Raw genomic sequence first — 72,089 nt, forward strand, 5'->3', positions numbered from 1 at the left:
CAGACCACAGCCTCACCAGAGAGACTGTAGAGTAGACAGACCACAGCCTCACCAGAGAGACTGTAGTGTAGACAGACCACAGCCTCACCAGAGAGACTGTAGTGTAGACAGACCACAGCCTCACCAGAGAGACTGTAGTGTAGACAGACCACAGCCTCACCAGAGAGACTGTAGAGTAGACAGACCACAGCCTCACCAGAGAGACTGTAGTGTAGACAGACCACGGCCTCACCAGAGAGACTGTAGTGTAGACAGACCACAGCCTCACCAGAGCACATTCAAGGCATACTATGCCATGTGATTGGTATGCTAATAAGAGAGCTGAAACAATAAAATAGCCTTGAACATACAATGATGACCAGAGCGGTCTTTGAGCCAACATGGCAACATGAATAAGCCATAGAATAACTCGATGAATACCCTCACACACACACAAAGAATTCGTATGCATTTTTTATGCACAGCGCCGGTCGGGAAATAAAGGCATTGCAGCACTTAGCCTTCGTCAGCATTTATAACAAAGTCATAACCTGCGGCGTGACCGGGTCCCCAGTTACCACGGTCCCAGCGGAGCTCTCTGTACCTGATAAGCCAGCAGCCTCACCTGCTCTAGGGTCCGGCTTTATGTACAGGGTCCAGGGTAAGCAGCACCATACATTAGTCAGGCTGGAGGACAGGCTGTGCTGATGCTGAGCCAGCCTCTGTGCTTATCAGCAGAGAATTACCTCCTGGAGGCCTGGGGCTCCTAAATCTTTCATCACCAGTCCCAGACCATGGCCATCAATCAAGGGCAACGCTAGAGCGCAAATGGCTTACTTAACATTTCCTGAAAATATAACAGCCCATTCTCATCTAAATCAAAGGGGGGAGAAGGGGTGTCCCTGGCGCTCTCCACTACTAATCCAGTTATTAAGCAGCAGTAAAGAGGACCAGTCTCATGCTAAGCAAAGGGAAGGGAATCATCACAGGCTGAATCAAGGTGAAGATTAGTCTCACGTATATACATATACATTTAAAATAAAGCATCATACTTTAGAAATTCACTATTCACCGCCATGTTGGTCAAGTCTGTAATGTGAGGTACGGATATGGAAGTGCCCGTTCACTTCAGTGTTAAAATACAACTTCAAGAACCAAAATAGTCAAAACAATATGAAGAATCTGAATTACAAGCTCATGATTACCTGACTCAGATTGTTTTTCATCACTGTGGTTTTCATGTTGTGAAATACATGGAAGTGGATTAGTCATCAGTTGATTGAAATGTGTTCATACATACTTCCATAGCAATCTACGAAAACAATAAGGCGGCAAAGTGAACAAGGTGAATTAGTAGCCTATTCAACATTGGACATCCAAAGGTAAAGAAGTACCGTAGCACACACACATAAATTATCTTTAGGATCAATCCCAGGCAACCAATCGGTTGTGTGTGTGTGTGTGTGCGTGTGTGTGCTCTGCATATCTCGCCAACTAAAAGGTCATGGTGGCTGAACACAGGCTGACAGCAGGCCAGTGATGTGACTCCTGGAATATTCTTTCAAATCGGTCAAAACATTGTTTTGATTTGATGTTTTTTATTTTCGTGTCTTACATACAGGTGTATGCCCAGCCCATATGGGCTTACAAGACACATAACAATAAGTATATAATAATATACTTGACCAATTACTTGACAAATGACATATAGACCAAGATGGCCACAAGAACAAGAAAATACAATAAAACGTAATATAACACAAGCTGTACGCAATGTATATAAACAAAGAAACAAGAGGAATTCAAATACAATTATATAGGATATAGTGTGTTTTGTCTCAAGTGCCATGCTTTCTCCAAAAATCCTGCAAAACTGAAGATGTCCTCCACAAAAAAACAACTCAACATACAACTCTCAGACTGCCAAAACAAATCCGGATTTACAATTTGAATTTTCTCAAATAAAGCCCTCCTCAAAGCGGTGTACAAAGGGCAATAAAAAACAAAATGATATTCATCCTCCACCACTCCCAGATCACATAGAACACACAACCGCTCCTCCTCAGGTTTACCTTAATCTACCCACTTCCACAGCCAATGGCAGGGTGCCAGACCTCAACTGGGCACACAGAGACCTCCGTCTTCTCTTTAAGTTTAACATTACATAAGGTTCAGTAAAATATTTTTTTTTAATTACAACATATTTTCTAAGTTTAGTTTTTTTCCATATCTCCACCTTCCACTTCTCCTGATGGATTGTTGATAATTTTGTTTTAATTATGTGAACCTTACACTGCAGATTGTTCATAAAAATCATACTTAAGAAAAAAAATCATGGACATCTCTCTTGACCAGGGATGACCGTGTGCTCTGTCCCATTTAAAAATCTTTTTTGTCACCCTGTCATTTGGCAGCTGGACCAGGCGGTTCCATAACCTCACCATTTCACCTTTTTGCTTGACCAAGCAAGAGTCCCACCCCATGTCCCCTTCTATAGCCCCTTTTGGTGTGTATTTATGGACTCCTAAAAAGTATCTTATGGCCCGGTTCTGGATAGCATTACATTCAGGTGCATCATCAAAACCCCATACTCCAGCAGCATAAAATAAAACAGAACCCACCATTGAATCAAATAATTGTGTAAATGTTGAAAACCCAAGGTCAGTGCACACTTTAATTTTACTCAACACACCCCCTAGCACCCTTCCCGCTGACTCAGACATTATTTTCCTTCCTTCTATGAAGCTCATGTACTCATTAAAGGTGAAACCAAGATATTTATAAGAATGTGTGTAAATCAGGGGCGTTGGTCCAAATAGAAACTTATGGCTACTCTGCTGTTCATGTTTTTTCCTGAAGTGCATAATCTGTGTTTTTTCACTGTTAATCGTAAGTCTCCATTTCATGCACCAAGAACTCATAATATTCAACATGTTTGTAAATGTGCTTCATTTTCTGCAAACAGAACAATATCATCAGCGTACAATAAAATACTTAGGATTATATTATCTATTGGAATACCAAGATTGCCTTGCTTGATTTCTTGCGTCAGGTCATTAACATAAACATAAAAACAAAACAAGTATTTTATTGGACTTATTTTCCGTTATAGGAATAGGAATCAGCTTTCTGGCCCCTGTTTACAACATGGAAATGCCATGATGAAACTACTGTCATTGCTATAATTGTTTTTGAAATAATGAAATAAGCCCACCCCCTCATGCTTGGAACCTGTTTCTAACATGCTTCCTATCACCCTTCCTATGCTTCCTAATGTGCTTCCTATCACCCTTCATAATCTTCCTATCATCCTTTCTATGCTTCCTATCACCTTTCCTATGCTTCCTAACACCCTTCCTATGCTTCCTAACATCCTCCCTATGCTTCCTATCACCCTCATATGCTTCCTATCACCCTTTCTATGTTTTCTAACATCCTTCCTATGCTAATAACTATAAGTGAAGAGTGGTCAGTGTGTCTGGTGTGTGTGTCCGGCATGCCGCCTGGTGGAGATGTGCGCTCTACTAAGCTCACCTTTCTAGTTAGCATTGCAATGTGGCAGATTTCAAATATAGGCGAGAATTAGTGATATAATGTCATCATAAACCACATACAGCCATCTTCCCTCGTAAAGGCAACGGGACACAATTCATATGTTTGCTCCCGGCCCAGCATTGCTATTGTTAGCTCAGCTAAATGTATCGCAGTTATTTTTGCGAGGGGAGGCTCATGTTGTAAATGGGGGGAGTCAGTTTGTGGCAGGTGTGAATTGAGTTGATAAATCCAACTGCTGTACACTTGCTCAGTGTGACGATGACCTTTTCACGAACCCACACGCTCCGAAGTAACAGCCCAGCCAAACTAAAAAGATCCCCCCATCTGTTAGAATTTGAGGGAGTGGAGTATTTGATCCTGCTGCTCTACATTTCCAGTTAATAAGTCATCAGTGTCACTTATGCCCAGAACTGACCTGTCTCAGACCCCGCCCTCTTTTCTTGATCTTCCAATCACAAACTGTTGAAGCAACAGTCGTGATTGGAGGATCAAGAAAAGAGGACAGGGTTTGAGACAGGTCCATTGTGCGAGCTGATTGGTAGTTTCCTCCATTCTGCTTCACGGATTTGCTGCCTCTAGGGAGAAAAGAAAAGCCTGCAGTAGAATTGACATTGAGATATGTCTTCGAATAATAATGTGAGATAGATCTATGGATAACTCTATGACAATATACTTTTATGAGCCATATACTGTATATTCTAGTGATCTCGTTTGGTGAGCGCTAATGCTGTCCCTGCCATCATAAAACTATGTCCATAAAACAAAACATGATGGCACAAATACAGTAATAATAATAATAATAATAATAATAATAATAATAATAATAATAATAATAATAATAATAATAATAATAATAATAATAATAATAATAATAATAATAATAATAATAATAATAATAATAATAATAATAATAATAATAATAATAATAATAATAATAATAATAATAATAATAAACAGAACAACACCAGACAATAATAATAACAATAATGACAATAGAATAACAGTAGAATAACAAAAATAATAAAAATAATAAATACAGAACCTAAAAATGAAAACAAATGATATTTTCACAAAGACCGCTAAATACATTGGACATTTCCTCCCCCCGCCCCCCCACCCCAGGACCCCCGGACCCCCCAGGACACCTTTGACTCTTTTTAAAGGTCTCTCTACCAATTATCTGTCCATGTGCTCCTTGGGATCCAAAAACAAGGACAATGTGGGGAACAGTGAAGAGAGATCAATTCTACGAGAGAGACCACGTTGAACAAAAAAGCAATTAAGCCTGCTTGAGTCAAATCAATACCCCCTGAAATCAAAATTCACATTTAGTGACAACCTCAAGGCGAAGCGGGTTCGGGCGCTGTGACAGGCCCGTCAGTGACAACACAGTATCCTTCCCTCTACGGCTCCCTAGATGTCGTCGAAGAGTGTTCCGAGCCCTGGCATGTTGGTCGGAGACCAAATAACTTCATGAAACAAGAGCGACTGATTGGACAAAATCCGGGACATGGTGTAGCCGAGAGCAGATAGCGTGTCAAGGCGATACCCCGGTGAAGAGAGCAAGGAGGAGATGGTGTTATTATTGGTCTCCGGGAAAGATGAAATGATGGGAGCCAAGGGAATTCACAAGTCAGGGGCAGACGCCATTACAAACTTGGAAAGTGGCCCCTGCCTTGTCCCTATGCCTTTGAAGACTCCTTACAAATATGAGGGAGGGAGGGAGGGAGGGAGGGAGGGAGGGAGGGAGGGAGGGAGGGAGGGAGGGAGGGAGGGAGGGAGAAGGGAAAAGGGTATTGTGAAACCCTGGAATTGGCAAGACAGAAGAAGGCAAGACAATTAATGATTTCTCTTATCACAGCCCATAACATGTTGTGTGAGTTTGCAACTGAGCATCACAGCCACAGTTGAATAATGAGTTATAGATTAATATCACATGATGAAAAATTATGATGTGATGTGGATATTATGAAGTATGCTGCCTCCTTTTAAGACACATTTTCATTACAACACCGTTATTACTCACCATTGATAATGAGTTCCAGTCACTGTTAGGCAGCATAGCACTAAAGGGCCACTTTAATAAATAGTGTCTCTGTATATGTTCATCTTACCCAATTTGGCGCAAACTTGGTGAGCAGGTTGACAGTCAGCCTGCGCTATTGATTGAATTTTTTCCAGACAGCGTATGTGTCTGGGTAGTGTAGGGGTAAAATTAAATAAAAAAGATCAACAGATTGAGGTGAACATTTTAGCCACTGGTGTAGGGCTACGGATCACGATGGCAACATATACAATTTAATTCATGACGATTTCAGACATGTGAGTGAGGTTGACAGGACGTCAACTCCAACTATGCTGACTATAATGAGTCCCTAGTCTATTCCCATATATAGGCTACTGTACATGTCTGGATTGCAGGTTTACAGGTCGATAATGTGCTTCAGAATGGGTCTAGCATCTCTCTGAGCGCCCTTCTAGTTCAACGTGACACATATTCTAAATGGTAACAAAACGCTGCTAATGAAAGTGGTTGATATTTTCACCCCTCTGCACACTCTCCAGTCTGTGATGTCCCACTTTTGAGAAATGTTGCATTCGCATCATATGGTTGATATTCTCACCCTGCTGCACACTCTTCCCCTCTCCAGTCTGTGATGTCATAGTGGGACTTTTGTTTAGAAATGTGGCATTCGAGGGCGGCCAGGTAGTGCAGCGGACTAAGCGTCTGCCTACCACCACAGAGACAGTGGGATCGAATCCAGCTGTGGTGCTTCCGGGTTGGCCGACCGTCCATACTAACACAATTGGCGGTGTTAGTGGGTGGGAAACCCGGCGAGGGTGGGTCCTGGTCGTTGTAAACAGCGACTCCTACAGTTCGGTCGGGGCGCCTGCACAGGAAGTATGACGAACCAGAGGTTATCATATAAAGGGAGTCAACACACGTGATAACAATTTAACAAAGAGTTTATTTAATCCTATCTAAACAAATAATAATCGAATTAAACAACAAAGGTATATATCAGAACTGACAAAGGATCCCAAAGTTGGTTCACTTGGTGGCTGATACAACCTGTCCTGTTTGGTGGGGTAAGCAGATGGGAGAAGCAGACAGAGGGTTTAGACAGGGGAACATATACACTGTTGGTGCAGGCAGCTCTCTGCACTGCACAGGTGAGGGTAATTGGGTTAACGACCTACCCACTCTACCATGCTCTCTGAGGCTACGTTTAGACGAGCGTTTTGGGATGGAAGTCTGAACAGAAACCGCAAAAGTCGTCTTGCGGTTTCACTTTTAATTTTGCGTTTAGACGAGCGTTTTGGGGTGGAATTCTCCGTGCAGACGAGGCTGTAACAACTCGAGACAACGGAGCCCCGCTGTCACACGATTGGCGCATATGTCACATGACGTGCTGTGAAGACCCGCCCTACTCTGCCTCTGATTCGCAGAGTGTGGGTGGGGAATGTGATTGGACCAAAGCAGAGTCACTCACAGACAGTGGGTCCAGTCATAATAGTTGTGATAGCCGCGGGACAGATTCTTGTGTATTTAAAAGTACTGCCAATGTAGCCTTCAGGTGATCGCCATGGATAGAATCAGACATGCTTTGTTTACGCTTCTAGGCTACTGGCGCATGCCTGTGATGTAAGCAGTAGGCGCGACGAGAGCCTTGACGACCCTTTCGTCATCGTTTTATGCGGTTTGACAGTTTAGACGAGAGCGCAAAGGTTTACCGTTTCTAGGAATTCCACCCTGGAAGGTGGTCTCACTTTTTTACGGTTTCACCCCGTAAAAACGCAGTTTCCGTATAAACGAAAGGCACATCTGAAAAAATATTTTTGCGTATTCACCTGCTAGCGTTTCCGTCTAAACGGGGCCTGAGTCAGAAGACTCCCCATTTGCAGGTAGAGTGGGGGTCGTCACAGAAGGGAAGGATCTAGGAGAGGTAGTGTGACCTTCCACACGTTACACTCTCCCAGTGAGAGTGCCAGGTGAAAAGAAGTGGTGGGCTGGGTACACATGTGTCGGAGGAAGCATGTGATAGTCTCCGCCCTCCCAGACCGACGGTAGGGGGTAGAGTGCGCAACGACCAGGAAGGGGATTGGGAATTGGCATAACGACTAATATTGGGAGGGGAGAAAAACAAAAAAAGAAGGGGGAAAAAGATTTTTTTTTAAATAAAAAAAAATGTGGCATTCGTACTGTGTGGAAATAGCGGTCCGAAGGACTTGTGAGGTCAGAATTACATGTTAGAACTTGGAAGTGTCCACACACGTTTTTTGAACTCATGTGAACCTGTCTGAGTGCAGAAGTGTGGTTTCCTTGCTTTATGCTCGCGATCATTTCATTTCACACTCAACAATTTGTCTACTATCTTCTCAGTCTTCTAGTTTATGCTTCATGGCTGAAGTCGAGCACAAACTAAGAATTCAGTTGAATTGATTCAATTGATGACACAGTGGCATTTAAAATATTTTAATTTGTACTGATAAACATACTGTTTAAATTAAAAGAAAATGTCTTGGGGCGGTCAGGTGGCGTAGCGGAGATTGCGTTCGTCACCAACGCCGGAGATGCTGGATTCGCGTGTTCGAATCCAGCTCCCGGCGTTGCTATCAGCTTGGCTGGTCGTTCACACTAATACAATTGGCAGTATTAGAGGGTGGGAAAGCTGAAGGGTGGGTCCTGGGCGTTGTGGACAGCGACCCCTACAGTTCAGTCGGGGCGCCTGCTCAGCAAGGGTAGGATCTAGGGAGAGATAGTGCGGCCTCCCACACGCTACACTCTCCCCGGTGAGAATCTGCGCGGCCAGGCTGGCCTGCCGGCTGGCTGCACATGCGTCAGAGGAAAGCATGTGACAGTCTCCGGTCTCTCGGACCAACACCAACAGTAGGGGAAAGTGCGCAACAACCAGGAAGGGTGGGATGGGAGAAAAATCGGAAAAAGGAGGGGAAAAAAAAAATAATAAAAAAATAATAAAAAAAATCTTAATCCTTGCACTTGATTGCAAAAACAGGTGCCCCTCTACGTGTTATTTGTTGATATTTCTGCGTTGGCGACGTCAGATTCTGGAGAATCGTAGGGAACATCTGACATCTCATAAATATGAATACGTCGTATTTATGACATGAAACCTGACGCGAATGATTGTTTACAAGTTGTCTCTCCCACATGATGCTAGTTTAGTTTAATCTAGTTTACAATAAAGAAATAAGGCAAACATACGATTACTTTACGATTACACGGCTTAAACTTATCTCTGACCTATTTCCATTGTGGTCCTTGATGTGTTGAGCATTACTATCCACGTCTGTACTGAAGAGGCACTATGATGACATCACAGGTTGGGGGTGGGGCAGAGTGTGCAGCAGGGTGAGAATGTCAGCCGCTGCCTATCGGGTCTCTTTGAAGTAATAATACTACCGCTGTAGGACTTAACTCTACTAATTACATTATGGAATGCAATATATTTTAAAACACGTGATTTTGAGATTTCATTGCCATATTGGTTGTATTAAGGGAAGAAAGCATGGCATGAAATAACTTATTTACATAAGGTCACTACTGTATTATCACTCAGGCTACAGAATGGTCAGAATGGTACTGCCCTTGCTGAAAAGATGAAGTGAAGCACTAATTTAATGTTACACCACTGCTCTCGCTCCCAATAGTCTCGTCTGCAGCGTGAATTCAACGTTTAGCTTGATGTCTGTGAGGCAAAGTAGTCCATATGAATTACAATAAGAGAAACTAAAAGAGAAAAAGGGGTTTGGATGTTTCCTCTCCTTGCTCCACACCTTCCTTCTGATTATCTCCACCATACAGGCCTGGACACGTCACATTCTGTGCCTCGCAGCCACAGAGCTGCTCTGCGATCCCAACCGGTGCTCGGTCCGGCGGTGCTACCAATGCGATGCTGCACTAACTATCAGCATGTGTTTCCTTCACAGCTGGTTAACCGGTGTTGATGCGAAATGCTGTCAAGCCTCACCGTCGGCCATTGATTGCGTCTGTCTGAGGGTCAGGCTTGACGCTTTGTATTCCTTCCACGTCACACCTCCATTAAGGAGCTCAGCTACCACTGCTGACTGTTGGAGAGAAGAGGGAATATTGGCCTCAGTTACCCCCCCCTCAACTTGTCTTGAGCCTTCACGCCAAAGGTCAACCATTTCAGGTGTATGTTTTTCCTTTGTTTCTTTATTGAATCTAGCTATATAGACTAGGGATGTCCGATATTATCGGCCTACCGATATTATCGGCCGATATCGGCATTAAAATGTGATATCGGTTGATATCGGTATCGGAAATTAAGAGTTGGACAATATCGGTATATCGGTATCGGTAAAAAAGCCAATATCGAGCATCCCTAATATAGACAATTTTTTTGTTTGTAAACAACAATGGGTCTCATTCTCCAACGGACTTACGACAAGAAATTTGCTCTCAGGGCCATTTGAGACATCTTAGGGCCGGTTGTGGGATTCCCCAACCGTCCCTAAACTTGGATTCAGCCGTGGCTGAGAGCAGGATTTAGGAGTGCTGAGGAGCACACTTAACTTGACAGACCGGTGTGCTCCGTGTTCTTAACACTTTGATTACCACTGGTGAACATGGTAAAACGTGGTTAAATGCCAGCACCCACTTCAATGATAGCGTTGTGAATGCATAATCTCTGTCTTAAATTATGGCTAAAAAATTTGTCTAATCTGCCCGTCGCTTATCAATGACTTGTTTGCAGTCAACATTGTCGAAACGGATTGGTTTTTAATCGGTTCATTTCCGTTTTATGCCATTTTGAAAAGCCCTCGTTTTTCGGGAAAATATATAAATTCCGTGATAAACGGCATTTACTGGAATATTCTGGCATACACAAAAACGTTTTTCGGCCTATTTATGAATCGTTTTCAAATAAACGCTAGATTATCGATAGTATGTGTACGCTATAGAAGCGATCTGAAAAGTATATTCTCTCATTTCCTGATCAGCGAGCACACACACACACACACACACACACACACACACACATATGGGACACGTTGATATATCTGTGAAAAAAGCTCTGATTATCCCAAGACTGATAAAATAGATTCCTTACCTCAGATCAGATGTTATCCAAAAAGATTATTCCAATTCCTGATCGCCATTCCAAATATCGATCGCATTTATTGATTCAGCATTGGGTGCTGGAAATACATAATCCACGCTGTTCTGAGGGCCGGCGATCAACTTGGGTCTCTTCAGTTGGCTTGACGGAAAAGTAAAATGAGGAAACTACCCCCCCCCCCCCCATCATCAGTCTAAACTAATGGGGTGCAGTTACACAGGGAGAGACGATAGGGGGCGGTATCTTCCCAATTGAGCTCAGAGAGACTCTGCAACACTAGTGTGAGGCTCGATTGATGAAATATGAATTCAAATCGCCAATAAATAAAAATACGACAAACACTCAACTGGCTGCATGAACTAACGACAAAACGCGTCGCTGGCATCCAAAGTGTTAAGGGCTTTATTTGGGAGGATTCATAGTGATTCCTTCATGTCAACCCTACAGGCCTCCTTGGAATTAATTAATTAATTAATTATAATTAAAATAAATATGACAATATTTGTACGATAAAAAATTACGCATTTGATGTCGGAAAAATTTATAATATGGATTCATCTGATCACAGGGCAGCTGGATTAACCATATCTGAACCAGCTATTTTGGACAAATGTATAATTACTTAATTACTCAGATATTCAAACACAATTATGCAATTATTGTGAAATTATTGAAAATAATAATTATGTAATGCCTTCTGTGGCATTTGTATTTCTTATTTGTTAGATATCTGTTTTATTGATTAATTATACATTTGAAAGAATGCAGGTTATAGCCAACATGCAATATATCCCATTGATTGGTACAATGGGACAGACATTTGTTTTATATAGCTATAACCTGCATTCTTTAAAATATATCATTAATCAATAAAACAGATATTGGAATACACTATGTAGCCTACATGTCTAATGAATGAACAGTAGGCTTATATTATTCTAATTACTTGTTTAATTAGGATTTAGTATATACTATATATATGCTCTGTCTGCCCTATATGTACAGTAAGTACAGTACACATATTAAGGCCGCCAGAGTCGGGCAGCGGACTGGTGGACTGTACTACTATAGTGATACAGTGGTGTAGTGGTTATCACTCAGAGCAAGAAGGTCCAGGGTTCGATTCCCGCTTGGGGACCAGGTTTCCGCGTTGCCAGGTACCCAGGTGGGGGATCTCCCAGGCCTTTCTGTGTGGAGTTTGCATGTTCTCCCCGTGCTCGCAAGGGTTTCCCCCCCAATAAGATAAACCCAATGGAAAAACATGCACACAACAGATCGCTGACGCTGTCGCATCCTTGACGAAGACGGGCAGGAGCACTGTCTGCTCCCGGCTGCCCTTGGGGGGGAGGACGACGGGATGGGTTAAGCGCAGAGCTCAATCGCATTGGCGATTGAGGAAAAAAAGACAATGCATGTGTGCAGGGGAGGAAACAAACTTTTTGGCTTACCAGCCAACTGGCGAGTAGATGGTTTTTTTTACCAGCCAAACAGCCTTCTTACCAGCCCAAAAAAAAACTTTTGTGGAAGATCAACAACTCTAACAACCACCCACGGAACTATGTGTTGGGGATAAGGGTTCCGCACGGACCATGTTGTTTGTTACTTTCCTGTCAGCACACTAGCTCAACGTCAACAGAGTTCAGTTTAACATTAATAAATGTTTAGCGTCGTCTTTCGACATCCCGCCTCAGACTCCTATCCTTCTCATGATTATGAATATGTAACGGAACGTAGGCCAATCTCGCTAACGTTAGCCGACCGAAATCAATTAGAAACATGATTCACCGGTACTACTAGCTAGCTGGCTAACTAGCTAACGTTCTAGCTCCCGTCAAAACGAACGGGTGGGTATGGCCATTGCGTTATTTATATTTGACATTAGCTATTTATTGGTGGAATATTCTGATTCTAGCTCACTAGATCAGTCACATTAAACTTTCTTTGTCTATAGCTTGTCTATAGCTCCATCCTAGAGGCAAATCTTTCCTGTGACAAAATGGCATCCAATGTAATAAAAAAAGTCAACCAACGAACTAGATTCTTGTACCGGATCTCCTCTCTGGTAAACAAGAATACCCTGAAGACTCTGGCAGGAGCACTCATTCAAGGGTACTACGACTATGCGTGCACCTCATGGTACCAAAGCACCTCAAAGGCGCTTAAAACAAAATTACAAACATCACAAAACAAACTGGTCAGACTACTACTTGACCTTACCCCCAGAACCCACCTCACCCCTGCCCACTTTGACAACCTAGGATGGCTTAGAGTAGACGACAGAGTACAGCAACTTGCAATGGGCCTGGTCTACAAGATACACTATACGACTAAGGTACCCATGTACATGTCAAAATACTTCCCAAAGGTCAGTGAATACCACAACCACTACACCAGAGGAAGCTCAACAAATCATGTTAAACCCAGATTTGGCTCAAACAAGGGACTAAACACGTTTAGCAATTATGCCACATCAATGTGGAACGCCTTACCCAAAGCTGTAAAGGAATGTGAATCCCTACCCACATTCAAAACTGCTCTTAAAGAGCACCTACGGGAGGCTGCAATTCGAAACTGGCCACCGTAAATGCCCAAAACCCCCCCACCTCCTAATAGACAGTCTCCTCCCCACCGCATGTATATATTCCCTCCCCGCCGTATGGATATTTCCCTCCCACCCACCCACCCCCTCCTAATGTACAGTCCCCTCCCCATCATATGTATATACTCTCTCAGGATCTAGGGGTAACAGTACTGTATATTTGAATACCGTTTATGTCACAAATGTATCAGTACTAAATACCTATATGTCCCTATGCCATAAATGTCATGTATGTTGTGTATGTCATAAATGTCTATATGAATTGAAAATGGGGGACCCTGATGGAAACAAGACAAACGTCTTTTTCAGGTCTGCATCCCCTTAACAATTGTGTGTATTGAGCCGTACTGTATTGTACCCATTCTGCAATCTGTTAAATAAAGTTTTCATTCATTCATTCAGCTTGCTAGATATGTAGCTAACGTTAGCTAGGCTAACGAAGCTGTAGCTAACGTTACTGTCCATGCAAACCACTCGTCGAAGGGCTAACGTTAGCTCACGTTAATTACCCCCTGTGTATAGAGCATTATTTTCAGATAACTAACAGCACACCACCTCATGTATGATCCATTACAGCTAACTAGCTAGCCATGGTAACTCCCAGCTATTCCAGCATTCCAGTTGACATTTCTGACAGGCATTTTCCGAAGTTCATGATTTTTTTGTTTTGTTTTGTTTTCTCGCCAGTGTGGCGAGTGGTCTTCATGAATCACTCGCCAAACATAAAAAATACTTGCATTTGGCGAGTAAAATGGCCTAATTTCCTTCCCTGCATGTGTGTGTGTGTATTACAGTGTGTGTGTGTGCCGCTCCCATTGCATGTCCCAGTTTGTTGCATGCCGAATAAAGACCTCTAATGAGGTCCTGCATTATTATTGTTATTATATAGGCAGCGCAGTATCTGTGATTTCCTAATAAAACAAGTCATTCGAATAATATAAGCCTACTGCGTTCATTCATTACGCACGTAGACTATACAGTACTGCGAGCGTGTCTGTGTGTGTGTGTGTGTGTGTACGCACGCTGCGGCAGGTGGCCACGAGCTGTAGTAGCCTGTATATATGATGACCATGCATTAATCTAATCTCATTTTGATCGGTCGCAAAGTGCTTCCGACACCATTTTTACACGGCTGCATCGCATAAGTTGCATTTAATGAGCTGGACAGGTGTGTCTAAACTCTCGACTTTTTGCGATATCATTTGCATACGGCACAGAGCCTGGTTTATAAGGAGCTCTCAGAGGCGTGTCTTGTATGCAGATGACCTAGACGGGAACGCGCGTTCATGACATTCCTCATCGCCGGTATCCCAGCTGGGATTGTTTGGGCCACTTAAGACAGAGTGATCTTGTCGTCGGTTCTATCTTAGTCGGTCCCAAGATGGTTGCCCTAAGAGAAGTCTTTGGGAAATGTTGGAGAATGAGACCCAATGATATTTGGTTTGACGGCAGTCTTTCCACGAACACCCTGGATGAAACCACGGCAACGACCTGCCCGTGCATTTGGTTACCTTTGCCTAGTCGGGTGCTTTCATCCACGTTCCTGGATTGTCTCCCATGGAAAGTGTATAAGTAAGAGTCTAAACAGGGATGCAAGGGCATTAAACACCAAAGACCCCTGACTCAGCTCTTTGTGCTCACTGCAGTAGAGAATGAGAACCATGGAGACGCCAACAAATTACATGCCTATTGCACGTTCTGAGCGCTCAAGGTCAGGATTTCAACTCAAAAGATGCATGCGGTTTGGATGGAGTTTTGCCTGCAAGGCGACATTGATGAAATAGGATCTTGAGAGCTGGTGGTGGGGGCTGTTTCACCAAACTACCGTAGTGAGACTGTATGCATCACACAACCTGGCTGCAGAAGTTGTAACTAATTAGTGCTGTTTTTTTTACAGTCCTAAATGTAGCTTCGAACCCGTGCAAAAGAACACGTCTGATATTGATCTTTTCCTCATCCTCCTCCTCCCATCCGATTGATCTCAGCCCTCAGACGCATCCTTCAGTTTGTTGTGACAAGTCTGCGAAATTGGACGAGTCAGGTCATAACCGGGAGGAGGAGAACATGTCAAGTTCTTGCGCGCTTCAAGCAAACTTATTGCATTTCTGGGTCACGGGCAATTTGCATTTAAACTACAGCGTACTTCAATAAAGACACTGTGCTTCGTCCTAAACAAAGAAACAAAAAACATTTGATCTTTTATCACAAAAAATACAGTCAAATCTACAGCCAACCAGTATGTGGTCTGCTGCAGCCTGGGACGCAGTGTTGTAGCAATCGAGACTCATTTCCAGGACTCGTGACTCGACTTGGACTTGAGCACTGATGACTCAGACTTAGACTTGGACTCAAGCATTGACTGCATTCGGACTCGGAAGGTGCAGACGAGGACTTGTTAATTGATAAATACAGTTGTGTTTTTTTGGTAATAGGTCCTAATCATTTGGCATACGATATTGATGGCTAGTGCATTTGTTTGGCTATTGTGTCACAAAGTAAATAAACCCCCTTTGAAATGGTGACCACTGTGTCATTTATGTTTAATGTAGACCTTTTTAATTTGTCAGCTCTTTGACTGCCAGAGTGGAGTGGACTCAACCTTGATGACTTGGATTCGGACTCGGACTAGGGTAATGGGGACTCGACTCGGACTCGACTCGGGCTCTTCTTTGGTGACTCAGACTTGGACTCGGACTCTAACACTGGGGACTCGAGACTCGACTCAAGATTTTGTGACTCGACTACAACACTGCTAGGACGACATACAGAATAGTATTGGCTGGGTGGAGCATAGGCAGCCAGCAACTGACAATATTCACACGGCGGCCATTTTGCTCTTAACATAATGCTCAGGTTGGGATTCATTTCCACCCTGTTCCCACAGATTTCATCTCCCACCCCAGGCTGTTAGCTGTTAGCAGGCATGTTGGTTCAGCTTCCTCATTAGGCATAACAAAAAATAAAACACCAAGTCAATGCTCTAAGAAAGGAGCCTGAAGACCAAGCTCTGAGAAATGTACACATCGACATATTATATGCGAGTTGCACATAAAACTAGCTCTGTATGGGGTCACACACAACAAGGGGTTGTGGGTATCTGTACGTTCACTGTGCATGTGCAGTGCACCTCTCAGATATCTCCGTGGCATGGACAGTGCATAAACATGAATGGTTGCCAGTGGTTGTCAATCAAATGGAGTCAAACATAATTGTCAGTTGTCAGTTTTATAGTCAGTCTTGACGACTGAACTGATGTGAGAAAGCCTTCACTTAAAGCGTGAAAGTGTTTTCCAACGTGCCAGTGTGTCAGGGTTCGGTGCTAGGTCCGCTCCTTTTTATGATTTACCTCCTCCCACTCTGTGACATCATAAGGAAACACGGCCTCCACTTCCACTTCTATGCAGACGACACACAGCTCTACCTCCACACCAAACCCTCGGCCCCCCTTCCTCCCCCCTCCCTCACTGCCTGCCTCCAGGACATAAAAATATGGATGACCACCAATTTCCTCCAACTCAATAGTAAGAAAACCGAACTCATAGTTGTAGCCTCCCCAGCCCTCCTCCAAAAGATCGACCACCTTGTTCTCTCCGTGGATGGCTACTCCATCTGCCCCTCCACAGAGGTAAGGAACCTGGGCGTCATACTGGACTCCACCCTCTCATTTCACCCTCACGTCAAGTCTGTCACCAGATCCGCCTTCTTCCACCTCCGAACCATCTCCCGCCTCCGCCCCTCACTCTCCGACACCTCAGCGGAAACACTCATTCACGCCTTCATCACTTCCCGCCTCGACTACTGTAACGGAGTCCTTCTTGGTGCCTCCAAGAAGGTTCTGGATCGTTTACAGTACGTCCAAAACTCTGCTGCGAGGGTCCTCACGCGCACCAAACCCTGGCAGCACATCACCCCCACCCTGCAAAAACTCCACTGGCTCCCCATCAACTATCGAATCCCCTACAAGATCCTCCTCCTCACCTACAAATCCCTGCACGGGTTGGCCCCTTCCTACCTGACCAACCTACTCCACCCCTACACTCCAGCACGAGGCCTCCGATCCTCCAACTCCGACCTCCTCACCATCCCCCGCACCAGGCGTTCCACACTGGGAGACCGAGCTTTCGCTGCAGCAGCCCCCAGACTGTGGAACTCCCTCTCCCCCCTCATCCGAGGCTCTGACACAATCAACCTCTTCAAAACCAAGCTAAAAACCCACCTGTTCACACTTGCCTTCACGCAACACGGCCCCGCTCCCAAGTAGCCCACCCCTGACTCTTTTTAAGCCACAGATTCCGTTGTTTTGTTTTGTTTTGTTGTTTGTTTGTTTGTTAATTTTAACCACTTCATCCAATTGGACAGAACTTGCCTCCTTTTTTTATTTATTTTTATCTCTTATCTTATCTGTTTTTTTTGTTGTTACTATACACAGATCTTTTATGTATTTTATTATATATATTTTTTCAATTTTATTACTTACTTTTATTTTTTTTCCATCCTTTCCTTGTACAGTGTCCTTGAGTCTGAGAAAGGCGCTTCTCTCTTAAAATTCAATCTATTATTATTATTATTATTAAGTGACCAATTGTTGTGCTTGCAGGGCATGATGGGGTATTATTATATTTTATACAACGGCATGCAAATTTCTCGATTCTGATTGCCTGAAACAGTCATTTTACACGTATTTATTCTTCACAATTCCACGCTCCTGGTCCCAGGACCCACCCACAACCGAATCACATATCACTCCGCCGGATCACTCCGGGAGAAAACAAGATGGCGGACAATAATCTTTAACAAATGGATATGTTGATAGCGTCATAACGACTAAATATGAAGCGATTCTGTCACGGCGAATGTCTTAGTCCTTTAAACAATGTTGGATGATGTAATTGATGGGTCATGAGTCATTATAGAACAAAAGAAAAATTGCGCGAAATGATTGATTGATTAATTAATTTGCAATTTTTTCCCCCTTCCTCTTCCTTGCCAGAGCTCATCTCTCACATTGTCTGGCTTCCAGACTCACTCACACACACACTCACACACACACACACACACACACAATGTATTTGATTAATTGCAATGTTTTTTTTTTTTTTTTTTGTAACCTACTTTCAATAGAAGCATCTAAGAATGAAGTTCTATAGAAAGTAGGTCTGCATTCCCTTAACAATTGTGTGTATTGAGCCGTACTGTATTGTACCCATTCTGCATCTGGTAATACAATTTTCAATCAATCAATCATTCCAATAACCACTAACTTCATAATTAAAAACTAAAGAAAAGTTGGATGTGTTAGTTGGTTGGATGTCTTAGTTGAAAGGCAGTTGGATGTGTTAGTTGGTTCGATGTCTTAGTTGAAAGGCAGTTGGATGTGTTAGTTGGTTGGATGCCTTAGTTGAAAGGCAGTTGGATATGTTAGTTTGTTGGATTCGTTGGATGCACTTCCGAGCTGCTTCCACATGGAGGCAACTTCTCTCAATCATTCCAATAACACACAGTTGGATGTGTTAGTTGGTTGGATGCACTTCAAGCTGCTTTCACATGGAGGCAACTTCTCTCAATCATTCCAATAACACAGTTGGATGTGTTAGTTGTTTGGATGCACTTCAAGCTGCTTCCACATGGAGGCAACTTGTCTTTTTTGTAGTTGTGGGAACTACTTTTTCTGGCGGATGGTTTTTTCAATAAATCTTCGATTAATGTGTGTTTATTGTATAGCAATAATGTTGGATGAATGTGGCAGTTGTATAAAAGCATTACACCACTTGCAGTCGTGATTTGTGAACAATAAACCATGCATGCCTAGGGGGGTCTAATGACCACCCCTAGGCATGGTTTATTGTTCACAAACCACTCCTGCACGTGATGTAATGCTTAAATACCAATTACCGGTGTACAGGTCAACATGCAGCAGTCCTGGAGCCACGGATTAACTCCATGTACAGTTAGGTAACCAATAGGTATCACGGTAATTATTTTAACGAATCATAAAAAACAGTCAAATACAGATATAGAATTATATAGATCCATTCAGAGTCCAGTACATTTCAAGAAAAGTATCATCATCATCATCATCATCATGGCCTCTTCATACCAAATATAGATTTTTGGGCCCATGATTTATTTGCACAGATGTACAACATGCATAGAGTTTCCAAGGAAAGAGAAATTAATGGAGAATGTATCCTTTAGATTATAAGAATGGTCTAAGTTCAAATTCAATATTCAACCAGATCCAACATGCCCCTCGTTGGAGAGAAGCCTTTTAATCAAGACCTCCCCCTCTTACAGGGTCACTTCCTCAATGCCAGTGTGTTTTAGAGCAGACACAGATGGTTTGTTTCAGCAAAGTGTGCCACTGACTACAGGGTAGTTGAGGCATCGTATTGTGCTGCGCTTCTCAATGACACCCCTGGTGGTGCACGATATCAGGTTGGGATTCATTTCCACCCTGTTCCCACAGATTTCATCTCCCACCCCAGGCTGTTAGCTGTTAGCAGGCATGTTGGTTCAGCTTCCTCATTAGGCATAACAAAAAATAAAACACCAAGTCAATGCTCTAAGAAAGGAGCCTGAAGACCAAGCTCTGAGAAATGTACACATCGACATATTATATGCGAGTTGCACATAAAACTAGCTCTGTATGGGGTCACACACAACAAGGGGTTGTGGGTATCTGTACGTTCACTGTGCATGTGCAGTGCACCTCTCAGATATCTCCGTGGCATGGACAGTGCATAAACATGAATGGTTGCCAGTGGTTGTCAATCAAATGGAGTCAAACATAATTGTCAGTTGTCAGTTTTATAGTCAGTCTTGACAACTGAACTGATGTGAGAAAGCCTTCACTTAAAGCGTGAAAGTGTTTTCCAACGTGCCAGTGTGTCAGGGTTCGGTGCTAGGTCCGCTCCTTTTTATGATTTACCTCCTCCCACTCTGTGACATCATAAGGAAACACGGCCTCCACTTCCACTTCTATGCAGACGACACACAGCTCTACCTCCACACCAAACCCTCGGCCCCCCTTCCTCCCCCCTCCCTCACTGCCTGCCTCCAGGACATAAAAATATGGATGACCACCAATTTCCTCCAACTCAATAGTAAGAAAACCGAACTCATAGTTGTAGCCTCCCCAGCCCTCCTCCAAAAGATCGACCACCTTGTTCTCTCCGTGGATGGCTACTCCATCTGCCCCTCCACAGAGGTAAGGAACCTGGGCGTCATACTGGACTCCACCCTCTCATTTCACCCTCACGTCAAGTCTGTCACCAGATCCGCCTTCTTCCACCTCCGAACCATCTCCCGCCTCCGCCCCTCACTCTCCGACACCTCAGCGGAAACACTCATTCACGCCTTCATCACTTCCCGCCTCGACTACTGTAACGGAGTCCTTCTTGGTGCCTCCAAGAAGGTTCTGGATCGTTTACAGTACGTCCAAAACTCTGCTGCGAGGGTCCTCACGCGCACCAAACCCTGGCAGCACATCACCCCCACCCTGCAAAAACTCCACTGGCTCCCCATCAACTATCGAATCCCCTACAAGATCCTCCTCCTCACCTACAAATCCCTGCACGGGTTGGCCCCTTCCTACCTGACCAACCTACTCCACCCCTACACTCCAGCACGAGGCCTCCGATCCTCCAACTCCGACCTCCTCACCATCCCCCGCACCAGGCGTTCCACACTGGGAGACCGAGCTTTCGCTGCAGCAGCCCCCAGACTGTGGAACTCCCTCTCCCCCCTCATCCGAGGCTCTGACACAATCAACCTCTTCAAAACCAAGCTAAAAACCCACCTGTTCACACTTGCCTTCACGCAACACGGCCCCGCTCCCAAGTAGCCCACCCCTGACTCTTTTTAAGCCACAGATTCCGTTGTTTTGTTTTGTTTTGTTGTTTGTTTGTTTGTTAATTTTAACCACTTCATCCAATTGGACAGAACTTGCCTCCTTTTTTTATTTATTTTTATCTCTTATCTTATCTGTTTTTTTTGTTGTTACTATACACAGATCTTTTATGTATTTTATTATATATATTTTTTCAATTTTATTACTTACTTTTATTTTTTTTCCATCCTTTCCTTGTACAGTGTCCTTGAGTCTGAGAAAGGCGCTTCTCTCTTAAAATTCAATCTATTATTATTATTATTATTAAGTGACCAATTGTTGTGCTTGCAGGGCATGATGGGGTATTATTATATTTTATACAACGGCATGCAAATTTCTCGATTCTGATTGCCTGAAACAGTCATTTTACACGTATTTATTCTTCACAATTCCACGCTCCTGGTCCCAGGACCCACCCACAACCGAATCACATATCACTCCGCCGGATCACTCCGGGAGAAAACAAGATGGCGGACAATAATCTTTAACAAATGGATATGTTGATAGCGTCATAACGACTAAATATGAAGCGATTCTGTCACGGCGAATGTCTTAGTCCTTTAAACAATGTTGGATGATGTAATTGATGGGTCATGAGTCATTATAGAACAAAAGAAAAATTGCGCGAAATGATTGATTGATTAATTAATTTGCAATTTTTTCCCCCTTCCTCTTCCTTGCCAGAGCTCATCTCTCACATTGTCTGGCTTCCAGACTCACTCACACACACACTCACACACACACACACACACACACACACAATGTATTTGATTAATTGCAATGTTTTTTTTTTTTTTTTTTGTAACCTACTTTCAATAGAAGCATCTAAGAATGAAGTTCTATAGAAAGTAGGTCTGCATTCCCTTAACAATTGTGTGTATTGAGCCGTACTGTATTGTACCCATTCTGCATCTGGTAATACAATTTTCAATCAATCAATCATTCCAATAACCACTAACTTCATAATTAAAAACTAAAGAAAAGTTGGATGTGTTAGTTGGTTGGATGTCTTAGTTGAAAGGCAGTTGGATGTGTTAGTTGGTTCGATGTCTTAGTTGAAAGGCAGTTGGATGTGTTAGTTGGTTGGATGCCTTAGTTGAAAGGCAGTTGGATATGTTAGTTTGTTGGATTCGTTGGATGCACTTCCGAGCTGCTTCCACATGGAGGCAACTTCTCTCAATCATTCCAATAACACACAGTTGGATGTGTTAGTTGGTTGGATGCACTTCAAGCTGCTTTCACATGGAGGCAACTTCTCTCAATCATTCCAATAACACAGTTGGATGTGTTAGTTGTTTGGATGCACTTCAAGCTGCTTCCACATGGAGGCAACTTGTCTTTTTTGTAGTTGTGGGAACTACTTTTTCTGGCGGATGGTTTTTTCAATAAATCTTCGATTAATGTGTGTTTATTGTATAGCAATAAGGTTGGATGAATGTGGCAGTTGTATAAAAGCATTACACCACTTGCAGTCGTGATTTGTGAACAATAAACCATGCATGCCTAGGGGGGTCTAATGACCACCCCTAGGCATGGTTTATTGTTCACAAACCACTCCTGCACGTGATGTAATGCTTAAATACCAATTACCGGTGTACAGGTCAACATGCAGCAGTCCTGGAGCCACGGATTAACTCCATGTACAGTTAGGTAACCAATAGGTATCACGGTAATTATTTTAACGAATCATAAAAAACAGTCAAATACAGATATAGAATTATATAGATCCATTCAGAGTCCAGTACATTTCAAGAAAAGTATCATCATCATCATCATCATCATGGCCTCTTCATACCAAATATAGATTTTTGGGCCCATGATTTATTTGCACAGATGTACAACATGCATAGAGTTTCCAAGGAAAGAGAAATTAATGGAGAATGTATCCTTTAGATTATAAGAATGGTCTAAGTTCAAATTCAATATTCAACCAGATCCAACATGCCCCTCGTTGGAGAGAAGCCTTTTAATCAAGACCTCCCCCTCTTACAGGGTCACTTCCTCAATGCCAGTGTGTTTTAGAGCAGACACAGATGGTTTGTTTCAGCAAAGTGTGCCACTGACTACAGGGTAGTTGAGGCATCGTATTGTGCTGCGCTTCTCAATGACACCCCTGGTGGTGCACGATATCATTTTTTTTTTTTTTTATTGCCCACAGCAATACAATGACAGTACAGTACAGTACAAATGACAGTACAGACAAAAAATTAAAAAGGGGGAAAATAAATAAAATAAAGGTTTCATCCAGTTAATAGTAATAATTTTTCAATAAGATGTGTAATATATAGTACTGATCCGTGTCCAACACTCGTTCACTCTGTATTTCTAACAGAAACAACATTGGGTCCATGGGGATGTCCGTTTCCAATATTTTCTCTATTTCTTCTTTTATATCCTTCCAAAACGTCTGTATTTTTGGGGAGTCCCAGAATATGTGCGTATGATCCCCAACCATACCAGATTCCCTCCAGCATTTGTTGGTAGAGTCCTTTTTGAAGACACATGCTGTCAATGGAGTTCTGAAGAATCTAATTTTGACCTTCCAATCAAATTCTTTCCATAACTGGCTTCCAATCCCCCTGTGACAGTTAGAACACATGGCCTCCCAGTCCTCATCCTCCACTATTGTATTCATCTCTAGTTCCCATTCTCTTTAATATGTAGAGTGTGTGTCATCAGACATGTCTAGATTTTGGTACATAAGGGATATTTGTTTTCTTGTCAATATCGGGCGTTCACACAGTCGTATAAAATGGAATTCTATATTAGTTGGTTCCTTCTTAATAGTATCCCAATCTGTGTGTTTAGTGACATCATTTCTAATTTGTAAATATCTGTATAAGTCACTTGATGGTAGAGAAAATCTGTTTTGTAGTTGTGAGAAGGATTTAAATGTATTCCCATCAAATAGTCGTTCAATTTAATTAATCCCTTATCAGCCCACCTTTTGTATGTGTTATCCCACATGGATGGGAGAAACTCTATGTTTCCTACTATGGGCATAGCCCTTGACAAAGCTACGGTACCTTTTATGTGTTTTTGAACTGTGTTCCAGATTTTCAGTGTATGTTTGATCCATATATTAGTTATTCAAATTTTTCCCTGCGCTTTTTTACTCATAAATGGGAGGGTGGATATTGATATTCCTGGTATGGAGTTTTGCTCAATAGAGACCCAACCGGTTTCCATATCCTTTACCATCCAGGCCACCACTGCTCGAAGCTGAGCAGCCCAGTAATACAGTCTCAGGTTGGGTAATCCCAGGCCACCTCTCTCTTTTGTTGACATCATATTTTTTGGTCGTATTCTTGCCCTCTTTTTTTGCCAGATACATTTTGATATCAGTTTTTCCAACATCTTAAATGTGGATTGTGTTACTCGTATAGGGATGGATTGAAATAGGAAGAGTAGTCTTCGTAGGATATTCATCCTCACTGACTCTATCCTGCCAAAAAAGGACAGGGGTAGTAAATCCCATCTATAGATATTTTTTAATTTCTTTAATCAGTTTATCGTGGTTTGAGGAGAATAGTTGTGTAGTCTTGGGTGTAAGAACAACACCAAGATATCTGAATCCCTGTTTGGATTTTTTAAAAGAGACAAAATCATCTAATTGGGATGGCCATTCCCCGACTATCATCATGGCTTCGGATTTGTTTATATTAATCTTATATCCTGACACTTTACTGTATTCACTTAAGCTATGTAGAAGTGCGGGGACAGAGGTAGCAGGGTTTTCCAAAAATAATAATATATCGTCTGTGAATAGTGATAATTTGTGTTGGTCATTTCCTTCATCATGAATTCCTCGTATTAAGGGATTAGTCCTTATTAGTTCAGCTAGTGGTTCAATGCTGAGCGCGAACAAGGAGAGCGAAAGGGCGTTGCACGATATTATGCCCTTTGTTTTTCTTCTTGTCCCGGTATGAGGGTGATTGAACCATATTGACATTTAACTGTGCTGTTGCTGTGCTGATCCCCATTAGTAGTTTCCATCATGTAGTGGAGCAAGTATTGTTTGAATAGAGCAAGCTGGAGGCACATTGATCCTGTAAATTACATCCCTGTTTGAAATCTACTGTACACATGTTTTATTTTTTCATCTGTACAGTATATGCCAGTGTTTCAATGGAATTTGTTTAATTTCTTTCAGCACATTTGGAATACTTTGTAGAATATAGAATGTTATTTGAGGTTTTTCATGGATTTTCCTCATTGCCTCGTCAATTATTTTCTGTAGCCTCTGCGAGACATTATGCATTCGGTAGCGTCTGTAGGTGAGTGTGTGTGTGTGTTGGTGAATCTGTGCACTATCTTGCTAACTATAGGGCAGATCAGCCTGTGCTTTGGCTAAGAAAATACAGAGGTACAAGGATGAGCGTGTGGGAATGTTTCACATCAGGCAACTGGTAATATTTTGGGGGAATTCATTTCCAGCATTCTCCATTGACTTTGGTGTAGTACATCTTTTTACTGCCAGTGGGCACCAACAATGGCTTCAAATGCTGCCACTACAACTACTGCAGGGGGTCAGCACAGAGATAGTGCAATACTACTACAGACAGTTGGCCACTCCTTCCACCCCAGCATGCTTTGCGGTTGCAGCAAGATGTGTCGTTCTAGTTGTTTTAAGATGTCAAATAGTTGTTGAATATGTTATAATTGTGTGGTTTATTGTCTCTTTCTATGTTATTCTGTGTTTAAACCCAGTTACAGTATTTTTGTGTGAGTGTTATTTGAAATTACCACCTCAGCCTTGGTTTTCAATGTAACACAATTTGCTGACTTCTGGTTGGACAGAGTATCGGTTTGGGACATTTCCAGTTTGAAAATTCACCCTTTTTCACTATTTTCTCAGCAACGAGCAACTGAGTATAGTAAACCGATTTCACCATTAAAATCTATGCAAATTGTACATGATAACCAGCTAATGTTTCAGTCACTAAGTTGCATTTTGAGAAATCATAACATGATTTGTAGACATGCTTGAGACTTTTTATCCTTTATTTAACCAGGGTAATCACATTGATATTTCCACCTCTTTTTGAAGTGGGCAGCATACTAAAAATTATTTCACATATAGATCAACATTAAAACAAACACAAATAAAAGATACTATGATACTAAACACAGATAAAAGATACTAAACACAAATACTAAAAAGAAATTGAAAATGTCTTCACATTTCTATGAAAACAGACAATATTAAAAAACATGATCACTCCATAGCAAGGTGTCCAATTATTTCTTTAAAATGATCAATTCCAATGAGTGCCTCTAGCTTCAAATCAAAAGGCCACAAGAGATGACATAAAACGTATGTGTACATGCCATACTTCCTTCATTCATTGAGGGGAACTATTTATGATCCACTATAGCATGAGGACATAGTGCTCCACTGGGCACCCATTCTTGTTTTCCTTTTCTTTGTCTTTCTTGTAGACAATGTTCAAAATCGGTCTTTCTGATAAATACGCTTGATTCTACAAAACTGGCTATAGGGAAGGCTTTTCTTGAGTGGCAGTGGATGTTGACTTTCCGCTCAATAGAGTGTTTGATATAGAGATCCGTATACAGTCACCTTTTATTATCCAGAGATCCAGGAAGTTCATCTTTTCCTTGTGCTATTCCATCGAAAATGCCAAATTATTATTACCAAACCAAGATTGTTGCGGCGCGTCACCTGTATCATTTTCATGAAGTTAGATTTTTCCAACTTGATGTATAAGATAAGATAAGATAAGATGATCCTTTATTAATTATTAATCCCCTTGGGGAAATTCAGGTGTCAAAGCAGCATGGGGGGGGTACAGGGGGTACAGAGATTCACAGTCCTATACAGTCCAGTATCTATATACACTATAGATACAATATAAAATATAAATACAAATACAATATAAAAAGTACAAAATACAAGATAGTCCAGTGAGTGTACGTGGATATGAGTCTCTAGTTCTCACGTCCCGAGTTCTGACAATGATAGTTCTGGCAGCAGAGCCGGCCGTCCTATACGAGTGTGCTGTGAAGTGTAGGGGACCCAATCACATTCAGACCAACAAAACAAGCCAAGAACAATGAGCAGCTCTCCGGCACATTCTTACAACTAGGAAATGACCATATGTAAATGTGATTGTATAGGGAACAAATGCATGCATTCACAAGAAGAGCGAGCTGGCAAAGTAATTCCATGTTTGTCCGTGAAGCCGATACGCCCATGTAGTTATACAGCTCTCAACCCCCGTGCAGCCTCGAGAGTGAGCGTACAGTATCATAGTGGCTTCAACCCTGTAGATGTTCCGACATACTGTCAGCTGTGCTAAGTGGGTCGTACACGGGTATATAAACAACGTTTACATACATGTATACATGCAATTTAGCTGCAGCTGTGGGTCATAGATGATGTTTTTCCCACCTGACAGATGTGTTTCTTGTTAGTCGCATGGAGTATTATGCTGTGCAATTGTGTTGCATTTAAAAGTTGCCTGCCAGCCTTGACAGTACTGTAGTGAGGTGCTATATAATACAGGACTGTAACTGTAGTGAGGTGCTATATAATACAGGACTGTAACTGTAGTGAGGTTCTATATAATACAGGACTGTAACTGTAGTGAGGTGCTATAGAATACAGGACTGTAACTGTAGTGAGGTGCTATAGAATACAGTACTGTAGTGAGGTGCTATATAATACAGGACTGTAACTGTAGTGAGGTGCTATAGAATACAGTACTGTAGTGAGGTGCTATATAATACAGGACTGTAACTGTAGTGAGGTGCTATAGAATACAGTACTGTAGTGAGGTGCTATATAATACAGTACTGTAGTGAGGTGCTATAGAATACAGGACTGTAGTGAGGTGCTATAGAATACAGGACTGTAGTGAGGTGCTATAGAATACAGGACTGTAGTGAGGTGCTATATAATACAGGACTGTAGTGAGGTGCTATATAATACAGGACTGTAGTTCGGCGTATTTAGACCACTATCACTAGGGCACGTGCCCTATTGATGATCATCTGTGCCCCAGTGATAAAAAAAAAAAAAAAAAAAAATGTTTTTTTTTTATTTATTTTTTAACAAATGTTTTTTATTTTCCCTTTTTTAACATGATCAAATGATCATTTAACATGATCAAATAATTATTATAATATTTTTTACTTCGCTTTGAAATATTATAGTGAAATATTTTGCACTGCATTTATCTTGTTGAAATCCTCCAACAGGCTCTTTTTTGTAAGTTGACTGGTTTGCACACCAATAATACAGTGCAATAATAGAATAGTAGAATAGATAGTAAAATTATGCAATAGAATGGCCAGAGTAAAATAGTGCTACAGTACAATCAACAGCGGGGTGTATTAGAAGGCTATGGTGAAGAGGTACGTTTTTAGCTTATTTCTGAAAATATTAAGAGATCTAGCTTCCCTAATGTCCATAGGTAGTGTGTTCCATAACTTTGGTGCATAGTTAGCAAAGGCTGCATCCCTGATTTTCTTTAGACTTTGGCTTGGAACCTTCAATAGACCAGTAGTAGATGATCACAATGTTTATACTTTGTATATAAGGAGGAGGTGGAGGACCTTGAAATTAATTCTAAATGTTACCAGAAGCCAGTGTAGGTTACTTACTTGTAACTTCGGGTTTGATCCAAGGAGTAAGTTGCCCCATATTGCTCTGTAACATTTCTCTTTTTGTTATAGGACCGACTAGTAGGATTTCAGTTTTGCCCTCATTTAATTTTAGGAAGTTGTTCGTCATCCATTTGTTTATTGCTAAGAGACAGGCGGAAATGGAGTTTATAGCTGTGTGATCATTTGGTTCAGCGGAGATGTACAATTGTGTGTCATCTGCGTAACTATGGAAACATACATTGTGCTTTTGTAACCCAGGGTTCAGATTCATAACTAGCATAGGAACATAAATAGTTCCTGTTTATCTGTGAGCTACCACTGAGGTCCCACTTCCTGTATATAGAACGTAAAACAGTCTAGAACCAGCGTATGATGTCATGATAGAAGGTTCTGGAACTTTTGTGATGTCATCCTATGATGTCATATAGAACGTTCCGGAACATCTTGGTTTCCTATAAAAACAGCTAGCTCTCAAGCAGCCAGTCCTCTTTCCGCCTCGACCTCCGAACCAGCAACATCGCCCAGACGGACCGGACTAACCAACCGACTAAAGCCGCAAGTCTCAACCAGATTATGTATGTATTATTACTGTTTATCTAGCGCGCTTTTAATTAAAACACCGGTTATTGTTATACCTCTGCCTCTGGTCTACTATTCTTTTAATTGTGCATATTACTCGTCGCATTCGAACCTAGAACTGTGCCCGTGGCAAACAGCTGTTACTGTTATTAACACAAGTGCTACACTTTCTAATGATGTCTCCTCAATGTTCAATGTTCAATGCAATGTTCAATGCAAGTAAAGCACTTTAAACTTTAAGTATGACTAAATGCTTTCTTGACTATATATATAGTAACTGTTCCAAAATGCATAGATTTCTATGTATTTTAGGGGTTTGGGTGGCTAGCTCTTTTTAATATAAATGTCAGATTGTTTTATTTATTTCATAGATTTCTATGCATTTCAGGAGTTTGGGGGGCTGGCTCCCCAAAATAATTAAATAACATAACCCTAACCTAACCCTAAAACCGAAATAAAGTTAAAAAAAAATAGTTACAAAATCCACCCATTTTCGCCCACAAACCGGCCAAAACCGGCCAAATTTTTTTGGTGCCCTTCTGTGCCCTACTGAAGTGCTGGGTCTAGATACGCCCCTGGTGCTATATAATACAGGACTGTAGTGAGGTGCTATAGAATACAGGACTGTAGTGAGGTGATATAGAATACAGGACTGTAACTGTAGTGAGGTGCTATAGAATACAGGATTCCTCCAGTGGACGTCTTGCACCTGCGTTCATTACTGACATGCTTTTCTTGTGTGGCACACCCAGACTCTCAAAGGGCCACTTCACTGGAAAACAACGCCTGCTTATTTTGCGCACACACACACACACACACACACACACACACACACACACACACACACACACACACACACACACACACACACACACACACACACACACACACACACACACACACACACACACACACACACACACACACACACACACACACACACACACACACACACACACACACACAGCACCGTGAAATTATGTAGATGTAAAAACTGAGATAAAGATTGCAACAGGGATAGCTTATTTATTTATTTGTATCTACATCATTCCAGTGAGCTGTAATTAACACAACATGGATTCAGTGTCCTCTAGTGACCTCACCATATTCAAATGAATTAACTCTGAATAACTGTTCAACCAAATTAATGTGTGCAAAAGCAGTTTAGAGCCTTTGGGGAATATGTGTGAGATTATGTGCAGAAATAAATCTGCATTGTTTTTCCGGTGTAGTAGCCCTTAACGTTTAAAAAGGATACACATTGCAGAGCCAGACTAGCCAAGAATCTATGTAAAGCATTTGACTCAAAGCCCCTGTCCAAACGACTATATTTAAAACTGGGTAAACGTCCTTGAATCTCCTGAATCTGTATGAGTGAGAGAGATAGAGAGAGAGAGAGAGAGAGAGAGAGAGAGAGAGAGAGAGAGAGAGAGAGAGAGAGAGAGAGAGAGAGAGAGAGAGAGAGAGAGAGAGAGAGAGAGAGAGAGAGAGAGAGAGAGAAGGAGCAGGCACAGAGAAGGACACGCCATTCAAACAAAACAATCAGCACCACAGTTGACTCTTTGACTAAATCCCTCCTTTGCTCCTCGTCTTCTAGGTCTCGGTTTGGCGTCACCTGTGGCGCGTGAGCAGGATGACCAGGTGAAGGAGGGAGAGAAGGACGCGGTGTGCTGCTGACATGTCACGGAGGATCACGCCGTCACATCACACAGTGCGGCGCCCCCAGCTGCGCGTCACCAACGGTGCCATGATCAAATTATAACTGTGGGTGAGGATCCGAAAGCCTCTTTTCATCATCACACATGTTCATCACATGATCCACCGTCGCATCATGCATAGGCCTAGGCACGTGTGCTCCCGTGCCCTCAGGCAGCCATTTTTATCCAAGTCTTTTGTGAAGGAGCCGAGGCTGGGAATGTTATTATTAAATCTACTGTATAAGACTGTGTCACAGCTACTGTTTGTCCTCCCTCTGCACAGAAAAACACACACACTCCTGATCGCCTTTCTCACAGCGTTTAAAGTGCTGCGTTTTGCGGCTTCATCTGTGAAATTCCCATGTGCTGATGAAATTGAGAAGCAAAGGGAGGTGTGGTTGGGGTGAAGCAGTTATCAGCGTCTGCATAACCAGATACTGTACAATGAGGGTCTTATATCTCTTCTCCACTAAAAGGCAAAGAAAGCGACTCTTCTAGACCCGTTTCTGTATTGGTGAGCGGCTTGGAGGAGGTGTACAGTTGCCCCGGAGGCTTTACGCCTGACGTCTTTTGCACAAGTGGAGCTTCATACGCAGAGGGGTTCAACAAACATAATTGGCAATTATGTCAGCGGCTAACTACCATCTCCATGCTCAGGCCACTGGGAGCAGGATTCTCGTGTTCTCTTGTGTGTTGAATGACTAGACTAGACACTAGTGGAAGAAGGAGGAGGCATTATATGAATCCCCTCGGGGGAAACTCGTCCTCTACATTTGAACCATCCCAACTATTTACGAGCAGTGGGCAGCCACACAGAGTGTCGCCCGGGGACAGACTCCAGTTAATGCCAGTGCTGTACCTTGGTGAAGAGCAGTGGCAGGATCAGGAAAGTAATTTTTTTTGCCCTGAGGAAAGCCACACAAACACGGGGGGGACATTTAAACTCCACACAGAAAGGGCCCCCAGCCCCCAGAACCTAAGGTCTGGCTGTGAGGCAACAGTGCTAACGACTGCCACCGTGTCGCCTGCTTACATTACATGCATTTTATCATGTGGCTATTCATACCCGGCCGTTCTTGTGAGTATGAATTTAACCGACCTTAAGTACGCGCATGTGTTCACACACACACACAGACACACACAGACAGACACACACACACACACACACACACACACACACACACACACACACACACACACACACACACACACACAACTTGACCACCAAGCCACATTTCAGCGGTGATACGCATACGTTTGTCTCAAGGCTAGTCTTGCATGTATCAACAAATGCGCATGTCTGTGATTTTATGTTTTGTTACATTATTACTATCTAAAATGTAATAATTGTGGAATATTACTATAATGAGCTGTATGTGTATGAACCAAGCATCCTATGATCTCACACTCTTAGGAGCAAAACAGAAAAAAGCATCTCACAGTAATGTACCTGTACTTTATTCGTGACAATAAACTACTACTACTACTACTACTACTAAATAGTGCCTGTCAAATGAGCCATACTATTGTCTCCATAGCTATAATATAGAATATACGATGGGTCTGCAAACATCGTGAAAATTGTCAAAAAAGCTGGCTCCAGGGAATAAAGATGGAAAAACAGCGTGGCAGTCAAATATTACCCTCTGGAGTCTGGGCGATTCTGGGCGAAGTTCTATACAAAGTAGGTTCAAAACAAAAGAAAAGTTGGATGTGTTAGTTTGTTGGATGTCTAGTTGAAAGACAGTTGGATGTGTTAGTTTGTTGGATGTCTTAGTTGAAAGACAGTTGGATGTGTTAGTTTGTTGGATGTCTTAGTTGAGAGACAGTGAGAACAGTTGGATGCACTTCCGAGCTGCTTCCACATGGAGGCAACTTCTCTTTTTTTTTGGGGAACTACTTTTTCTGCGGATAGTTTTTTCAATAAATCTTCAATTAATGTGTTTATTGTATAGCAATAAGGTTGGATGAATGCGCCAGTTGTATAAAAGCCATTACACCACGTGCAGTCGTGGGTTGTGAGAATTAGACCATGCCTAGGGGGGTCTAACGACCACCCCTAGGCATGGTCTAATTCTCACAACCCACTCCTGCGCGTGATGTAATGCTTTATTCAAAGCACACACACACGCTCTGTCTTGTGTGTGTGTGTGTGTGCGTGTGCGTCTATGTGCGTGTATGTGACGTAGCTGCAGTGAGTGTAGTTCTCTGGAGAACCGGGATAATTACAGCCATACAATCTAGCAAGAATTAAACCTATTTACAAGTCGTAAATTACGACTTTATCGGATTATCCGTACTTAGTGAGGGTGAGATTCTACTAACCGGATAGTAGGAACCCGGAGGAGCTAAGTCCAGCTAGGCCCCTAGCTGCAGTGCTGCGCTACTAGGCGTAGGGTATACGAATGCGATGGGTAGGGCCTTAGGGTTTACCAACCTAGGAAATGGAATCATATAATAGTCCTCTCCTGTTCTTAAGGACCAATACTCATTAATTCCCTCGACACCTGCACTCCATCTAGTACGCTACACACCCCCTCACACCCGGTGGAAGTAACGGTTAATATAGTTTCCCCAAAGCAGTACCATACCTTTTCCATATGCTTGACATGGATACTTCACTCAAACACATACACAACGCGTTAAATCCAATTATCAGTCTCTTCTTTTACTGAAAAAATTAAATAAATTATATTACAACAGGGGACATTGTGGAACCACGTTACTGGTGACCTTCGCCCTATGGCGGCAAGCCAATAACACCCTGATAACCCTCTCCCTATGGCGCAAGACAATAGCACCCAAATGATAACCTTCGCCCTATGGCGGCAAGACAGTAGCGCCCAAATGATAACCTACGCCTTATGGCGGCAAGACAGTAGTGCCCAAATGATAACCTGCGCCCTATGGCGGCAAGACAGTAGCGCGCAAATGATAACCTTCGCCCTATGGCGGCAAGACAGTAGCGCCCAAATGATAACCTTCGCCCTATGGCAACAAGACAGTAGTAAATACGCTGCACGGTTTAACGCTGCGAGTGCATGTATGTAAAACCTGCGTGGGCCCACACTTTCGAAATTACCTTTACTTATGCTAAGCCGGCACCTTAAAATAATGATAATAATAATAATAGGTAATACCCCCGTTGCAGCGCTGAGTCGTGGCTTGTGAACGTGGTGGCCTCAATACGTTATGGCCCCTTCACTCAGTTGTGAGCATGAGCAAATGACAATGGGGCTAATCCAACGGCGCTGAAAACGCGGAATGCACCTTTAGCGAACACTCTCGCACTCTCTACAGCCACGGCACTAGAGGCTCGCATACACAAATGTCTGAGTCACATTAAGCAGTCTATATCTTCAGCCGTGGCTGGCGCTAGCATGCATAATCCATAATGTCTGTGCTGATTCTACGATAAAGTGATCTCGAAAGACTGTCACCTGATAAACCACAGGCAGGGCAGTGCGGGCAGTCAGTTGGTGGTCCGGACGGATACACGAGATGTCCAGCAGAGGTCCTTGGTGGAGAGTCTTTCTCCCGCTTGTAGCATGCTTGACACGACGCGCTAAGCTAAGTGGCTACTGGCTAACTCAAAACACTTGATTTACCTAATAGTCAGTGTGGCTATCCTAGCTCTCCGGCTAACTGTTAACACGCAAACTCTACGTTGTCTTCACACGTCGTCGGTTGACCGTCCTCTTCATTAGCTCGTCGACTTGATACTATACTTGTTCTTATAACACACACGGCACGTTGCGTTATCTCTAAATACTGGGTCACATTATTAGCCTGGGGCTCATTGTTTTAGGCACAGCTATCTCGCACGCGTTTTCTCCTTGGCGTTGTTCAAGCAGGAAGGGCAGTGCACCTCTCTTCTTCGTGTAGTATCCAGCACAACTGCCGCCGTTCCTCTGACCACCAGCCTGACTGCCCAGCAGCTCCCCCTAGTGTCCGTCCTAAGGAAAACCTCAGAGAGTCTTATCAGACACATTCAAGTGTCTACATTAGGAACAAGTGGTTTTCCAGTTATAGTTTTGTATAGGTACATGGAAGAACATTGGGAAGGGGAAGTACTGTAACTGTCTCTTTTCTCCATATTGTATAACCAGGTAATGCCGAGCCTTAGAACCAATCCTGGAGATGCCGAAGAGAAGAGACATCCTTGCCATCGTGTTGATCGTGTTACCGTGGACTCTGCTCATCACCGTTTGGCACCAAAACGCTATCGCTCCACTCCTCGCCATCCGCAAGGGTACGCCGTTCACTCACTCTTACCTTTTGTTATAGGGCTTGTCGCACACAGAGGCCATCAAACCACCTACTCCATGTGTAAGCGCTAGGCAGTTCATTGAGAAGCACTCGACGATACTTTCATCAGATCTCGATAACACTTCAACAAGTCAACACGAAAGTATCATCGTGGATTATTTTCATAAACTGTATGAGAACAACTTAGAAAGCACTGTACTTGTTACCCAATCATGAAGCTAAATATGGATCTGTTTACAAACATCCAATGTTTACAAACATTACGAACATAAACACACCTATTACAGCCTCAGAATACAGCAAATACTGTTCAAAATTCATATTTGCCTGTCTATTGTTAGTGATTGTATATCAAGAGCTCAGTATATCAACTCCATTCTCATTTATCATTTTGATTGGGTACTTTAGCAGCAATAGATAACTTTACCTCTGGTCAACAATCTTTCACAATGTTCCCTAATGTGTGACAGTTTCTACTGCCTGTCCTGGTCATTTCCATGGCCTGTCTGTTCACAGCTTGTGCTTTGAGTGAAGCTAACGCACACAGTCACACACAGAGCATTATGGTACAGTATGCAGCAGCTCATAAAGAAAATGTACTCTAGTAAAATAGCAAGAAAGATATATCTCGTTGGGAATTATGCCCCTTGTTGTTCTGATGTATGCCTAGTGGTTAAGAAACGATTGTTTACTTATATATTATTTATATAGAAATCCTGCATATGTATTTCCTTTTTCTTAATTTATTCTGTGTTATCGAGATCTGATTGTATTAAATATGCTCTACAAGTTGTTTTTATGCTTTTAAATATGGGCACTAAAGAAATAAAGACAAATTACCCTCAAAAACTATATTTATTTATTTATATATACTATTTAAATGTTTACAGTGTAACCACCGCAGACTCCTGTCATCAAAAGCGGCGCAGATAAAATTGTTATCAACAATGTGAAATGATAATGACTTCTCCCCATGGTTACCAGACCAGCACTCTCAGGTCTGGGTGGTTTGAGAGATCTGTATCCACTCTGTGGTCCTCATAGCGAATCCAAGCCTCAGTCATTAACCTGAGCTCCCCACTCTCCCCCCCGCCCCCCAACTCGTACTAACCCTGAGAGACCCCGAACCAGCAGTATGAAATGTCAAGTATGCTGCACAGCGAACAAAACGGAATTAGAGTGGCAGTAAATCAATGGAGCTTCTTTTGCTTTTTTGGAAGCTGGAGGTGAGGGGAATAACAAACTAAGAAAGACAGGGTTTACAACAGGTGACCAACAGCCAGGTTCCTTTTGATTGCTCCTAAAAGCAGCAAGGTCTCTCTTTTTTTGGCAAGGTGCTTCCTCCCCGTCTGGCAGCCGATGTGTAACATCTGGCCATCAGAAGAGCGGGTTAATCTACATGGTGCAGATCCTGCCTGTTCATGTGTGCAGTATGAACGGAGACCGAGCTGAACGTCGATAAAGATTGTGCCATTAGCTGTGTGGCACAAAGAGGAAGGGAATTAACAACCTTAATGATGCTATAATTATATTCTATCCATCATAACCGGGCTATGGGGGCCACGTAATCATGCCTTCTAACACTGGGGGAAAACTATTCTCCTCTCTCTTGCAGTTGACAGATTACCAATTATTTTATTTGACCCGTTAATTAACTATGGTTTCTTTTTTACTTCCCTAGTTAACCCCAGGCCAGTCCCCCGGGCCCAACCCCAAGTCAGACTCTCCATGCCTAAACCTAACCCCAAGTCAGACTCTCCATGCCTAAACCTAACCATAACCCCAAGTCAGACTCTCCATGCCTAACCCTAACCCCAAGTCAGACTCTCCATGCCTAACCCTAACCCCAAGTCAGACTCTCCATGCCTAAACCTAACCCCAAGTCAGACTCTCCATGCCTAAACCTAACCCCAAGTCAGACTCTCCATGCCTAAACCTAACCCTACCCCCAAGTCAGACTCTCCATGCCTAAACCTAACCAAAACAGTCCCTCGTAACCTCAGCTAAGATGTCTTGCCTAGCCTTTAAATGACTGGTGGTGAATATATAATAAATATAATTGTTACGACCCTGGCTCATGGGCACGCAACCTATGTGCACACCAACACCAAAACCCTGTGCTCTAACTCAAAGTGCTACTATATCAAGGAACTATTAACGTAAATGTAAACTAATGCACTAATGTAAACCCAACGGACAAGGACTGGAAGAACCTGACAGCTCTTTCTCTAAGCACAGACACTGCATGTGTGTTACTAGGGCTGGCTTTAAAGCTCCCAGCAGGTAACCAATCAGCACTAATTGGCTAATTGGCAGCCCTCACCTGCATGCCCCGTGACACAGGAGTGATCAGGCCTGCCTGCACAGTGACACAGGAGTGATCAGCTCCTGGTACATAACAATAATATATAAGATTTGTTATGTGTAGACTAAGACTTTTCTTTACCCTATAATGTTTCAATGGTGAAATCTAACGTTTTCAACAGAAGCATCACCGGTGTCGTGTGATGTTTGTTGTCTTCAGAAGACAAGGATGTCCGTCGTCACCGGGCATATTTCTTAGGACTCCGGCAGCAAAGCGGGGACAAGGGAGATCACCAACAATCCCACGACCTGGAGTGCTGTCCTGAGAAAACTGTCCTGCTTCTTTAGTCCTCGCTCACATTAAGAAACCAAGGGCAGGAAAAGCAAAAGGCTCATATCCTCCTCTCCTCCTACTGTCTGTGTCCATCCTGCTGTGTTCTCCTCTCACAGTGCTTGCTTTTTCACTTTTTGCAGCCTGTCACCACCTAGTAAAAGAGATCTTTATCATACCAGAGAGGCTTGCAGTCCAGCGCCACCGACTCTCAGGTACACACACACTCCCCCCCTACTGGTTGGGTTCGCATCGCCCGGGACAGACATACAGTGGGCAGCCCTGGGGGGGCCTGCTAACGCCTTACATGTGCTCTCATCCCAAACCCCTGCAGATGACGGCGGCGAGGGCAAGAAGGAGGCGGGCGGCCAGGCGCAGGACTCCAAGGAGTACTGCGCCTCGGACAAGGACATTGTGGAGGTGGTGAGGACGGAGTACGTGTACACGCGGCCACCGCCCTGGTCCGACGTGTTGCCCACCATCCACATCATCACCCCCACCTACAGCCGGCCGGTGCAGAAGGCGGAGCTGACGCGCCTGGCCAACACCTTCCTCCACGTCCCCAACCTGCACTGGATCCTGGTGGAGGACTCCCAGCGGCGGACGCCCCTAGTCACGCGGCTCCTCCGGGACACGGGCCTTAACTACACCCACCTCAACGTGGAGACGCCCAGGAACTATAAGCTGCGCGGCGACACACGCGACCCCCGCATCCCCCGGGGCACCATGCAGAGGAACCTGGCGCTGCGCTGGCTGAGGGAGACCTTCAACGCCAACAGCAGCCAGGCGGGGATCGTCTACTTCGCGGACGACGACAACACCTACAGCCTGGAGCTGTTCGAGGAGGTTAGTGGAGTTGGTTAACCATTTCACGACCACACTACCAAAGGGTTAACCCTTTCACTGCCACATGACAAAAGGCTTAACCCTTTCACTACCACACTACAGCAGGTTAACCCTTTCACTACCACACTACATACGGTTAACCCTTGCACTACCACACTACATACGGTGAACCGTCTGTAGTGTGGTAGTGCAAGGGTTAACCGTATGTAGTGTGGTAGTGAAAGGGTTAGCGATACGTCGGTTGCCGCGCCAACAGTGTTTTTTGTTGTTGTTGTTTTTTAATGCGTGTTTCAGTTTACAACCACCTTTTGTAAGAGTTAGGGTATAATGGCCACGTGAAATAAGAGTCATTCTGTTTGATAGTGTGAGTAAAGGATTGTTTACTGTTCCCATTGATGAAACAGCACTTCAGCTGCTCCAAAGTTAAACCTAATCAAAGAGCATTTGAAACCAACTCAAGCACACTGCTAACGGTGGCAGAGCACACAGGCATTATATCTGCAGCAGATCATACAAACTGATCTAATGCGTATCCATTTTAACATTCAAATAATCCTCTGTGAGGGCGGCTGATACCGAGCCCAGCTCTCAGCGTTGCTACCGGCTGGCCGGTCGTTCATGCTAACACAATTGGCAAGTGTTAGAGGGTGGGAAAAGCCGGTGGGTGGGGATTTGATGTTGTGGACAGCGACTCCTACAGGTCGGTTTGGTGACGCCGGTGCGACGGAAGCAGGAAGTGACGGGGGCAGCGTGAGCCTCCCACGCGTTACTCCTCGCCACTGAGAGCTCGAGCTGCTGCGGCGAAAAGATGCGACAGGCTGCCTCCTCGTGTACCGGAGGCGCCTATTCTTTTACCAACAGATTTCCAGTTCCGCATTCGCGTTCTGCGATCTGATTGGCCACTGACGTTTCTGGTGCGATCTGATTGGCCACTGACTTTTATGGTGCGATCTGATTGGCCACTGACATTTCTGGTCATGTGACATGTGCACCCAATAGCGTGACGCGCCCATTTCCGCCTCGAACAGCAGCAAACTACCTAACGCCTAGTTTATCACTGGTTAAGCTTAGGCGACTCTTTCGAAGTTGGTTAAGGTTAGAGTTTGGAATCAGGGCTGGTGTTCTATTGCCCTGCTCTAAGACAAACTCTAACCTTAACCAACTTCACTGGCAGAACTTGCCGTCACACGATTGGTGCGGCCAGAAACGTCAGTGGCCAATCAGAGCGCAGAACGCGAACGCGGAACTGGAAATCCGTTAGTAAAAGTATTCAGGCGTACCGGAGGGGACACGTGATGCAAGGCTTCTGTCCTCACTACAACCGACCAGTGGGAGGCATAGTCTAGCAACGTTCAAGATAGGGGAGGGAAGAATTGGATATACGAAATTGGGATGGGAGAAAAATAGAAAATGGGGAGAAAAAGTGGATAAAAAAAAATTATAATCCTCTGTGGAATGTTGTTGTGTGGAGGGAATTGGAAAATAGTTTATATTTAAATGTATTCGATATTTCTGTTGTTTGTATTGCAATCCCTGGGTAGTCAGTTCCTCTGAGGGCCCTCCCCCAGTTCGGGGCCCTGGGTAGTCAGTTCCTCTGAGGGCCCTCCCCCAGCTCGCGGCCCTGGGTAGTCAGTTAGAGACTATTCCCCCCACCTCTACGCCCCTGCACAGGGATAACCTCACATGACCGCCGTGTAGTCAAGTGTCCCTCTACACATACACATACAACATTCAACATGCTACGTAGAACTTTAAGAGCATGGCATGATGCAGCGATAGAGGAATTCTAAGTGAATGACCATTCATTGATTGGTCAAGTGTGCCATAGGAGATTATACTGAATCAGATGACTAGCTAGATGTATGCGTGAGCATTGTAGCGCACATGGTTCCTATAGACACAGTTTCTAAGGCTGCAACGTGACAATAACTTACCCTGACAATAATAATAATACATTTGATTTATATAGCGCTTTTCGCCATGTTCAAAGATGCACAGAGTTGTTGTATACACATTGTAAATTAGCGTGAGATTGTGCAGGATTGTTGGGGGAAATAATAACAATTTGCAGAATCCGCTGGCGTTTAACGAGACTCGTCTGGAAACCAAAAGCAAGCGATCGGTACATCTCAAGCCATCCATCTTGACGTTGGCTGAATTACCTGAGCGGACACGGTCCAGGTCCTTGGAGGATAAGCCTCAAGTCTTGTTAGCGGCGTGAGCGGGGCGAGCTGTAGTAAATGGAGCGCTGGGTATTGACGGGGCCTGTCATTGCCTTTCTCTGGGAATCAGTTGGAGTGCTCCGTCTCCACCAAAAGCCCTCCATCACCTCCAACAGGCCCGTTTACGGTCTAGAGTAACGACCCTTACGGGCTCAGCACAGAAAGAGTGGGGGGGGGGGGGGGGGGGGGGGAGAAAATAAGTGGTTTGTGGCTACAGCTTGCTGCCATTGCAGTAATCACCTTTCGGCATGAGGAAGTCACTGTTCCTTAAAGAGGAACACCACCCAAATTAAGAATTCCCAAATTAAGTTTTTTTCATGGCTTGGGGAAATTCGATCAATATTTGTGAACATGAGCTAATCTCTCCCAAAGCCAGAAAAGTAAGGGTGTTTTCACACCTGTAGTTCGTTTGCTTTGTTCCGATTCAGGGAGACACAGGGACTATAATGATACAATGTTGCACTTGTCCCTTAGTTCGTTTGTGTTCACACGGCTGTGTTAACAGCGGACCAAAACAAACTGTCACTCATTGGTCAGATTTTGGGGTGTGCCCCCCCCCCCCCCAATAACCCTGAATCTCTGTGTTACATTGAAATCGGGGAGGAGAGAGCGGGGGGAGCAAATGAATGAATGTGGATGAGAGCCGTGATGTAAATCGGCCGATTTAGTTCTGATCGATTAGGAATGGGTCGCGCCGTGTTCAGGAAACGCATAAAAGTCTATTCGATCATGTCTCTAGCACCCCCACAGCCGTAGCTGCAACCACTTACATCACGGCTCTTATCCACATTAATTCATATGCTCCCCCCGCTCTCTCCTCTCCGATTTCAATGTAACGCGGAAGTGCAGTGGTCTATAGCGTGTTAACTTTACCAATCTAGCTGCCTAAAGACTACAAACTGATCCCGCCCACAATTCAATGCGAAAGCGGCATCATGCAGCGCGTACATACAGTACGGCAAGTGAGTTGTGTCGGTTTGTTAAGTCGATTGCATTCTCACAGCGTACGAGTCGCTTCGGGTTCGGTTGGAAGTGCGCCGGGACCACCCTCTCTAGGCGGTCTCGGCCCGCTTGTTTTGTTCCGCAACAGAATGCGATTGCTGTGTTCACATAATTATGCCCAAATGAACCGAAATTGGGGGTAAACGCTCCAGGTTCCGGAACAACAGCTCCAAACGAGCTAGGTGTGAAAACGCCCTAAGACTCTACACTTGTGATGTCATCAGCTATAAAGTCTGGAGCTGCTCCGTTGACAATGAATGTGAGATTGATTTTGTGGACCCACAGAATGTTTTGTTTTAGTTGTTATACTCTAATAAGCTTCATCCTACAGCAGTGTTCTCAGTTCTGAAACAGAACATGTACCTGTATTGTCACAACATTCCCCTCACAACGTTGGGACGCTGTCGCCACTATCACTCGTCTGTTGCCACCAGCAGAAAAAAAAATTCTTTAAATTTACATGTTCTTAAAAGAACACGCCAACATTATGGGAAATGTGCTCACTGTCTGCTCCAGAGTCAGACAAGAAGATAGATTTCTATCAGAATTTCCTCTCTTGAGTGTTCAGTAGAAAGCTATCCAGCTGCACGCTAACCTAGCTTAGCACAAATGAATGGAAGTGGATATGGACCACTAGCCTAGCTTAAAACTCAGGGAGAGGTGTTTTTAGCTAACAGCTAGGCTAGTGGTTCCATTCATTGTGCTAAGCTAGGCTAGCTTGCAGCCATGGCCAACAGTGTCAGACTGTGGTTGTAGCCTACTGGGCAGCTCCCAGATGTAAATGGAACTGTGTGAATGTGAAGCAGGGATTGCTGAAAAAGAGCATTCACACTCAAATAACTTACCCTGGGTAAATAAAGGTAAAAAAATAAATATATATATATATTAGAGCTGGGCCGTTAACGGCGTTACCGGGCTGCGTTAACGCCAGACTATTATCGCGCGATAATACAATTGACGCCGTTAATCTATTCTCAAACTTGGGTCTCCTCTCTCTCTGTCTGCACGAGAAGCGAGCCGCAGCGACTCAGCGAGCCACTCACACTCACAGAAAATACACATACAGGTAACGGAACGTAGGCCAAATGCGTCCACATTTTATAGGATTCTATCACATTTTCATAACAATAGCACCCAGCGCCGTTTTCATTGAGGTTTCTTACAAATTAACGATGCTTTATCTTGTCCTTTATATGCCGATTATCATTAGAATCTTAAATTGTACCATATGTCCCCCTTTAGACAACATATGTAACGCTACCAGCGCACTTTTGTTAAGATAATTAGTTGGCCATTCTCGGTCGCTATACCGAGGTCGCAGTATCGTTTAACGCTGTTCAGATCACGTCGGAGAATATAGACACATCCCAGTGACCTGCGACCTGTGCTAACGCTCTTGGGAAATGCAGTGTTGTAGTTCTCAACATTTTCAGCCTTTAATTTTAAACCAATGCTGCCATCTACTGACAACAAAAAAGTGTTGTCTAATCGTCACCTTGAGAGCTACTTCCGTATACAGCGACGCCCCAAACCCATTCTAGAGATTCCCACTTTTTGCTGGGAGTGGGGCGTGGCCGTATTTGGTCCCAGACAATAAGAGTGGCCGCGATTGGTCACCGTGACGTTACTTCAGGGAGGGGCCTGTCTGTGGCTCCGTGTGATCTCTCCGTTTGAGAGAACAAAACGAAAGTCTGGGTACACTTTACGAAAGTCGATGCCGACAACGCACGTTGCCACAAGTGCAATAAAACATTTGCAAGTATGGGTGGCAATACAAGCAATTTGTTAAAACATCTGTTGTCAAAACATAACATTAGTCTGCAGAAATGCGCCGTTTTCGACTGCTTTGCTCGCAGTGTTCCATCTCCATACACGTCCACTGCAGGTAAGCCAAGATAATACGGAGTTAGCTAGGCTAATAACGAATTATTATGAATAGGCTAATAAATAAAATATAATTCCTTAGCTAATTGTTTAGCTACAAATATATTTGAAAGATGACAACTTTTTATAGATCGCCATTCGTCAAGCTGAGGCTGCAGCCACCATGTCCCAGCCCACCCCTCCTCCCTCTACACCACCGGTCCCAGCCAAGCCAAGTCCCTTCACCCTAGCTGCAGCTAGGAAGGATGACAGAGGATAGGGTGAACAGGGCTGTGACCCAGTTTGTTGTCAAAGGCCTGCACCCATTCTGGAGGCGTCTATTCGAAAGGCAACCGGTTTATGCTTCCGCGTTCGCATTTTGCGCTCTGATTGGCCACTGCTGTTTCTGGTCGCAGCAATCGTGTGACGGCAAGTTCTTTCGCCGGTTAAGCTTAGGCACTCTTTCAAAGTTGGTTATGGTTAGAGTTTGTCTTAGAGCAGGGCAATAGAACGCCAGCCCTGATTCCAAACTCTAACCTTAACCAACTTCGAAAGAGTCGCCTAAGCTTAACCAGTGATAAACTAGGCGTTAGGTAGTTTGCTGCTGGTCGAGGCGGAAATGGGCGCATCACGCGATTGGGCGCACATGTCACATGACCAGAAACGTCAGTGGCCAATCAGATTAGCAAAACGCATAAACCGGTTGCCTTTCGAATAGACGCCTTCTGGAGTCCAAGGGCTTTAGGTAACAACTAATCATTCAGTGTATATAGTTTCTTTTATCTTACATTTGTTGTTTATTATAAAAAGTCTATAATTCAGACACATTTAAAACATTGTTGCTGCTGTTGCTGAAGAAATAATATTTATTTATTATATTTATAAAGTTATATAAAAGAACATTGCTGCTGCTGTTGCTGAAGAAATAATATGTATTTATAAAGTTATAAATAATAAAGCAATGTCGATAAAGTACCGAACCGTTAAGCAGTATCGATAAGAGTAGTAGTATCGATAAAATCCTAACGATACCCATCCCTAGGTAGAACACAAATATTTGTAATGCCTTCGGCAGACTTCAAATGAGCCATTTTAATCTAGATTAACTCCAGGATTGCAGATAGATTAATCTAGATAAAAAAAAATTATCTATGCCCACCTCTAACATATATATATATATAGTGCAGTTTTAAAAGGACTTCAAGAAACCGAGATGCTTTACACATGGGGTGACAGTGGCTCAGGAGGTAGAGCAGTCGTCTGGTAATCAGAAGGTTCCCAGTTCGACTCCGGCTCCTCCCGGCAGTGTGTCATTGAGCAAGGCACTTAACCCCCTAACTGCTCATGAGAAGGTTGGCACCTTGCATGGTTGCCTCCGCCGTCGGTGTGTGAATGTGTGAGTGAATGGGTGAACGTGAGGCATAAGTTGTAAAGCACTTTGGATAAAAGTGCTATATAAATGCAGTCACATTTTATTTACAGAAAGTACAGGTGACTGTGAGGCTACATCAGGTCTATTGGAACCTAACCTATAGGAGCTACTCTCTCTATATGTTTATCTCTCAAGACCATTTGCCTCATTCACTTCAACACCATATTGGTCAAGTCTGATGTAATGTGAGGTATGGATGTGGAAGTGCCTGTTCACTTCAGTGTTAAAACCTAGCTGTTAAAAATGTCACTTAAAGAACCAAAATAGTCCAAACAACAGTCAGAATCCACTATCATAATTATAAGCTCTTGATTACCTGACTCCGATTGTTTTTCACCCCGGTAGTTTTTATGCTTCAGACACACAGAGGTGAATTAGTCATCAGCTCATTGAAATGCATTCACGGCGAAGCACGAAAACAAAGATGGTGTTGAGGTGAACAAGGTGAAGAGGGATCTATGTCGACTGTACGGTCGGTATGCACAGAGGGACATGCTGGGCAGAGGCTCTGCTGTAAATATGGTAAAAATTTCAAGAGGCCATGAATAATGTATCCCCTGCAGTATATCAACATCCCTATAAAGGGCTGCATCAATTATTAAGCCTTCATAAGAAATGCTTACTGTATGTTGCCTTTCTAAACCACAATGTTTATTTACCTATTTTAATCCCATCTTCTCTGTTCTGCATTCGAGGCTTTAAAACAAAATAAAAGCTGTTTGCTTTTGTGCGAGTGTCTCCCTGGGGACAGTGTCTGGATGAAACCCTCCCTGCGACATCCAACGACCTCTCTCCGTGGAAACGCTTTCATCTAGAATGTCCCTGGAGTAGGGTGACCATATTTAAAAACCCAAAAACCGGGACACTTAAATACAGTGTATATATATATATATATATATATATATATTAGTGCTGTCAATAGATTAAAAAAAATTACTAATTAATCTCACAATTTTCTGTAATTAATCTAGATTTATCTAGATTAAAAATAGCATTTTTCTACTTAAGACCGAAGCTTGTAACAGATATTTACTTGAGTAAAATCATGGAATTAATGTAAATAACTACTATTAACTATTTTAATAGCTTTCTTTGAATAGTTTCTCTCCTGTGAAATACAAATGTTCAACAAAACCATCAACATTGACTCAGCTAGACCTCTTTCTTATATCCGCGGCGCTACCAGAAATAAAAACAACCCAGGCCTATGTTAAAGTGGAGATTGGCTTAGAGGACGATAATGTCTTGTATGAACTACCAGTAATATAAATCATATTAACAACAAAAATGTGTTCCATCTTCATGTCAGATGATTTTCAAAAAGGTGCATGAGTCGATGCAAAAAAGGAACAAGCAAATATACTGCTGAAAGTTCAGAACGTTAAAGCATTAACTTTGACAGCCCTAATATATATATATTAGTGCTGTCAGGTGATTACATTTTTTAATCTAATTAATTACAGGATTTGTAATTAATTAATCGAATTAATCGCATTTTAATCACAACCATTTTAGGCCTGATATTCTATATTCTATAATCATATTTAAAATGGCATGTGTCCGGATGGCAGAATTCAGTACTGTATCTACAAAACCTTCTGTTTAATCATCTTCCATTTTTATTCATTTGCTTTGATTTTTCAGGTCTGGTCAATTTTAGCATGGTGTTATTCACAGTCAAAGATAAAACTTTTTTTTATTGATATTCTCATTTGGTTCATTACAATTTACTCAAGCCTAGTAACAGACACAGTATTTCTGACACTGGGTATACATTCCCTGAGATCCATAGGTATCTAGGTATCCCTAGAATGAATCAGATACCAAGAACATGCAAATGGACCATATTTAAAAAAAAATGCCGTAAATGTGTATTCTACGTTCTTATGGAATGAATGAGATAAAAAATAAAATAAAAATAATAATTTGTTTGGCTGCCTCTGTCCATAAACACTCAAATGTGTGCTCTCTCTCTCCATCTCCAGCTGCCTGAGTGTTCTGTGTGTGTGTGTGTGTGTGTGTGTGTGTGTGTGTGTGTGTCTGTGTGTGTGTGTAGGGCTAGGGGAGCTGTCCACTTTCAATGGGCTGCTATGTGGTGCTGAAATCTGCTCACAGACTGATATTTACGGCATTTATTCTCGACATTAGCTTGGCGCTACAGTAGGCTTAATTAGCAAGCTTGTTTTTGTCTAGTCGACTACTGCAACGCACTGCTCGCTGGCCTCCCGGCCACTGCCACTAAGCCTCTTCAACTCATTCAGAACGCAGCGGCCCGCCTGATCTCAAACCTACCGAAGTCGGCCCAAGTCACCCCACTTCTTAGGGACCTGCACTGGCTCCCCATTGCTGCACGAATCCGCTTCAAGGCCCTCGACCTAGCATACCGTGCGGCAAAGGGAACCGCTCCCGCCTACCTCCGGTCAATGGTCTCTAACTACACACCCTCAAGACCCCTACGCTCTGCATCTTCTGGCCGCCTCAGACCTACTCCTATCCAAGCTCCGGGAGGGTCATCAAATGGAAGTCGCCTATTCTCAGTCCTTGCCCCACAATGGTGGAATGAACTACCCACCCCAGTTAGGACAGCCGAAACACGTCCAATCTTTCGCCGTCGACTAAAGACGCACTTCTTCAACCATTATCTGAATTAAAAGAAATTTAAAATAAAATCTAACCCTAACTAACTGTACTGTCATGCACGTGTCCTAATAAACTAACCTACACTGTAGCACTCAACACTTTGATGATGAACATTGTTGCTCAGCTGATAGAGTTGTGCCCTTCCTGATGGCTTGTCGTACAGAACTTGTAAGCTAAATGACTAAATGTAAATGTAAATGTAAAACTTGGTTAACCTATCAACCTCCGCTGTTACAGATGTTACAGCTTTCATTTGAAGGCCTTGGCCCTGGTCAGACCACAACACATTCTCATCAGAGAGATGGGTACATAGTGACCAGTGACCACGTCAAATAAATAGGCTGCAGCTACATTGCTTTGTCAATGAATGGATAGAACATGTATGGAAGGTATTAGATTATGTCAGAAATAGATGCAAGCGCATGCCAAACGCATCATAGCAACAGCCTGACAAGAACATTGTTGGCACAAGCAGACACAAAAACACAATAATACAGAAATCACAAAGAAGTATTTAAAAATACAAAGGCAGCAAGGACTTCTTGAGTCTATTAGTCGCATCTTGGCAGATTGTACCTGTGACCGGACAGAAGCAACATGAACTGGGGGGGGGGGGCTGGGACTGGCCCTTCCTCAATGGTCTGACCTCATACACATCAGACAGGTCATAGGAGATTGATTGACATATACAGACAAATCAGTGTTGAATTCAGAATTAAGAGTGGTGCATGTTTTTCTATTGGTTAAACCCGGGACAATCCCAGACAAACCAGGACGTCAGGTCACCGTACCCTGGAGCCTCTCCCAAATAGATGTGTCTGTGTGCACTTTGGTTTCAGAAGCAGAACCTTTTACCTACAAGATAAAAGATACAGTATGTACTGTGTATCTCAATCCAGTGAACCCTGCCACAGTAGGAGATAAAACATAACGTACTGTAGCTATATCTCAATCCAGTGAACCCTGCCATAGTAGGAGATAAAACATAACGTACTGTATATCTCAATCCAGTGAACCCTGCCACAGTAGGAGATAAAACATATTATGTACTGTATATCTCAATCCAGTGAACCCTGCCACAGTAGGAGATAAAACACATGTACTGTATATCTCAATCCAGTGAACCCTGCCACAGTAGGAGATAAAACACATGTACTGTATATCTCAATCCAGTGAACCCTGCCACAGTAGGAGATAAAACATATTATGTACTGTATATCTCAATCCAGTGAACCCTGCCACAGTAGGAGATAAAACATATTATGTACTGTATATCTCAATCCAGTGAACCCTGCCACAGTAGGAGATAAAACATATTATGTACTGTATATCTCAATCCAGTGAACCCTGCCACAGTAGGAGATAAAACATATGTACTGTATATCTCAATCCAGTGAACCCTGCCACAGTAGGAGATAAAACATATTATGTACTGTATATCTCAATCCAGTGAACCCTGCCACAGTAGGAGATAAAACATATCATGTACTGTATATCTCAATCCAGTGAACCCTGCCACAGTAGGAGATAAAACATATCATGTACTGTATATCTCAATCCAGTGAACCCTGCCACAGTAGGAGATAAAACATAACGTACTGTAGCTATATCTCAATCCAGTGAACCCTGCCATAGTAGGAGATAAAACATAACGTACTGTATATCTCAATCCAGTGAACCCTGCCACAGTAGGAGATAAAACACATGTACTGTATATCTCAATCCAGTGAACCCTGCCACAGTAGGAGATAAAACACATGTACTGTATATCTCAATCCAGTGAACCCTGCCACAGTAGGAGATAAAACATATTATGTACTGTATATCTCAATCCAGTGAACCCTGCCACAGTAGGAGATAAAACATATTATGTACTGTATATCTCAATCCAGTGAACCCTGCCACAGTAGGAGATAAAACATATGTACTGTATATCTCAATCCAGTGAACCCTGCCACAGTAGGAGATAAAACATATTATGTACTGTATATCTCAATCCAGTGAACCCTGCCACAGTAGGAGATAAAACATATCATGTACTGTATATCTCAATCCAGTGAACCCTGCCACAGTAGGAGATAAAACATATCATGTACTGTATATCTCAATCCAGTGAACCCTGCCACAGTAGGAGATAAAACATATTATGTACTGTATATCTCAATCCAGTGAACCCTGCCACAGTAGGAGATAAAACATATTATGTACTGTATATCTCAATCCAGTGAACCCTGCCACAGTAGGAGATAAAACATATGTACTGTATATCTCAATCCAGTGAACCCTGCCACAGTAGGAGATAAAACATAACATACTGTATATCTCAATCCAGTGAAGAGGATTAACGTGGTCTCAGGATCTTCTATGGATAAACATCTTCTCGCCACACCATCTGGCTACCAATTACAGCAGAGATGGAACACAATCTTGCGAGCCATTTGGCCCTACACACACACAAACATGCACACGCACATACACAAAAGCACACAACACTTGCACCCACACACAAGGGACGCTCGTCATAACCATGGGATGTGTGGTTACACTGTAGCTCTGAAGCTCCTACCAGGGGCAGCCCCCAGAACACTCATTTTCACATCGCAGGACGGATGGATAGAAAAGTGTCAAACCTCTTGACAACGCTTGTGGAGAGAATTATATTGATTCACTTTCTAGCCACATCTAGGAGAGAAAAGGCATTGAGGAGAGATAGGCTACGGTTACACTCGTTGTCTCAATGTGATTGTTATCATCCAATCATAACGGGACACATTAACTGTCAGGTCTGGACTGTCCCAAATCAGATCTCCTTGCATTGTGATCCGATGAGCCACACTGGTGTGTGTGTTTGTGTGATCGGAATTCTACTTAGTCTGGACGTAATCTGACCACGATGCCCATAATACGGGCGATGTAAAGAGACAGAGAGGAACAGAGGGAGGAGGTTATGCGGACACTCCAGCCCAAGGAGACGCATAGCGGCTGTGGACACGCATCAGTGTAATCTCCTAACGTCATATATTTAAAGGGATGTTTCACTTTAGTAGAAGTCAAAATTTTGCAGTCTTATTTAAGGCCATTGACAAGGAAGCTTACAGCAATTACTGAATCTGTTTTTATGTGTTAAGAAAGACATAAGACAACAAACATGTACCTTTGACTCAGAATTGTCTCTTTTTTTTAAATCAGTAGTTTGTTTATACTTCAGAAGTATGATATTTAGACTAGGTCCCTACAGTAAGATGAATGGAGGTAAATGAGGAGTCCGATACCTGGGAGGTGTCGATAGTGGCCAAAAGGGACAGCAGTGGTCACTTACTTATAGATGCACTTAAGGAGGTAAGACTGCTGAAGTGAAATATTTAAGATCAGATCTCAAAAAGCCCATTGACATAAGAAGTGTAATTGTAAAGACAGGGTATTGTTAATAATCATATGGTCGGATGCTTGTCACACTGACACAGCTCATGATAACAGTAACGCCAATAATTAATCAATAAACAAAGGCATATTACCCTATTGTCCCAAATATAAGACCATGTTTTTTGCCATGTATTATACCCTGAAAAGGGGGATTGTCTTATATTCGCGCTCTAGAACTTGGAGATGTCACATAAGGAAGCCGTGACTTTGGAGCGATATTTGGCTCTTTTCCTGGTCAGCTAGCATGACATGTTTGGATATCAATGGATTCCTTGAAATCTCAAGATTTCGATTGTATCAGTAGTATAACAAAGTTAACTGAGCCCAGTACGGCCTCCCGAAGACAGTGATGATCCACTGGCTAAATCAGTTAACCAAGTTGGTGATCAGTGAGGCAGTCTAATCGAAATATAACAAAATATTGTTATATTTTTCACTTTGAGATAAGAGTTATGTTAGAAATAAACCCACCAGCAGGTTACAGTTTAATAACATTGTATTATATATATTTTCTTTAGCTCATATTTCATTAAACATGTGTAAATATACCTACCTTGTTTCTATTATGTGCATTACTGGTAACCTACATTCTGGTCAGACAGGCTACACTTATTTTCTTTATAAAAACAAGATTCGATCACCGAAAAATGTGTCTTATATTCAGGCAGTACATTTCCACGTATTGGTAACTTGCATTGATCTGATAATACTTATTATAATCTATACTATACTATGAATTTAAATCATAAAGATGTATTGTATAGCAGCTTAAAAAGGGTAGGTAAGGGCGGCTGGGTAGCGCAGCGGACTAAGCGCTCGTCACCAACGCGAGAGACACTGGTATCGAATCCGGCTGTCAGCGTTGCCTCCGGCTTGGCCGGCCGTCATACTGGCTCAATTGGCAGAGTTAGCGAGAGGGAAGCCGGTGGGTGGGTCCGGGTCGTTGTAAACAGCGACTCCTACAGTTCGATCGGGGCGCCTGCACAGCGAGGGAAGGATCTGGAGGGAGGTAGCGTGACCTTCCACACGTTCGTCGTTACACTCTCCCAGTGAGAGTCCGCGCTGCCAGGTGAAAAGAAGTGGTGGGCTGGGTACACATGTGTCGGAGGAAACATGTGATAGTCTCCGACGGTAGGGGGTAGAATGCGCAATGACCAGGAAGGGGATTGGGAATTGGCATAACGACTAACATTGGGAGGGGAGAAAAAAATGGAAAAAGAAGGGGGGGAAAAGATAAAAAAAGATAAAAAAATATATATATATATTTAAAGGGTAGGTAAACCTAACTTTACAAACAAGAAGGTGGATAACCTGAATTTACTAGATCATTGGACAGGCATGAGCGTACACACACACACACACACTCCTTTCACCCCTCGACACCCAGAGCTCATTAAAGTGGGACTACCCTGCCAGGTCGTATCTGGGTGGCTGACAGGCCGTTTCTCCAGAAACACAGATGTGCTACCAAATGAGTAGGCAGATTCCCATGAAACCCTCCGGACCTTTGCATGCTCTTCATCCTCTCCTCCTCCTCTCTCTGATCCCTGGAGCTGAGATTGTACAGCGGCTCATCAGATAATAACCAGCCTCTAAGACGGCGGCAACTCACACGTCTATTTCCACATAACGTACACAGATGCATACACAAAGAAAGTCTGGGCTTATTTACACACATACACACCTCATTTGAGAAAAAAAGATAAAAACTCCAACACACAACAGATCTACCAGCACCATTATTATTTCTGGTGCATTGAGTTTGATTAAATGACTGCATTGTGCGTCTCATCCTCCTCCTCTCCTCATTATACAAACTTCCCTTTTATGTTGCGGCTACAGCAGCTTTCGCTATAGCGATGGCGCAGCGGTGAAAACGGAGCGGCCAGACACAGACAAGGGGGGAGGCTCTTTTGATGCCGGAAGATTAAAGGAGGAAGCTGTTGGCCTGGGAGAGAGGACCTTTCAAGCATCTCTGCATCTCTGCTCTTCAGACACTTGCTAGAATGCATCCGCTCCGTCCTGCGAGCGCTCTTTATGCTGTCCGTATTCGTCTTCTAGGGCCAGGCGGTATACGCAGAATATATATAACGGCGTTAACGTGCTGCGTTAACGCTATACTAGTATCGCGCGATAATATAATTAACGCATTAATCTTAAAAAAAAAAAAAAAAAAAAAATGTACATTTTTTTTTTTTTTACCTTTATTTACCCAGGGTAGGTTCGCTGAGCACAGATGCTCTTTTTCAGGAACGCCCTGCTTCACATTCACACAGTTCCATTCACACCTGGGAGCTGCCCAGTACAACCACAGTTGACACCATTGGCCACTGATCAACTCCACTGGAGCAGTTGATTCAAGCCATGTCACATAGTTCAAGTTTGAAATGATTCTTTCTGTTTTGCTCCTGAGAGTGCTAGATACTGTACTGTACTGGTAATATTATTTATTTGTGTTAACTTCTGAATAAAACAACTTCAAATAAAACAGTCTGTAATGCATTTTGGAAACGGTAGATGGGCTCATGGTGTAATGGGCCACCTGGCCTGAGAAACATAAGGAGGAAAGAAAAAGTAAGGACTTACTTCTGGTCATTATTTGGGTAGAACACACATATTTTGAATGCCTTCGGCAGGTTTTTTTTTTTATTTTTTTTAGCCATTTTAATCTAGATTAATCTAGATTAAATCCAGGATTGCAGATAGATTAATCTAGATTAAAAAAATGAATCTATGCCCACCTCTAATATATATATATATATATATATATATATATATATATATATATATTTTTTTTACTAAGATATAACTATATATTTTTTTTTCTTCCAGTGTAGTGTTATTTCTCATCCATTTCATGTATTTTTAATTCAAAAGGATATATTTTGATCCATACAAAAATATATAGATTTTACGATTTCTATATTGTGCTGACGACGGTACCTATAGTAAAAATACATACCTTTAGCATTCATGATGGTGTTCTATTCAGTATACCTCCCAGCCATACCCTCTTTACAGACGGTAATGTCTGATCGCAGGGTGTTCATGGAACAACAAATGTTTATTTCCATATTTTCACCTCCATACATACAGTGTACTGTAGTGGCTCACTTAATAGCGACTGTCAAAATAGATTATAGCAGCAGTTATAAAGGAGCCTTTGTCCTCACCGCTGTTGACGCAGGACACTCAATGGTGTAATATTCATGCTGTCATGTATGCTTTTTCAGATGACTTAACACTTGACTAAAATGTTCTCCTCCCTCCCTCCACCCCTCCCATCTCTTCCTCGCCTCTATCCAATCCAGATGAGGTCGACTAGGAAGGTGTCCGTGTGGCCGGTGGCCTTCGTGGGCGGCCTGCGCTACGAGTCGCCCAAGGTCAACGCAGCAGGGAAGGTCTACGGCTGGAAGACCGTGTTCGACCCCCACCGACCCTTTGCCATCGACATGGCGGGTTTCGCCATAAACCTGAGGCTCATCCTCTTCAAGCCCCAGGCCTACTTCAAGCTGCGGGGGGTGAAGGGAGGCTATCAGGAGAGCAGCTTGCTCCGAGAGCTGGTCACACTCAACGACCTGGAGCCCAAAGCAGCTAATTGCACTAAGGTAGTTATCTTCTTAAAGGAACACTGCACTCGAAAATAAAGCCGATTTATAAGGCTGGGTATTGGCACTGATTACCCTAATTAGATTTTATTTGGATTCACAAAGTCCCGAATCGATACCGATTAAATTAGGCCTAATGACTCTGGTTTCAGGGGGCCACCACCTACAGTACCATCGTTTTAATTTGGTCAATTGAGTTTCCGTAGGATAGTTCAGCAGAAAACCAGCGCAAGGCAAAACTAGAGACACCCGGAGGACGGGAGGGGGGATAAAAGTTTGCGGAAATGTTCACACATCTACTAAGAAAAGGCTAAATTAAAAGATGGGTCTTGGATGGATTTGTACATCCATACATTTTGACCTCCACATCCATATTTACATTATTGACGGTTGTCATTATTTACAAAAAGAATAAGAGTTTGATTACTTGAACTCAAATCAAGCAGACATTTTTGATGCGTTATCGATGGTTCAAAAAGGATAATATTGCGGAGGTTTCCAAAAGAAAACATGAATATTCAGTTTTGTTCTGTTTGTCGAAACTCACTTTGTCTAAAGTTGTACAGTATGTCTGATTCCAACACTTCCAAAACAACAAAGCACTCCACTCCGTGTGCCTCCACAAACCACCCACACACACACAGATGAAGTAAAGGGTATCTGAGGTGGGAGGAGGGAAATCATACAGATGAGCATGGGGATGGACAGGGGGAGGTAGGGAGGGAGGAAATGAAGGATGATGAGCCATGCATAGGCACCTTTCCTCCTTATAATCTACCTCTTCAGACGCCAGAGTGTGACTATTAACCTCGCTCTACACCTGAGGACAGTGGGAGTGGGCTCCTGGCACATCTCAAACACAGCCCATGCATTATTCATAACACCTGCCGCGGGGAGATGAAAGGAAAATAGAGTTCCAACACAGAGGAAAGAAGAAAATGAGCCCTCCCCACCCCACCACACACACACCCTCGCCCACGCATTCCCTTTTGACATCGCTCTCCTAGATGTACTCATCCAGTCTCAGGGGGGCAAATCTTCCCACTCCAAAGGCTTGATTGGACCTGCATTAACATATTATGACAGACTGGGGGGTGTATTGAGCTGTCACCAGATTGGAATTAATAAAATACACACGACACAAGGTAAAAGCAAGTTTAACGGATATTGTTGTATTGCTGTTTAGGGGGAAGGAAGAGGTTAATGTAAGCGTCAGCCAATCCGTAGTCCAAGAGAATCATTGTTGTGTGATAGCAGGGGTCGGTACACTGGGATCTGTTCTCATATGGGCAGGGGCTAATCCGGGCAAGCAGGGATCGATACCGAAGCGGGTTCTCAGACAGTCGAAGGGTCGGGCACACAGTGGGGATCTCCTTCCAAACACAGTCATACACAGCATTGGGTCACACAGACAACAATCCTCTCCTCTTCACTTACTTCACTCTCCTTCTTCCACTCCCAGGTTTCACCTTAGCTACTCTAATGATTCCTTCATGCTGTCTTACATTTCTATGGCGCTTCATTATGCTCGGATTGTGGTCACCTGTCCCGTGCTCATCTAGCTGCATCGGGCTGACGTGCTCTGCTCTCGGAATAAACATGGATTAGACAGCGTTTGTTCATAAACCACAACTTTAGGACAAAACACGGATATAAATCACACCAATAGTAACAACCACGGGGATGGTTGTCACACACTATGGGGTTGGTTGTCACTATGTGTTTTAATAGGAAAAATCTTAAAAAGAAGGCAAGAAGGAAGAACTAAATTTGAAAGTTGAATTGCATTGACAAGTTGACAAATACATAACTTAATGCATCTTAACATGAACATAAACAGGAAAGACATCTTTAGGCCATCCTATATAACAAAATAAGGACAAAATAAATAGGCCTAACAATAATAGCCAACACAACTAGGCTACACTCATTCACTATCTGAGTTACTGTGATGGAAAATGTAGGGTCTGGGCACTCCAACTAAGCAGAGCTTATGTGCCAACTGGTTGCACATCCAACACGTCTCCCATACCTCCCTTAACACTTTCGTGGCCACTGGGATCCGTCTAATCTCACTCTATAAGGCCAGCTTATCATAACAACCTTTCATTGTACGTGAGGCTGTTTGTAGAGCTAAATCTATACTTTATATTATTGCTATCTGTCCATTGTCATTGTCAATTGACACTATAAACCGTCCCTTCAATATGCCTTAAATAAATAATTTTGTCATCAATACGTTCCCATTTTATAGCGTCGTGAATATGAACTATATACCGCAATGTTCTGGGGTATTTCCTGGAAGGCGAGATACAGAGCGCTAAGCTAATAACGTTAAATCGAATGGCGTTTCGTCTATACACAAGCTAGAGCTAAAACTCAAAATGCATATTATCGGTATAATGGTCCACCATGAATGCATGAAATGGAGGGGGGGGGGGGGCGTTTCTGATTATTGATTACCAATAACGACATTAGCCTCATACGCTGATCGGCAGGTAATTTACGTGAAAAAGCTCTTACCGTGGGCCGGTTGGATCCCAAACAGGATTTCCCAGTTATCGATCGCCATCTGGTAGATCGATATGTCCATTAGCTGATCAAACAATGTAAGTGTTCTGCAGACCGTTTTCATACAGGCCACAATGGCGGTCAATATGAACAGTGTCTGTGTTTCCCCCAAAAGTAAAGAAAAGCCAAAGTACCCGGATTTGCCGGTCTGATATATTCATGCTCAAATACTTCTTTAACAGACAAAACCCTATGGTACAACAATGTACTTGGACGCCAAGGAGAAGGTAAGACACAGCCTCTGTGCTGAGAGGGAGAGAGAATGAGGAATGAGGGCTGTCTCTCTTGCTAATTTCATTGCACGCTGTGTTTCCCCCCCCCTCTGTCACCAGATACTCGTTTGGCACACAAGAACAGAGAAACCCGTCCTGGTTAACGAGGGAAAGAAAGGCTTCACGGACCCCAACGTGGAAATTTGACAACGTCTCCTCTTGTCAACGGTAATTACCCAGTAGAGTAAGAATAAGAGAAATTCTACTCTGGTGCTATTTCTGGTAGCTATATTCGCCGTGATCAAATTACCAAAGTGGAAAAACGGAGCCAAATCGACTTGGTTAAACCTGTACCACGGCCCTCTGTCTTCTCTACAGGTGGCGGTGGGCCGTGGACCCAGAGAGGAAAAGCAAGACTGAGTCTCTCCCTCAGCGCAAACAGCAAGCACGTCGTTAATCATCTCAGAAAAAGACTGCCTCAAGGGGTGGATGGGGTGGGGTGCAGAATGTAATCCCCTTGACTGAAACTAAACACTTTTAATATTGGGATTAAAACAGAGCAAATGTATTAAAGCACAGATTAGTACAAGATGGCAATATATACAGTGTAAGGTCCAAGTGCTGCTGGTACCGATGGCAGAAGGCAGCTGCCGCAGTGGGGGCTCAGTGGGGGCTGATGCTCTATGCACCTGCATGGTACAGTGGAAGCAGCAACAGGCCGTCTTCAACTTGAGAGACAGCACAACAACAAGCCAGCCAGTTCAACGGAACTGTCCCGAGCAGGCTGGAGAGAGACAATAGTTTTTTTTTTGTTTCCAACCTCCAACCCCTCAACCCCCCCCCCCCCCCCCCCCCCGAGCCTCCGGGACTGGATGTGCACATGTTGGAAGCTCAGAGCCGGGGAAAGACTGCAGAAACTCTGCAGAAAAGATCACCTGCGCTTCAACCTGACTACCTGTTCTGGATGTAAAGACACGCAGCCTCTGCATCAGCACTCCGAACAGAGATGACTACGAGGACATGAAGAATTAATTTCTCAAAAAATTAATTTTACTTTAAGCAAACAAACAAAAAACATACAAAAAAAACAAAGGGAAGGAATGTCCTTTTTGTATAATTGAGAAATGTTTGCATTCAATTTATTTAATTGTTTTTGAGTGTTTACATGCATTTTAATTCAATACTACTGACTCTTGCCTACATTTGACCCTTAGGTTGTCATCGTTCATTTGACATCGTCATACATGCATTGAAGCTGCCCATGCACACTCGAGAACTGCTGTTGAGGTGGATTGATGGATCCCTTACGCATGGGAGCTATAGCCTACATGTAAACCTTAAAATCCCAACACTTAACTTAGCACTTAAAATACATCGACTACGTTCCTAATGGTAACACGTGTAAATACTAATTTAACACTAGGGCAATCAAATGATACCTGGCAAGGTTTTCTCGGACACAAAGAAGAAGTAATGTAATTACTGTATTTATATGTTAAAACAAATTATTATAATATTGAATTCAGTTTTCAGTAATTGCCTCTCTATGAGACAAACCGCAGCGCAGGGGTCACCGTATGGAAAGAGTAACAGCACATCACAGAATCTAAAGTATTTAGATCAAGTATTTACCCTTCTTTATGTACATTTATCCATTGGACGACAACAGGGGAATTTGCTGTGTGCAGGTTTATATTCGCTATACCATTTAGAGAAGAGTGGGACAAAAGAATAATCATGGATTTTAAAATGCTATGGGAAAAGGCCAAGAATCCAAGAACTGGGCCGTCAGTATGCAAAGGACAAAACAGGTATATGGTTTATATTGCCAACAGCTGTTGTGAGGTAGGCTAACTGTACACTTGCACTTTTTTTTTAACCTGAGTATATTATTAGACTGGTGGTCTCTTTGCTTTGTGGAATAGCCAGAGTGTCGCATCGCGGCTGGAAGACACTTAACCGCTCAAATGTTTCCATTTAGATGAACGCTCAAATGTTTCCATTTAGACGAACACACATAAGTATTTGACCGGTTGATGGAGAATCAAATGTATAACCTGGAAACATTATTGTTTAGAACAGCAGATCCATAGAAGTGATGCATGCCCCAGAATCCATGCCTACTGTATGTACATTGAGGGCAAATGAAAAGCACAACACTAATAAAATGTCAGAATTCAAACATAGATCATAGACGTAACAGGTAGTTGACTCAATGAAGCCTCTTCAGTATTATGGTTTGAAGTAGGTGGTATATTATGCGGTTTTGTGTTTCTCCAAATCCGTTTGCACTGAAACGTACTGAATCGGTATAACATACAAAAGGGAGATGTTGTAGTCTGCAGAGTACTTCCCACTCGCAATCAATTCCTGCAAAGTTATATAACTGAACCCTATAGCAAAGATATACAACTCATATACTGTATAATCTCTCTGCTACTTAGTGAAGCAAGTGTCCAAGGCAAGGCACGTTTATTTAGATAGCACATTTCATACACAGAGGCAATTCAAAGTACTTTACATGAAACAGATGAAAAAGGAAAGCGCATAGAATCATGTTTATTAAACAAATAAAAAGCTTTAGGGATGTCCGATATTATCGGCCTACCGATATTATCGGCCGATATTGGCATAAAAATGTGATATCGGAAAATATCTGTATCGGTTTAAAAAAAAATAGATTAAATTTTTTTTTTACATTTATTGAACCTTTATTTACCCAAGCAAGCAAGAACAAATTATTATTTTATTTATTGTCAAAGTATGCATAATGTTGTGTTAATTACACGGCAAGAGATATGTAATGTTAATTACCTGAAATTATTCCGTTTTTGGGGGGGGGGGGGGGGTTGGGGGACCCTGCATATATCGGTATCGGTTGATATCGGTATCGGAAATTAAGAGTTGGACAATATCGGTATATCGGTATCGGTAAAAAAGCCAATATCGAGCATCCCTAAAAGGCATAAATGAATAAAGGTCACAGTGCATTTTAGAGTCAGAGTTCAGTTATTAGCAACAGTTCAATTTCAATTCAAAGCAACGGCCAGCATAAAGGCTTTTAGCCTATTTTCATCTTTAACACCAAGGACAATCATCTCAGTTTTGTCTTTGTTTATTTGGAGGACATTTTGTCACATCCAGTCATTGAGGCAGAGTCTATAGGAGCAAGTCCCTCGATGAGAGAGCTATGTATAATTGAGTGTCATCTACATTTTGTTCTTGAATAAAAGAGGGCCCAGAATTTAACCTTGAGGTACCCCACATGTCATGCTAGTTCACTCAGATGTAGTTGCCAATGGAAACAAAATAGTTCCTGTTTTGCAGGTAGGACCTGAACCAATCTAAGAGTTTGCCAGAGAGTCCAAACCAGTTTCCCAATCTGTCTAGTAGTATTGGATGGTCAACGGTGTCAAAAGCAGCACTAAGATCCAGTAACACTAGGGTTGAAATTTTGCTGGAATTAGTGCTCATTCTAATGTAATTTAGAACCAGAGCAGTCTCGTGCTGTGATGGGGTCGAAAACCTGATTGGAATTTGTCTAAGAAACCATTTGAAGTTAAAAAGTTGTTGAGTTGCTGTTGGTAGACAACTTTTTAGATTATTTTACTTATAAAGGCTAGATTTTATATGGTCTGTAGTTGCTAATTGCAGAAGCGTCCAGGCTACACTCTTTTAGTTGATGCTTAATAACTGCTGTTTTCAAAGGCAGTTCCAGTTCAATACCCAGTAGCACTTCCTCTCCCATAACACCCAGCAGAAGTAGCTACACTAAGAAAGTGAGATACCGCAGACAAGAAAACATTCGCATGCAAGGAGATAATTAAATCATTAAGGCACTGTGAATGTTTTGCCAGGTCATCTCTAAACAATGCTTGGTATGGGTGCTATGTGTTGTGTCTCAACAGCTGCAGGAGACTGGGTTCCACAGGGGTTCCTGGTGTTGAGGTCATTAAGAAAAGGAAACTGTCATTTGATCCCCTCTATTCTCAAAAAAACTACTTGGCACTCTTTTTATTTATAAAAATTCAACCGTATTATATTTATTTATGTATTTATTTCAAGTGGTGCCTGTCCTTCTGTCCAACTGAATTTGAAAATGTTTGTCCCCCCGACCTCATTAACAGCTTTCTGAAACCACACACACACACAGCGTAGGATAGAATATAACATTTCAACTAGTTATCCTTCAGTTATTATGAGACCCCCCCCCCCCAGCAGCTTTCTATAGCCCTGACAGAACAAACCTCCACAGCTGCTCCAGTAGAACGGAGCTTTCAGTAGCATATTTAATGTGAGGGCGACCCTAGGGCACAGCTCCTCCCCTTTCCTCATCTCCATGGTCATCTTCCGTCCTTATGTAATTCACACTTTTGCATGTAACTCAAGGTTGTTCATTTGCCACACCAGCTCTCTTGTCTCAGAGAGAACCCCATTATGAAGTCGGATCAAGAGAAATAAAACAAACTGAGAACTACCCGACATGTGTGCTTGTGTCGTGTTTTAGCGGTTTAGCGGTCGTGGCTAATGTCTTCCAACTGTTAGTGAATATGATGTCACTCTGTGTGTACACACGAGACATTCAAATGATTAAAATGTCACTCAACCTGTAACCAATATAAAACTATTAAATTAAAGGGTCACCCATTTTGACAATGTTGAACTGGAGTGAAAGAGTCAAGTCTACGTCACAATGGTCAAACCCTACAAAGGGTGCATGTATCAATAAGACAGTATCACTCTCATACATGGAATTTATATAGCTCTTTTATCCAAAGCGCTTTACAACTTATTAGGGATGCACCGAAAATTCGGCCACCGAAAGTTTTCGGCCGAAAGAGTTTTTCACCGAAAATATCTCACAGAAACAGAAGCAACCTGTAACCTAACGCGTGTTGTTGTGATGATGTCATCAAAACGCGGATTCATTACATGCGCGCTGTGAGCTCTTCAGTCCTGCGTGATACTCCTCTTGGGACTCGGGAGCAATGCATCTCCTCGGGAGTCGCGCTGTTTCTATGTAAACTCCGCGCGCAACGAGTCCAATAAATGCGTCTTTAAAGGGGAACTATCTTATAAATGGCCTTTTTGAGTGTTTAGCATTGTTTCCTAGCTATGTGAACTTATATTAATATGATCTATGTCTCAAAATTCTCATATTGGCGCATTCTTCCAATTCTCCTCTCACAATATTCACCCTCACTGAACTGAGTCGTTTGAAAATGTGCCTATATGTGATGTCATATAGTCACTGCTGCATGTTAATGTTCAGGCGAAGACGACGCTCCGCAGTGGTTTAGGAGCCCAGGCTCCAAACGGCTTAAGATCTTGAGGTAGAAAAATGCTGTTTTTGAGGACTTGATTAGAAATACAAAACAATGAATAAAAAAAATATATATATTACAAAGGTGTTCCATAGACTCACAGGAATTGTGTAAAAGTGCCCAAATAGTGAAAGAAATAGTAAAATAGTTCCCCTTTAACATACTTTATCCTTATTTACTATATGCCCGTTGCGGTTAATCACTGAGTGATCTAATATGCATATTATTCAGAGCGAGAGGGGGAGGGATTGTGTTTCTCACATTGACGCTGTCTATCGCGCGTCTTCTGTGCCAAAGTCATCTGGGGACTAGAAAGGTGCGCTCAGTAGAGCACAGATGTCCGCCTCTCTCTCTCTCTCTCTCTCTCTCTCTCTCTCTCTTTCTCTCTCCCTCTCTCTCTCTCTCTGATTGATTGATTGATTGAAAACTTTATTAACAGATTGCAGAATGGGTACAATACAGTACAGCTCAATACAGACAATTGTTAAGGGGATGCAGACCAGAGAAAGACTTTCGTCTTGTTTACATCAGGGTCCCCCATTTTCAATTCATCAGGACATATATGACATACATGACATACAGATAGACAGTACTGCTACATCCATTCTATACATTTATGACATACCAGATTTGCAAATACAGTACTGTTTGTGATACAAAAAGACCCATAATAGTGATTATTTATTATTTAAGTTAAGTTTTGCCATAATCAGGTAGCTGAACAACATTGATAAAAAAAATTCTATTCTATGAATCATTTTCGGCCTTTCGGCTTTCGGTTTTCGGCCAACTGTTTCCTATTTTCGGTATCGGTTTCGGCCAAGAATTTCCCATTCGGTGCATCCCTACAACTTATGCCTCACATTCACTCACACATTCACACACCGGTGGTGGAGGCAACCGTGCAAGGTGCCGACCTGCTCATCGGGAGCAGTTAGGGGTTAAGTGTCTTGCTCAAGGACAGGCGAGAAGTCAGAATCAAACAGAGAACTTTCCAATTGCCAGACAACCGTTCTACCTCCTGAGCCACTGTCACCCATACTCCCTTCATAACATGTATAGGAGACCAGTATTCAAGTAACCACAGTTACAGTGGGGGAAATAAGTATTGAACACATCAACATTTTGTCCAGTTAAATGTATTTCCAATGAGCGTATTCATGTGAAATTTGCACCAGAAAAAGCAGTACACCACAGCAAGGAAAGGCAATGAACTAGCTGAAAACCAAAACAAATTAAGAGGCAACTCTACCTCCTATCTGTGCTAATAATGTCAACTGGGTTAGAATATATTGATGGGCTATAAAAAAAAAATTGTTACCAAGGTGCCACACAAGAAACATCTAATGATGGGTAAAAGCAAAGAGCTCTCAAGACCTTCACAAACAGATTGTTGCAAAGCATGAAAATGGAATTGGAAATCACATCTGAATACTGCGGGTGATTAGTTACATCATACAGAAAGTGTCCTTGAAGCTGTCATTACAAACAAAGGCTTCTCCACTAAGTATTGAATTAATTTCAGTTAGTGTGTTCAATACTTTTTTCCTATGTCATTCCACTTTATTACACATAACTTTATTTACATATGGACTTTAATGTTTAGATTTGTTGTATGGATTTCCTGAGTAAATACCAAAGTCTGGTGAAAATCTCACTTGAATTGCCACATTGGAAATATATTTATGGGACAAAATGCTGATGCGTTCAATACTTATTTCCCCCATTTGTACCTTGTTATCAGTTCCACAACATACAAGGTTAACAAAGCACAAGACACAGAGCTTCGGTTTCAGACAAAAGTTATTATCAAGGTCCAGATGGGTGTGGGAATTCTATTTAGTTCAGTTTCACCACTCTCTCCGAAAGCTAGAAATCAGAGAGAGAACCCTCCAATCTGTGATCTGATGTAGAGAGCTTCAGGAGTGTTGCATGTTCACAAATACTGACTTAACACTTTGGGTGCCAATCACGTGTTAACACGTTTCTGGGCCCCAACCGTTGAGTGCCAAACACTGGTTAACACGTTTCTGGGTAGTTTTTCCTTTTTTTTCTCGATATTTTTATTCATTATCCATCCAGGGAGCCTGGTGTTACATAGGGAATGAGTCTGAGGTCGCCAAAGTGCATTACCGGCCGCATCCAGCTAGACGGCGGTACAGAGCACCCTTTGAAACCTTGTATCTTGGCCTGTGCGTCAATCTAATGTTTCCGGTCGTTTATTTTTTTCCCGCATCCCAATTTTCGTATCATCCAATTCAACCCTCCCCTGTCTTTGAACGCTGTTTCATGCCTCCCACAAGCCGGCTGCAATGTGGACTAAGTCATACATAGCACGAGTCCCCTCCGATACTCGAGGTAACAGCAGTCGCATCTTTCCACCTGCGCGGCTCGATCTTTCAGCATCAGGGGTCTGGGCTTTGGAGGGGCCCCGCCCCCGTCGCTTCCTGATTCTACTGCGCAGGCGCACCAACCGACCTGTAGGAGTCGCTGTCCACAATGCCCGATCCCCACCCATCAGTTTCCCTCCCCCTAATACTGCCAATGTGTATTAGTGCGGACGACCAGCTAAACTGAAAGCAATGTGGAGCGCTGGGCTCGAACAGGGAGGCGAACCTGTTCGAGCCCAGTCTCCAGTATTCGTGGTGAGCGCCTTGCCCACTGCACCACGTAGCCGCCCATATGATATCAATATTTTTTTTTCTTTTTTTTTATTACTTTTTAAACAAACATATAAACAAACATGACAACACACGATAAGATATACAAGCATTATTAACAGTGCACATCCAATGAAATCACCATATAGTTAAATGTCTTATACAGGATATACCCCCAATACCTGCTATCTAATACCCTACACACATATGCTCTAGCTCGTACCCCCCCCCCCTCCCGGACCCCCCATTGGATAATCCATCCATTATCCCTCGCTCCTAACCAGACACTACCATTATATGCTAGCTTTTATTTTATCCACCACTTCTAACCACATTGTCATTTTGGATTCATTGAGACCCAAAATTCTAGCTGTAGATATTTCTTGATAAATCACATCGAGATATGTAATAATCGAGACCTTTCGGCACATTTTTTCCGGTTGGAACCATCGTGATGCTATCAGCTTTTTAGCCACTGTGATACCCGATAAAACCAATCTCTTTAACTGTGGATGTACTGCATACTCAAAAACATCATTCAGCAGTAGTACAGAGGGGTGTACAGGTATATTCAGAGTCAAGAGATTTGATAATTGCTGGGTCACCTCTTTCCAAAATATTTTAACTGGTGGGCAGTCCCAGTACATGTGCATAAATGTCCCCTCGTCCCCATTTGTACATAAGGAGCATTTGGAGTCTTGTTTAAGACCCATTTTTTCAGTCTTATAGGAGTCAAGTATGTCCTGTGAATATAGTTAAGATTTATTTGTTGATGGTCCGGGTTCCTTGATGTAAATCGAACATTTGCCCAGGCTTCTTGCCAATCAAAATCGCTTTCCAGGTCTGGTATATCCCTCCTCCAGACGGAGTCTAGGTGGAGGGTTTCATATGAGGACGTTAGTAATTGATGATAAAAATCTGAAACAAAACCTCTCGATGTCTCTCTTTCATAGAAGAATTTGTGGTATCTGTGGTGTTCAATTGGTATCTTTAATGGAACACCTTTAGACTTCAAACATAACAATAACGGTAGGTTATGTAGATAACCTAGTTATATTAGTATTGGCTGAGCGTTCCGCTCTGAGCCTTATGAGATATACTATCTCCTATGATACCTAATGTATCTCCCACGAACAAAAAATACATGCACCACACCTGTATGGGGCTCCGCCCCCATGGTGGCACCGCCCATATAGCAGTGACTCTGGTCACCACACATCCTTCCTCGCCAAAAAACCCGTCCCAGGAAAAGATTCCTCAAGAGGGAACTCAGGGCCGCGCAGAGCGGAACGCTCAGCCAATACTAATATAACTAGGTTATCTACATAACCTACCGTTATATGCCGTATTTGCTATCGCGTTCCGCTCTGAGCCTTATGAGATATGGGGAAGAGCGGACGCGAAGCCCGACAAATGTACCCCCTGAGGACCCGTAAGCCCACATCAAGGGGTGCGGGGAGCCCTGTCACCCCATCCTCCCTAATGAAGGGGGGGCGCAGTCAACTCCACCTGAATGCGAACAAGAGGGAAACTAGAACCCCTTGAACACACCGTACAGGCGGAACCACGTGTGACTCAACACACTGTGGCCCATACCCATACACTCCTGCTACCCGACCAAAGGACGGGAAGCAGGAAAGGCCACAGACCCCAGAACCGCCTGGGAGACAGAACCCCCGGTCATGTCCATGAGGAAAAACCTTACAAAGGAGCCCGGGGAGGACCATGAAGCTGCAGCACAGATGGCCTCCACCGAGGCCCCACCCAGGAGAGCGGCAGAGGCAGCCACCCCACGAGTGGAGTGCGCCCTGACGCCCCCAGGGGGATCCTGCCCAGCCAACGTGTAGCAGAGGGTAACACCCTCGCACAACCAATGGGACAGGCGCTGCTCCGACAGTGCCTTACCAGCACGAGCCCCACCGTAACAGACAAAAAGCTGGTCGGTAACCCTGAAATCCTGAGTACGGCTGAGGTAAATCCCCAAGCACGGACTGGACATGACAGGTGAAGGCCCGCATCTAACTCACTAGTGTGAGGAGGAGGACGAAACGCCTGAACCACAATATCCCGGGAGCGGAAGGAACTCCGGATATTCTTAGGCACGAAAGCAGGATTAGGTCGCAGAGTGACACCGCAATCGGTCCGAAAAGACAGGCACTCTGGACGTACCGAGAGAGCACAGAGCTCACCTACGCATTTAGCGGAAGTGACAGCCAGAAGGAACGCGGTCTTGAAGGACAGCTGTCCCAACGGCGCCTGCTCGAGCGGCTCAAACGGGGCCAAGGACAACCGACCGAGGACCAATTGAAGATCCCAAGTCAGAGCCAAGGAGCGTTGCACCGGCTTAACGCGTCGAGCGCCAAGCAGGAAACGCTTCACAAGAGGGTGGCTGAACAAGACATCCCCTCAAACCCCTCATGATAGGAGGATATAGCTGCTGCATATACCCTCACCGTCGAAGCCGACAGTCTATCAAGGAGAGACTGGAGGTAACTAAGGACAGCATCCAGGGGGCAGGAGACTGAGTCCCGGCCCCCCGCCTTAAACCACACTTGGAACATACGTCATCTGCCCGCGTAAGCGGAGCGCCAAGCAGGAAACGCTTCACAAGAGGGTGGCTGAACAAGACATCCCCTCAAACCCCTCATGATAGGAGGATATAGCTGCTGCATATACCCTCACCGTCGAAGCCGACAGTCTATCAAGGAGAGACTGGAGGTAACTAAGGACAGCATCCAGGGGGCAGGAGACTGAGTCCCGGCCCCCCGCCTTACACCACACTTGGAACATACGTCATCTGCCCGCGTAAGCGCGACAGTGGAGGGAGCATGCGCATTCCAGATGGTAACACCATCAGGATCAAGAACCTGCGCCCCTCAACGTACCCGTCCCAACAACTGACCTAACAGATGTATGGGGAAGAATCCCTGGCGGCACGGCATCGGTCCCAGACCTGCCTGGCCATGTCCAGACGCAATCCTCACCCGTCAGGATGAGGGCCGCCCCGCGACAGTACACCTGTACCCACATTCTCCCTGCCGGGGATGTGGGGAGCCCTCAGGCCGCGCAGATGGAGGACGCCCATAGCCAGCCGCCCGCCGCCTGGTGCAGACAGGGGGAGCGTACTCCTCCCTGTCTGTCGATACACGACACTGACGTCGTATCGTCCGTCCTGATCAACACCATTTGTGGACCAGAAGGACCGCTTTCAACACCAACACATTGAACGTAGCGCAGACCGGGCAGCATGGTTTGCCAGCTGCCCCCTACTGCGTTGGCCCGACGCATCACCAGCGAGGGAGGCGTCGGTGAAAACGCGACATGAGACAGCGCCGTAACCGTCCTAGGACGGAACCTCCCGAGCGTGTTGACAACACGCTCTGAGATGGATGCCCATAGCCCTCCAACCGTTGACTGGGAAGAGGAATACTCTACATCCAGTCTACAGCAACCCCAGGCTGGTAGAGACCTGCCTGGTACGAGACCTGACGATCCACCTTGACCGCGAAGGACCAGAACGTCATCAGGGCAGAACACTCCATAACCCCGGACGACGCAGAGGCCCCAGTGCGGCCTCCACGCACTTGGTGAAGATGCGGGGAGCCAGAGAAAACCGAACGGCAGCCTCTGGTACTCATACGCTAACCCTGCAAAGGAAGCGTAGGTAAGCCCTAGGATGGAAGATCGGGGATGCGCATACGCATCCTACAGGTCTATGGAGGAGAACCAGACCCCCACCTGACAGTGTTCAACAGGTAGGAGACGATCCAAAAAATGCTGAACCTTCCCATGGGACAGGTCCAGCCTGGGTCTTACACCCCTCCCTCCCGACTTCTCGGGCAGAGAACACCGGGAGGAGAACGCCACGACGATGGCTTGCTTCGTCCACAGAGATTGGATCTCGTTGACCAGAGCTGTCACAGCTGGAGACCCCGACAATAGGGTCTGTACCAAACCTGAAAACGGGTGGGGTTGTGTAAACACAAGTCCCCGCCTCAGCGTTCTCTCCATCCACCTCGACATATGATACTGCCGTAGTCATATGTGACGACACTCCCAACGCACCCGCCGTCACGTGGCGCAGGTCCGCTAGGAACCGTAGATAGTTGGCCCGGTCCCCCCGCTGTGCGTAGCCAAACCTGGAACCGTGCGAGGAGCGCGTTCCGTGTCGGAACACCTGACCCTGACACCACCCACGAGGCAATCGCACCCAAGGGGGAACCCCGACAGAAAGGGCCGGTCTGATACGGGGGGCTTCCGATGAAAAAAGCCCCCCCACTGAACACCCCTCCAGAACATGCTGAAGGAGTTGTTCTGCAGCCGGACATGCAAGGTGTAAGGCCCCCATGGGTTCCTACACACCGTAGCCCTGCAGTGATATTACTACCACCCCAAATCATGTGAGCTGCGACCACTTGCCAATATTCCAGGAGTGGGAGGCACCAACATGATACCAGGCCTGGCGAAGGCGAGGCCGGGGAAGCCCGCACTGTGTGCCTCAAAAGGTTTCGAGCCCCCCTGCTGACAACACTTAAGTTGACAGACGTAACACTAGGCTCAACCAACACAGATCAAGGTGTGGGAGCCGCTTGACAGCACAACATTCTCACGGACAGACCCAGGCTCAGCCATAAACTGGGTGTCAGCCCCTGTCCCCATGAGAAGCGAAAAGGGGGGCCGCCCGCGCATCAACGAAGGCACGCGGCCCGCAGCCAAAGGAAACAATCAGAGCCCACTTCTTCCGCTGGTGTTGGGGAAGGGAGCGATCGGAGAGCAGGCTGCTCGCGGCAGGACGGTGACGGCTTGTTTGTTCAAGCCGAACCCATCCTACATGGCCGATCCCTCGGCCGCCAAGGCTGTCGGCCTTGTGGACACCTGTCGAATCGACGCCCAGGATACCTCTGGCGGGGGAAAAACATGGCCGCCTGTCGAGGGCCCCGCCATCGCCGCTGACGAGGCCGTGCTCTCTCTTCTTCTGGCTGCGCGGTGTGAGGCGGTGTAGGGCCTATGACAATACCGCCCGCGCTCCAGCAGAAGACCAAAATCCCCTGCGGAGAGGGGAACCCTGAGCGGTTATAGCTTGCGGCTGGGTCAAAGCTAATAACGTCAACAACCTCGCGCGATGTGTCGACGTCGGCTGGCCCTCAAGGCCCCTCCACCAGACACCATTTTTCTAATAGAAAAAAACAGCAATTCGAACACAGTTCTAATCGTTGCCAATTCCATACCGTGGCGGTACAAGCCTTAACAGCCCACCAGCCACTCGCCAGGCCGACCCACCCATGGTGTCGGCCGGGCGGGGCATTGTTTCAATATATCAAAAACAAAGGACTGATGTCAACACGGAGCCACAGTGGTGATTGCAAACAGCACCCTCCACTGTGGTGTGCACCATGAAAGGGTTAAATGAATAAAAGAGCTAAACCACAAAATACTGTAGAATGAGCAAACCCACATACACAAAGTTAAGGGGAGACGGACCAGTCCCGCCTTCATTCAAAATATTCACAACAGGACACCAGCCCTAGTTTAGCCCATTTACCAAAAAAGGTAAACAAAGCCCCCCCCCGCACTACTCCCCCAGTATACCGATTGACCGTCAGTATGAATGGTTGAGAAGAGAGAAAACTGTAGCAAGACAGACCTTCTCATAGCAGAGTGACAAAACGAAACAATAGCCGCCTACACAGGGCCGCCCCAGGAGGTGGGGGGCCTCGCGTCTAAAACGCACAGGGCCTCACATTTCTCCCAGGCGGCCCTGCCCTTATACTACTGCAGCCTAGCGCCAGGCGATGTGGGACCCAAGACAACAATTGCCTGTGCACAGACACGCAACATGTTTACCATGTCGGCTGGACCCATAGCCCCACTACCCGACGCCAACCCAGATGGGAACACCGTTCAACAAACCCCGCCGGAACACAAGGTAAAATACCTGGCTAGGAAACCTAGCCACGGCCTACCCTGTTGTCAACCCATTTACCCGAAAAAGGTAAATAAGACTCAGCAAAAAAAACCACAACAGCTACCGACTGACCTTCATTGATGAACCGGGCAAGAGGAGGGAGAGTGACAACATCTCACGGCGGAGACATTAAAACAGCATAGCAATTAGCAGTAGTAATAGCATGCGGCATTAGCGATAGCATGTAGCATAGCATTAGATGTTTTAGCAGCACGCCCAAGACAGCTTGGAAACCGTTCCCTGCAGAGAACGTTCACCAAACCATCCTGCCCCCGGCGCCAACACACAACATGGTTGTGTTAACAAAACAAACCAGCATTACTAACACTAATACCCATGCCTGAAGACACAGGGCCTACCTGAGTACAAGCTGGCCCGACAGCCA

At 43.8% G+C, this 72,089-nt stretch overlaps 1 protein-coding gene across 1 annotated transcript; it reads left to right on the forward strand.

Moving 5' to 3' along the window:
• Positions 1-35,172: 35,172 nt before the first annotated feature.
• b3gat1a (beta-1,3-glucuronyltransferase 1 (glucuronosyltransferase P) a) lies at positions 35,173-58,244 on the forward strand (the record flags this gene model as incomplete). Its single annotated transcript, XM_084335667.1, has 5 exons — positions 35,173-35,284; positions 38,271-38,782; positions 54,676-54,972; positions 57,876-57,983; positions 58,134-58,244. The coding sequence occupies 4 exons, from the start codon at positions 35,173-35,175 to the stop codon at positions 57,960-57,962; spliced, it is 1,008 nt and encodes a 335-aa protein (XP_084191793.1). The 3' UTR covers positions 57,963-57,983; positions 58,134-58,244.
• Positions 58,245-72,089: the final 13,845 nt, after the last annotated feature.

This window comes from Notolepis coatsorum, assembly GCF_963971535.1.
Source record: "Notolepis coatsorum genome assembly, chromosome: 1".
NCBI classification, from domain to species: Eukaryota; Metazoa; Chordata; class Actinopteri; order Aulopiformes; family Paralepididae; genus Notolepis; species Notolepis coatsorum.